Source organism: Triturus cristatus, chromosome 4_2 (genome assembly GCF_964204655.1).
Source record: "Triturus cristatus chromosome 4_2, aTriCri1.1, whole genome shotgun sequence".
Classification (NCBI taxonomy): domain Eukaryota; kingdom Metazoa; phylum Chordata; class Amphibia; order Caudata; family Salamandridae; genus Triturus; species Triturus cristatus.
In genome coordinates this window covers 43,922,226-43,994,314 of record NC_140586.1, presented here as the reverse complement: position 1 = coordinate 43,994,314, position 72,089 = coordinate 43,922,226, and the positions used below count along the sequence as shown (strand labels likewise).

The following is a 72,089-nucleotide window of genomic DNA, read 5'->3' as shown; positions in this document are numbered from 1 at the left end:
AGATAGCGTTAGTTTTGCTTTGTGGTAGCAAATCTGTATGCATTTAACAATCCACCTAGCTATCCCAGATTTGGAGATGGGGTTGCCTGTGTGTGGTGGTGAGAAAGACACGAATAGTTGTTTGGTCTTATGTGAGAGGGAAGGGCGGAAAAAGAATCGAGGAGGTCTTATGCGTTGATCTATGATGGCGTATTTTATTAAAGACACAGATGAAACAGTTGAAGGCTAAACATAGGAGGCTTCATGAAGGGTGAGGCGTGAAGGATGCCGAAGAATCGTCTGCTGTTGGGTCTTCTCCTGGTGACTGGTGATGACGTTCCCCAGGTATCATAGAAGAGGAAAGACAACAGGCGGTAAGTATTTCCGTCTAGGGGTTTTATACTTGCTACCGTCACCAAGGAGAGAGGAAAGAAAAAAAGGGGCGGATACACCCAGTGCGCGGGCTGAGGGGGTGAGGGATGTGTAGGTCGGTGAGAAGGAAAAAAAAAAAAAGAGGTATTTGCCACAACCTTGTCCCTTACTTCAGGAGACAAGTACATGCATTGTTTTAGGGTTGGTTATCCCGGTTTCTAGATCTGTAAGGGTAGAGTGTATAGTGCTCCTTTAGTCTCGAGGTAAATGCCTTTCGGTGCTCCCCTTGTCCCCCCCCTCACTCAATACATCACTGTAATGGCCGTACCTCCCTCCCGCTTACGACCCTCTGCCCTGTACCACGTACCGCAGAAGCCGTAACTCTCCTGAGTTACGGCGGCATGCACGTATCCTCTGGGGGCGTCCACCACTCTTCCGACCAGGACTCAGATTCCGGTACCGCGTCGTCTTCCTCGACCAGGCTGGGATAGTCGCCGTCGTCCTCTCCAGGTCCCGGTTCCTCAGTCTTCGCACGCTGGTCCTCCCAGTAGTCGGTCTCGATCTTCGATTCTCCGTCTTCCTTCTTTCCGGCGTCTTCCGCAACCGCCTCCTGGACCATCGAATCCGCCCTTCTATGGTCCCAGGTGTCATCCCATTGGTTTGCTCCAGTCAGGGGGCGTTCCTGTAGGAGAGAGGAGTTCGGGTGGGTTAACCCCTGCTGGACTGGCGCGCCCTTCTCATTGGAAGACAGACGGTCTTGTGGGGCTGTCCCGGGGCCGAAAGGGGGCTCCTCCTCACATCTTATGAAAAGGTAGTGTTCTCTCGATGTAGTAGAGTAAAGCTCTTTTGACATCAAGGGTGTGTAGAGCTCTTTCTGCAATGGTTTGTGGATGCGAGAAGAATACGGGCAGTTCCACAGATTGAGGTGAAAGGGAGAAATGACTTTAGGAACGAATTTTGGATTAGTGGGGAGAACAACCTTATGATGATGCATTTGCAGAAAGAGTTCTTGAACGGCGTGTGCTTGCATCTCACTGACCCTTCTGAGCGAAGTAATGGCTACAAGGAAAGCAGTTTTCCATGTTAAAAAAATTGAAGCTCATATTTATGTAGAGGTTCAAATGGAGGCCCCATTAGTCTCGTGAGAACGGTGTTTAGGTTCCACACAGGTGTGGGTGGCACCCTGGGGGGAATTATTCTCTTAAAGCCTTCTATGAAGGCTTTTATGGCAGGTACTCTGAAGAGTGATAGATGCTGTCTATTTTGTAGATACGCTGCTATGACAGCAAGGTGTAGTCTAATAGACGTGTAGGCTAGGTTGCATCTTTGTAGGTGTAGTAAGTAGCCTATGATGTGTTGGATAGGCACATCTAAGGGATTGACATTGTTGTGACAATAGGTCACGAAACATTTCCACTTGGCTGCGTAGAAAGCTCTAGTGGTAGGTAGTCTAGCTTCTTTAATGACGTTCATAGTCAGGGGGAAGATTAAGGTAAGCAAATTCTAAGATTTCAGGAGCCAGATCGCAAGGTTGAGCTGAGCTGGGTCCGGGTGTCCGATCTCTCCATGGTTTTGGGTTAAGAGGCGTGGAGAGAGGTGTAACCTTTAGTGCGGGACTATGGAGAGTTCCAGCAATGTGGTGTACCACGGTTGTCTGGCCCAAGTCGGAGCAACAAGGATGAGAGTTAGGGAATGTTGCTGTAGTTTGCGCACCACCAAATGGAATGAGTGGGAGAGGTGGAAAAGCGTACGCAAATCTGCCTGACCAGTTCATCCATATCGCATTGCCTTTGGACAATGGGTGTGGATATCTGGCGGCGAAGCTTGGGCATTTGGCGTTTGTGGGTGGCGAAGAGGTCTATCTGTGGTTGCCCCCACATTTGAAAGAATGGTTGAAGAACTTGTGGATGAAATCCTCACTCGTGGATCTGTTGTGTTTGACGGCTCAACAGCTCTGCAATGTTGTTTTGGACTCCTGGGACATGTTGGGCTAGGAGAAAAAGGTTTTGAGGTATGGCCCACCTCCATATGCTCTGTGCTAGCTGAGAGAGCTGCAGAGTGAGCCCCGCCCCGTTTTTGGATGTAGTACATGGCTGTCATGTTGTCTGTGCGGACTAAGACAGCTTTGCCTGAGACGTGTGTTTGAAAGGCTTTTAGGGCTAGGAATATGGCCAGTAACTCCAGATGGTTGATGTGGAGTAACTTTTGTTGAGGCGTCCACCTGCCCTGCATGGTGTGATGTAGTAGGTGAGCTCCCCAGCCGGAGAGCGATGCGTCCGCAGTTAGAACTATTTGAGGAACCGGCTCTAGGAACGGTCGCCCTTTGGAAAGGTTTTTGGTGGTCCACCACTGCAGAGCAATGGGCACGACCGTCTACCAACACCAGATCTGATAATTGACCCTGAGCCTGGTTCCATTGGCGTGCTAAGCACTCTTGGAGAGGACACATTTGGAGTCTGGCATGAGGTACTATGAATATGCAAGAGGCCATCATCCCTATAAGTTGCATGAACACTCGGGCTGGAAGAGAGTGTTGTGGTTGAAATGTGGCGCAAAGAGCCTGTATGCTTGCTATCCTGGCGGGACTGGGGTAGGCTAGCGCTCTTGAGGTGTCTATGGTGGCACCGAGGTGGTGTTGTACGTGGGAAAGATGCAGATGGGACTTGACGTAGTTTACTGTGAAGCCCAGGTTGTGAAGTAGTTGCATAGTGGCGGGAGTGTGTTGTACACACTGGTTGTATGAGCTGGCTTTTATGAGCCAGTCGTCTAGGTATGGGAAGACGTGGATGTGTTGTCTTCTCGGGTGTGCTGCCACTACCGCTAGGCACTTGGTAAACACTTGTGATGCTGTGGTGACTCTGAATGGGAGTACTTTGAATTGGTAGTGCTGACCGTACATTACGAATCTGAGAAACTTCCTGTGAGCGTTGTGAACGGGAATGTGGAAATAGGCGTCGTTGAGGTCTATGGTGGCAAGGAAGTCGTTCTGGGAGAGCAGAGGAATTACGTGCTGGAGTGTGACCATGTGAAAGTGGTCTGTGTGTATGTATTGGTTTAGGGGTCTGAGGTCCAGAATGTGTCTTAGAGAGCCGTCCTTTTTTGGTATGAGAAAATATAGGGAGTAAACTCCCTTGTTTTGTTGGTGGGTAGGAACTGGTTCTATTGCACTTTTTTGTAGGAGGGAGATCACCTCCTCCTTTAAAAGTGACAACTGTTCCTGTGACATTGGGCGCTGTTTGGGTGGAATGGTTGGGGGGGGGGGGGGTGGGGTAGATGTTAGTTCTAGACAGTAGCCGGATTGAATTATCTGTTGCACCCATCTGTCTGAGGTGATGGTAGCCCAGACAGGAAGGAAATTGTGGAGTCTGCCCCCGACTGGAGTGGAATAGTCTGGGGGGAGTGGAGGAAAGTCACTGGGTGGGGGTGGAGGCAGAGCGGGAGGTGTTAGTTTTGCCTCTGCCTTTGTTGTTGTTACCCCTGTAACCGCCTTTGGTAACCCCTAGTGAAGGTGGATTGGGTAGGGGCCTTGTAGGAAGGGCGAAAGGAGCGCCTGGGAGCTTGCGGCTGCAAGGCTCCCATAGATTTTGCCGAGTCGGTGTCCTTTTTCATTTTTTCGAGGGCTACGTCGACATTAGGGCCAAACAGGTGTTTCTCATCAAAGGGGTGGTTGAGGATGGAACTCTGTACTTCAGGTTTGAACCCTGAAATGCGTAGCCGGGCATGCCTATGCAGAAGGACGCTGGTATTTATTGCCCTGGAGGCAGCGTCAGCTGCATAGAGGGCACAACAGATGGAGGTATTAGGGATGGTTTTACCCTCCTGAATTAATTAGTTGGCCCTATTTTTGTAATTGTCAGGGAGGTGTTGCATTATGGACTCCAGCTCGTCATAATGTGTCCTGTCATATCTGGCTAGGAGCGCTTGGGTGTTAGCAATGCGCCATATGTTGGCTGCTTGGGATGTGGTGCGCTTGCCAGAGGGGTCCAGGAGTTTAGACTCCTTATCTGGCGGTGGAGCCTCACCTGATGCCTGGGAATTGGCACGTTTCCTGGCATTGGAGACAACCAGGGAGTCTAGTGGTGAGGGGCCTCTAATGAAGGTTGGATCTGTTGGAGCGGTCTTATATTTCTTCTCAATGCGAGGGTGGATGACCCTGGCCCTAACCGGGTCTTTAAAGACCTCTGGTGCGTGCTTAATAACCCCCTTAAGCATGGGCAGAATTGAGGTGGACCTCTGTGCAGTGTCAAATGTGTCTAAGAGGAAATCCTCCTCCACTGGGTCTGTGTGGAGATCAACCCCGTGGTAGTGGGCAGCCCTATGGAGTAGCTGGTTAAAGCCCATTGTGTCCCCGGGGGGAGGGGGGTCTGGAAGGGTAAAGATCGTCCTGCGCGACGTTCGGGATGTTGTATTCGTACCATGGGTCTGGAGAGCCCGTAGGAGTAGGGTCCCCTATTGGTTGGTTGTCCGCTCCGTCCCGTGTCGTAGCTAATGTCGTCATCATCATCCTCATCTGGAGATGGTGTGGGAGAATGATAGGGAGGCGGAGGAGGAGGTGGAGGAGGAGGAGAAGGTGAAGGAATTCTCAATGGGAGGTGGCAAAGTCTCTCCTTTTTGGTGGTGGAGCTGGTGCAGGCTTGTCTAGTGGTCTTTTTCTGGTGCCAAGTGTCAAATACCCAGTCTTTGGATCCTTTACGAGGGTTTTTTGGTAAGGATCGGGTTGAAGCAGTTGATCTGTAGGGGGCAGATCCTTCGGTGCCGATGGTGTCAGAGCCGTGGGTTTTTTAGGTGTCGATTCGTCACTGGTTCTTTGTTTGGAACCGTGGGGTTTAGAAATGTTTTGTTTTCCTCGGTGGGTTTCGGCTTCGAGGCTTGGGAGTCAAGGCTATTCGGTTTCTTGCTCGGCTCCGAGGAGGTTATCGGTGCCGAGGAGCCAGTGCCAGTCTTCAGCGCTGAGTGCTTCGGTGTAGAGCCCAGAGCGGACGAGGAAAGGGGCGTTTTCTTTTTCAGAGCCGCCTGAAGGCTTGGTGGGCTTCTTAACCAGGCTTGGAACGAGGTATGGGAAGCACGGTACATACCTAGGCCCGAAGGCGTGACCGAAACCTTTTTCAATGGCGTGGAGGAGGGGTTGGGGTCGGGGTCGACGTCTGTACTCACGCCCCTCTGTGCCGGAGTGATGTCCTCGACGTCTGAGTCGTCAGCTTCGGAGGCGCTGACTAGGCCTTCTTCGGTGTGCTGTTGTTCTGGAACATCGACGCCTTCTTCGAAAATTTCGTCGGGGATCGAAGTCGACGAGTGAGCCATAGTTCTCCTTGCTCGTCGGTCCCGAATAGTCTTCTTCGATCGGAAGGAGGCGCAAGCTGGACAGTCCCTTGCCTCGTGTTCTGGAGAGAGGCAGAGGTTGCACACCTCATGTAGATTGGTGTGGGGAAACTTCGACCCACATTGAGGACACTTTAAATGGCATCCTTTCCACCAGCCAGGACAGGAGGCCGAGGTAGGCCCGAAGGCCTTCGTCGACGACCGGAATCGAAGACTTCGATCGTTGATACTCACGTTGAGTGTGGATAACCCGATCAAGACAATACCGTCGAACAGGGAAGGATTGCGCGCCGAACGGGAAAACTGGAACGGTTCCGAACTGGAGCGCAAAGAACACATCCGAGCCCGATGGCGGAAAAAAACTGAGGATGGAGCCGAAGCACATGCGCAATATGATCCAAAGGAGGAGTCACATACCTCGTGACTTCCAAAGACTTTCCAAGAGAAAAACAACTGCAAACATCGAGGCCCAACACCAGATGGCGATCTATGCACAGTGTGTAATCTGCAGCTCATATGCCTCGAACATATTTTTTCCAGGTTGGAGTACAAATCACTCCCATGAAATTATTCCTTTTGGGGAAACCAAACATAATTGTGGATATTTCACAGAGAACCAAGCCTATACAAGGTCATTGGTGTTCTAGTCAATGTGGACTTTGGAAGGTACTGGGCACCACTTTGATGGAATAGCTGTCTAGGAATGGGTTAAAGTGCAACTTCTGCTGATGCAGGAAGGCTACCACTGCAGTCAGGATCTTTGTAAAGATCAAAGGCATGGCACGGAGGGCAAATGTATGGGTCCTGTGTTTTTCCCACCATGTTCCTTAGAACAGGCACACAAGAGTAAACACACTGATGGTCCACTGAGCACGAAGTCATCATTCTCCACATCCGCCAGTACTTGAGTCAGAGTCCGGATATTTGAATTTCTGCAGGCTGTGGGATTGAATTTTAATGATTAAGGATGGGGCACAACCCCACATCACCTTGTCTGCTGCTTCCCTATTCACAAGAAAATCCAGCTGGGGTGTTGGGTCAAAAAGACAGCCTAACTTGAAAGACTGGAAGGCCTTTGCATGCCGGACAAGTGGAGAAGTCTGGTTGGTACTGCTTGTAGCAGTTCTTACTATTGCTGTGTTCATCTTGTACTTTTGGAGTTTGCATCCATCGCAGGATCAAACCAGCACCTCCCATCAACAACAGGTTAAAAACTGTCATGAGTGTTCAGTTTAAAACAAAGAAAAAGAGTTCCTCATTGCTAGACCTGAATCTGACAAACCGGTTAAGTAAGTCTTTACATATGCAGTTTCAGCTCCATACCTTACTTGCGAAGGGGAGCTGGAACGTTTTGCTTTTTTAGGCAGTTGTCCAGGAGGCAGGGAAGCAAACTCGTGCCACAAGTAGAGACCCATGGCTGGCCATGAATGCATTGGCCCCGGGCTCCTACAGGCATACAAAATTAGATTGGTAGGCCTTCTTCTGTGCTTCTAGAAACTTCACTTCCCTGTCCATGTGGGAAAACACTACTGCCATTACCACCACAGGTTGAGCTGGAAGGGGAGGGGGGGGGGGGGGGGGCTGGGGAGGGGTGGGAGGGAGGGAGGTGTTGGGAAGGGGGTGGATTCCCAAACACAAATTCTGAGCAATCCTTGGAAAGCCCACTACTTGGTATACAATGACTTTGAAATTGCAGGCTCACATAAAGGCTCTTTCAAAATCCTGACCCAGCATGAGAACATTGGTTTCTATGCCAGACCAGAGATGGTCTTGGTAGGAGAGTTGTTGTGTCCAACAAAGCATAAATTCTTTAACTTGGCAGTAATCCCATTGTCTTGGTCATAACAGTATGAAAGGGTCCAATTGGATGCAGGTTAGCGTTGTCACCAATACCGAATTCTTGATCCGCGTTTGCTTTGGCGTCTGGCACTTCAATGCGTGCAGTAAGGGGAGGAAGATCTACTGAGGGATCAATCATCCATGAAGGGTCAACAACTAATCAGGGATAATGGTGCTCGCTGAGTAGGTGATTTATTTATTGGGGGCGGGGGGGGGGGGGGGGCGGAGTGGAAACATAGGCTGATCCTCTTGTCACTGGAGCTACACCAGAGGCTGCTGAAGTTACAGTGGAGTAGGCTAAAACTGCATCGGGACTTGGGGCACAGGTGACATGATGGTCTTGTCCTCTTCACACTCCTGAGGAAAAGAACTGCTAGTACCAGGACATACTCTTGGTATAGCAGCCGCTGTGCGGAGGAAAAGAATGCCTTGGTACAGTGGCCGTGCACAGTCTGAGCAACCTTCAAATATGAATGGTGAAGTTGGATAACCAGAGGACCTACTGCTACAAAGGCCAGTGCTTACAGATTCCACAGCTATTTTTCCTGCCTCTTGTGCTGTACAGTGGTTCAAATGTATCCAAACACTAGGAGAGGCCTGCGTTTATGTTTTCCACTCACTGGCGCTCTGCTTCCCAATAGTTACCAAACACAACTTGGGTGCTGGTTCAAACACAAGGTGGAAGAATGGACAGGAGTCTACCTTACCAGGCTGCTACATAGGTAGACAGCCCACAAAATGGGCTGCATTAGACCTCCCCGTACTAATCTCCAATCACTGGAGCAGGTGGAGACTTTGACTGCTGAGTACAGAAAGGGTGAGAGATGTACTAATTCTCCCTCAGCACTCCTGACCTGCAAAACCACTCTTAAGATTAAGAGAGCAGTGCTGTGCTGGCTTAGAGCCTCTGGGCACAGAGGAGCTGGGTTTGACTTAATGGTGCTGCAGAGTATCAAGAAAGATGCTCTGCTCCTGTTCATTTAACTCCTTTCCTTTGGACCATAAAATCAAGGTCCAACTGCTTAAAGTCATCAGGCATCACTGGTTACATGGGCTTTGGACCAGGGTCTTTCACCTTATCCAAATAAGTGGCAGCACTTGGGTAGGGCTAAAGAGGCAGACCAGTATACCCACTCTTTACATGTAGGCCATCAGGTTCCAGAGGGAACTCGTAATGATAGCAGCAAAATTGATCGCTGGCATGCAATCTATTACTACCTGCGCAAGCAAAACACATTGAGGTTAGTGGGAGAGGTTTCGCAAATCTAAATGACAAAATGCAACGCTTACTGCCAGACTGTTGCAGCAGAAGTTATCTTGTCTGAATTATGGCAATAGAGGGGGAAAAACTAAATAGTCCCAAAGGAATGGAGCTAGACTTCACAAAGGAATTTACTAAACATGAGAAGCAAGTTCAGCAGGTCCTGATCCACATTGTATGAAAGTGAAAAGGGAACTGGTTGAGAGTTTACATATAAACAGGAATGGGAGTGTGTCACATAGAACATATGCCTGAGTCGCTGAGTCCAAGTACAATGCTCTGTTTTAAAACAAACTTTAGAAGCAGTTTTAAGTTCCCGCCAATAGGTTGAAGGAATACCAATAGGATGAGAGAAGGACTGCCCTTCCTGTAAAAGTATTAATGTTACCACCAAAGCCTGCACCTTTATGGATTTCGATGTCCCTTTTGGGTAATGCATGTGCAGTCTCATAGGACACTGGCAAGAGGAATACATATTTTCAAAAAATTCCAGACCCCGTCTTACGCCTTGGGATATCTCTTCAGATAAGTAATCTAAAGAAAGAAGGATTGAAAAACTAGGGATGTAAAAACGTAGTTGCAGTTTCATGCTGGATTTCATAAATGCATAGAGTTTAGATTACTTGTGTTTAAATATATTTTATGCATTTATCCTGAAAATCTTGTCTGGATCTGGCTCTGTGGAACTACACTAGCCACCCTTGAACAAAAACTCCCAGATGCTACAAAAACTCTATAGGCCTCGTTTAGTAGAGTTTTAATACTTAAAAAAGCAGTTAAAACTGAAACTCTTTCGAATTGCTTTCAGGCATTGGGAGATTTCTACTAGACCTCTGGCACTTGAAGATGTACTGTATTTTCTCACCAAGTCTAGTTACTGGTATGTACTGAAGTGATTTCAAAGCCTTGAGTAAGTAACATGGCCCATATTAAGCATGCATTGTAGGACTCTTCAACCCCCAAATGCTGGAGGCCTAGCAGTCACGGTTTTCCATGGCATGTGAATTTGTTGGCAAGATGTACAGATAATAAGCATGCCTTAATGGAGTCCCCTCCAGTGTGGAGGCCACTCCTAAACAACGGTCAGTATGGTCTTGAAATAGTGTATACTTTCTAAACAGGCCATCAATAGCCTGCACAGGATACACATGCACAGCAGATGCACTAAGGTGGAGAGGATGGACTTCTGGTTTAGCATCATCAATGCTGTTTCTGTTAGGACCTTCAGCGCTACAACTTGTATCATTTTAAAACCAGATACTATGGGCAAGTATCAAAGAGTAAGCTCTCAGGAAGTCCTAAAAGAAAGTGAACATGCATTTGAGATTGTGCCAAATTCTCTTGAGGGACTTGGCCACTCGAGGGTGGGTGAGGAATGGCCCCAATTTCTCCTCCCTACAACCTCTAAGACCCAAGATCTTCAAAATCATTATTTGTATCAAGCAGTGATGCACAAAACTGGGTGGCTTGCCCCTTAGGCAGGGTCTACAACACTTAATCCTACCACAGATTCCAATGTGCCTGAGTATGTACAGGGCCTAGCATATAAAATGTACTCCATCCCTATCCTGAAGTCAAATTCAGATATGTGAAAAAGCTTCACATCTTGCAAGACTACATCCATCTTCCCTTCATGGTTTAGTGATTAGTACAGTAGAGGGTCAAAAACAAATCTCTCCATTAGCATGAATTGAGTATAAGCACAGACCTACGACCAGGAGACAGACTGCTACTCTCCCCCCCTCTTCCAGAAACAAAAGTACAGCCCTCAATACGATCAGGGTGCCAGACAACAAATCCCCCTATCCCCATGGCCTACACAGTTTGGAAAAACCTTGAGCAATTATGATTATAATTTTTGCCTTGGTGTCTACCGACTGACTTTGAAACGAGTGACAGCCTGATGAAACCTTTCACCAGTTTACTTAGGATGTGCACGTTTCTAGCATCAGGTTAAACCCAAGTGTGTCCCTTATGCAATGTGAATGTGTGTGTGGTGCAGCAGGCTTGCTAACCCAACAGTGTGTATTTTGCAGTCATGAAATGAGGGGGAACTAGTATCCATTTACGGCTGCTCTTCCAATTCATTGAAACTGCAACTATTCCCATTCACTCAGGCCAAAGCGAGAGGTCCACAAGACTAGACAGCATCCCCGAGTGGGAGTTTTGAGTATGCATCGACTTGCCACAAAGCTTTTTCAGGATGTGCCTAGAGACCCTGAGCACTAGACAAATGGTGCATATACAGGTGTTGTATTGCATATAAAGGCAGCTTTAACCTATGGACGATGAATGGATCGACATCCCACGTGATGCTTAAATTAACTAGTGGAAGTAGACTCTGTAGCATGGGGAGAAAGAAAAAATTATCGAAGTACTCAGAGCAGAGGTGGATTTGAAAAACGTCCTTGTCCAGGCTTCTAACTACGCAGGCGAGATCACAAGGTTTTAAAAGACACTATGCAGCTAAAGAAAGGTTGGAAAATTAAACTGCTCAAGTGGGAATAGACCCCATCTCCAGACCTCACAGTAAGACCATGTCAAACTCCTGCTTACCCACACCTGCCTGCAAAAGCTTTTCAGTGCCCAACACACCCGACCACCAGTTTGAATGATACATAAGTAAGAGTTACAGCAAGGAAACATACACTGCCCCACACCCACCTCCTTTCAGGGTTTTATACAAGTTGGAATCTTACTGTAAGGTCAGGAAACACCCACTCACCGATCCATGCCCAATCACCAAGTGCCCAGCCATATGCATTATTGCACACTCCCATTGTTTCACCATACCCCTTACCTAGCCCAATTTTGGTACAAATGACTAATGCATTAACTACCGAACAGACAAACATGCATGTGCACCATCTCACGTTGGTCTCACTAATACTGCACAGAGGACAGAAGATAAAGTCTGGATATCAGTTTTATTTTTTATACAAAGTAGGTCATTAGAATCTTATATACGTTTTCAATTAAAGTCCTCTGTCTTCACAGTATGAGCATTTTATCACACAATCGCTCCTGTAAAATGAAGTGCTTATTACTCAATTAAAACTGGTTAGACCACCTTCCATCCTCCTCTGGTTAATTCTTGGCACTGTGTCTGGAGCAAAGGGTGGGTGGGAGGGAAGGGATACAGGAGAGACACCTGAAAGAGGAGATTAGTAACACTTTAGCCTTCCTGGCAGTAGCCCGGGTCCCTTCAAGGTACACCTGAATGGAGCAGACAACCCAATGCTTCTTGGTAGTTGGGTAGACTTGCGTGTTCTGTATGGAGGGGAGTCTGCTCTCTGCACTCCTTGGCGCAGTCTTTCTTCCATCATACATACAGCAGAAGCCAGAACTAGAGATGAGACTTCAGAACAAACACAAACTACCAATTCTATCTGAGCTAAGGAGAGGGGCACGGAGAGACAAACTGATGTAGTACATTAGTAAGCCTGAACGCTACACGGAAGGTGCAATGGTTAAGACGGTATGTACAAATGTGAACTTCTCTCAGCCTACTGAGGGTCACCACCTCCAGAAAGTTAAAGGAATTTAACAGCAATCCCAGTAGGCTTGGCCACTTTTAGCCAAGGGCCTACAGCGAGCAGCTGCCCTGTATGCACTGGAGGTTCAGCAACTGGTGGTAGACCACAGTAGTCTTATTATATTCTTCATTGCAAAGTATTTAGGAGCCCTTGAATGCAGAAGAGGCAGAGAACCATTGAGCCACTCAGACAAAAATGTTGTCTACAAGCAGAACCAGAAGGATAAGGCCTTCCTTTAAAATGTTGTGAATTATCCTTGACAGGTGAACCCCAGAAAAGGGGATATATCATTAACTAGGCTAAGCTGGAGGCAGGCACTAACTTCCTCCAAGTTGCAAGTGTCTAAAAGTGTTAAGAGAAATGCAGCTATAATGCAAAAAAAAAAAAAGTAAAAAAAAACATTACAAGGGAAGAGAGAGAGAATCATTAAGCTTCCACTTGACCAGGCAAAATACTCAAAGGGCCATGAAAATAACTGCTCCAGACCCTCCGTTTACAGTCAGAGATTAACTGTGCATACTTTGTGGCGGTCCAGCTCCTCTCAACACCATGCTCAAAAAATATGGTGGGGCCAGTAGATGGGATTCAGGGAGGAGCTGCTGAATAGTACCACCCACCTGAGCAGACTTCAGCACAGGTCAGTGTATGGTTTAAGTGCTCAGTGAGCAGCCATTACTGGCTCCAAAGCACAATAAAGCCACTGAATAAGGAGGCAGCATTTACGGGAAAAACAACAACCAAAGAAAGCTGAAGCAATGTAGATGTGCAAAAGCTATGACGCAGCTTATCCCGCTCAGGGCCAAAAAAATACTCCAATGTATCCAGCTACGGGGGACTGTGAAGGATATTTGTATCTGCCAGCACCTAGATGTCATGAGCAACGAGAGTTGCTGCCAGAAAGCTTTATCTTTCACAGTCTCCCTTGCACAGAAACACAAAGAGCGTGGTTCCTTAAGAAGTGTTAATCAACTGGAACAGGGTGCATGTCAGAAAGACACCCTTGTTGTGCAGCGAGGGTCTCCACGCAAGAGGGGCAGCCCAGGTCTTCTGCTCCACAGGGTGAAGAGATCAAAGCCTAGACCCTGGACAGTCCAAAGTCTCCTCTTACACTGCACAGTGGACTGCCATGTTCTATTTCGAGGGTCTACGGAGAGGGGGAATAATATAGAGTCAAAAGGTCAGGCCCCTGTCCGCTTCCTTCGTTGCACATTGTGCAGAATTAGTAATCGACCAAACAATACTGGGTGGGGACACAGGGCAGGGTTGTGGTATGCATCTTCTGGCATGGCAGCGGGAGAGGACTTACCTAAACCTTTTTCTTAAAACACCACACTCGCAACTTGAAGCCAAACTCTGGAAAGCTGCTAATCAGCTGATTGTTATTGAGAGCCAAGAAAAGGCAGAAAATCAGCACAGAAGCGAAAAAACGTTTTCAATGCTTTACATCACCAGCAAACAGGGGAGACCCTGCCGCTGCCGCCACCGAGGGAAGGAGAACAGAACAAAATCAAGGTAAAAACATAAAGGTCCTGGGGAGGTCTGGCACCGGGACGCTTTACTTCTTTTCCCTCTTCTTTTCCTAAAAGTGGAAAACAAAGAGCAGAGTCAGATCATAAACAGGCCAAAACACACTGAATTAATAAGTAAATCAAAGCGAAAATAGTAACTGAGTGGGCCTTAAATTACAATCCTTGCCATTGATGAAGACAGCACTCAATCCTCCCCCAGGTCAGCGACACCGCTTTCCTGGAGCTTACGTCGCATAGGGCAGTGAATTTTGTTGTGGATTCTCATACGCTGACGAATCACTGACATCACAACACTTCATGAACTCCATCACAGAAACTAACCCGACTTGCAAGAGCGCTCCGTGTACTGTATCGCACAAAAATGACAGTGTGCAACACGTTTTATGGCCAACTGTAGGGGTGGGTGCCCGGCTTATTTAAATATACAGCGAGGCTCCTGAAAGTTGCACTCTTCTACTCATCGTGCACAAATTCCCCTTAAGATATCAATGCTTCTAAAAGTACTGGGTTTCACTGAAGAGTAATTTATCCAGGCACTGTGAACCAGTTATTTGCCTACAAGCAAAAGGTCCAAAACTGCTAAGAAGGCTGAGCGGGAACTCCAATGCCAATAAGAACATTCTTTGATCTAAGAATTGGTGTTTGCGAATGGAGCCTGTACTGGTAAGTAGAAGACACAATGTAAGTGACTAATAAGACCCTCCTAACAAAATAAAATAAAGAAGTCTGTTTAAGATGACAAATATTGGAATGGCTGGGATCTATGACAAAGTATTTTTCCAACTGGGATGGTGGAACTGTGGCATCTTTTCCTGTTAGCAAGACGCAATGCCCTGAACACCTGGGAATGAAGGAGAGGCAGTGCTGATTGATGAGCTACATAGCCTAACATTCTGAAGAAAAAAAAATACACCAAGAGTACATCCCAGTTAAGCATAGGAAAGAAGCACTGGCAAAGCCAATAGGTATTGCCTTTTTAAGCAAGAGGATTAGTTTAAAAATAAGTCAAGAAGAAAAGGACGTTATAACAGTGCGGCATCAGCGTCATATCAGACAGCTGTATCATGACATCCTACACATGCCTGTAGCTACTGAATGACACGGGTGTCTTCAGTAAATAGGATCTGCCGGATCCACCAACAAAAACAACAAAAAAACGTATTTTAAGGAACAAGAGGGGTGGGGGAGACTCTAAGAAGCTGGTGACAGGAAGCAATGGAAGTGGATGAAGGAAGCAACAGGCTACTTTTAAGAATGGGATAGGGATTAAACAAACAAGCCATTACGGGGATGGGGGAGCAACACTACACATGGCGTGGTCAGCTAATGATATCAAGCAGAAAAAGCAACACTTGAGGAAAAGAGCAAATAGGGTTGCAGGAGCAACACAGCAGCAAGCAGCAGGGTCAGGTATTGGGAGGGGGAGCAGCAAACTATAGAGAGCGCTACAATACTCTTATGAAGTTCTTTAAGTTCTTAAAGCGAGAGCAGTGCAGGAATACAATCCACCTAAAAGATTGGTATAGAGTCTCTGCTGGGGGGGGTGGGGTTGTCATCACATAACCAAAATGTTCGAGATAGTGCGTGCAGGATGGGTCATGCTGTCAGGTAGAGGCCATTTGGGTTTTTCTTGACTTCTGTCAAGATAGCAACAAGGCTATATCTGCTCACTGGGCACACATCTGTGTGGGCTGTAAACCTGAAAGCATCCTTCGAAGGAAAAAGAGTATACTTGTGAAGACCCCCATACGCTTTACCCAAGATCTCACCTTTTCATTCATGGCCAGGATAATCATCAGTTTCCTGAAGATGGTTATGAAGTCCAGGAAGAGATCCACGCAATGCCTGAGGTAGACACAGGAAAAGTGTTACCGTCTCCGAAGTTAACCACCATCAAGGATCAACCAGAGTGCTACTTAGATCCCCACTCACCAGATATAGTCCTTGTCACCAAGCTCTGCCTTCTCAATGATGAGCTGAGTGTCGAAGAGGACAAAGCCACACATGACAAGAAGCCCTAGGTACAGATTGGCCTGAAACAGAGTAAGAGGCAGATTATACAGTGAGACCATGGTGCTGGAGGGTAAGAAGTCATGACAAGCAGAGGCGTGAAGTAATTCTCGTGATACAGGGCCAACTTGTTTTCTCACTGCACTATCAGTAGCGCTCCATTTATGGCATCCAGCACTTCCAATGCTTTTGTTGCTCATTCAAAACGATTATGCAATGCTACTACTCCTACATTAGAGATATCAAACTAACTCTACAACCTGAACTGCCACACCAAAAAACAAAACCAAAGTGGATGTGAATTTTCTGTTTACTTGCCTATGTTGCAGGGCAATCCTACTGTTCTTAACTTGATACAGCTACCGAGGAGGTCAAAGGAGTTGCAAAATAGCCAACTGCGTGAATTAATTTTTATCTATATGGGTATTTATGTATTTTGTATAGCGCTTGAATCACCGCAGGGTAGAATAGGCTACACAGGAATCAAGCCCCTTGGCAAGGCCTGTAGGTCGACCCTTACTTCCTTACTGCAATAACAACCCTCACCACCACAGGGAGACATGGCACAATAAATAGGAAGGGCACAACAGACAGGAAGACAATAAGAAAATAAAATGGAGACAAGTATCCAACATTTATTGTCAATAACAAAACTTGAGCACAACCCCAACCCATAACCCCCCCCCCACACCTGACCATTTATTTGTCTACCTCCCTTGCTGCAGGGCAAATGTGTACCACACCTCTAGACTGAGGAAAGCACTCCTCTTCAAAAAAAGTAGTCTGGTCATCTCCCATCATGCACGAGCACACAACAGCAAACATCCGGTCCCAGTAGGAGACTTTCCCGCCCCATATTGCACAAATATGCCCCTTGGCAACCCCAAACAGCCCTTATTACCTTGAACATGAAAACAGATCCAATGAAGACGTTCACCAATGAGGCTATGAGCAGAAGACTCAATCCGGACATAAGGATACCTGACAAGAAGAGTCACGTGTTATAACAGGCAAGACACAGTAAGTTAAGAAAAACAGAATAAAAAGAAGGTAGGTGTAGGTGCCAAATAAGCACAGCGGACAGGCGCATGTAGGAAAACAAATTCACGCATTTTAAGAAGGAAGTATCAAACATAGGTAAAAGGGTTCAATGACGACAGCGCAGAGAGGGGAGCATTCAGGCATGGGAGCTCAGAGGATAAGCATAGACATTCTGGCATGAAACAGTGTAGAACCGCTTCACGGCCCGAAAAGGGGTGGAGAGTTTGGGGATTGTGTTTGTGAATGATAGATTAACTGGGCGTGGAATGCAACACTTGTGTATGAGGTATGGAGGTAATTTTGGATATTGAGCAGCGAGGTAACTGCGATGCTAAGGTTAGTACATGTGCAGCCCACAGTTCATGAATGGGTCACAATATTTACCGGGGAAAGGGGGCAGGGTATGTCAGAAAAGGACAGAAGTATATCATGTCATAAGTCACAGGCAAGATAGGCGAGGGTGCAGATTACGCAAGGCAAGTTGAGCTGCATTTGATGGCATCTGGTAATAGGGGATAGGTACATGTATATATGAGAGAGCAAGAAGGGTAAAGGAAAGGGGGTTGGTGTTGGGCTCACAAGAAGGTAGAGAAAAGAATAGGATTTGCCACATAGTGTGAATGGTGGTGGGTATGAGCAAACTACAGGCATTTGTGAATACTGGTGGGGAACCCAGTGAGCGGGCGATGTAGTAGCGTGCGTGGAGGACAGTGGTGTTTGTAAAAAGCCAAATGCAGGGCAAAGAGCTTGAGTGGACCACAGACTGCGCCAACGGGCAAGGGAAAATCTGTGTGCCACTAGTAGAACCAGCGTAGTGGGTTTGGACTTGTATCAAAAGTGGGGAGAAGGAATGTGCATGTGGGACACTCAATAAGTGGAATGGCCACAGTCCCATTCTGAAGGGTTCCCAATTAGTAGCAGGACAGCAGGAAATTTAAATAGTCAAAGAGTTACTAATATTAGCAAGGAGTGGACAGCACTCACAGCCACAAGATCGGTTGGGACCAAAAGGCCCACATGAAGCATAGGACTAGATGTTCCTACCTCCCAGGTACAGGAAGCTGCGGCGTTGGGCATAGAGAGCGCTGAGTGAGAAACAAGTGAAGATGACGGCTGTGCCAAGGAAAGCAGTGGGGATGATACTGCAAGAGAGAAAGCAACATCATAAGATTCACAGCATATGAAAAAGAGCCTACAAATCAAGGCTCACACTAGTGCATGACAGAATACTGGACAAAAGCCCTCCCCAAAGGTTGAGATGACCCCCAACAAGATTATCTGCGAGAGATCGCAACCACGTAGTTGACTTATACACATTAATAACAAACAAGTGGAATGTGCTCTGCCTTGCCACCAATTTCACATCACTTAGTGGTTTCAAAGGGATTCGGTGCAAAAACAAATGTTAAAACATGTAATCTACCAAACACAATGGGCAGCCTAACAAGAGGTATAGTAGAGGAAGAGCCAGTAACATGTTTTACAAGTTAAAAATCAAAGAGGAGAAGGATTATTTTGAAAGAATACAATACATTTTATCCCCAACCTAGTACAAGTATTTTAAGAGTGTATTTTCAAATAAAGAATCTCCATTGGAGCTCCCATTAACAGTACTCTCTGCGAGATGCATGCAGAGTTATCCTATGCGGCTCCCCAGCAGATTACATCTAAAAAGAAATGTCTTTGAAAGGCAATCCCACTCTTTCTGCAAGTGTGGACACACATTCAGCACGGGAAAGCAGCATCCTTATAGCATTCAGAAACAAGAAGCTACGCATAGGACAACAGAAGTCTGGAGTCCTCGTTCCGAAGACATAATCCCTGTATGTAGCAAAAAGGCTATCAGACGTTTGCATGGTATTCGGCCTATCAAGGTAATCATAGAAACATAGTCTAACGTCCAGTTAGCCTGGAGAATGGGTTTACGGGATTCATGCGACTCATTGAGAAGGAACGAAGGATAGGTTGTTTACCTTGGATACGGTGCCTTGCATAAAAAAAAACATGTTAATTTAATAATTAGGGAACCATAGCCGATTCACTATTTGAAGAGACAAAATAGCCAGTAGTCATAAGTCAGTGGTGAGGAAGACCTCAAACTTGTCACAAAAATCAAAAAGAACCGACAAGTGAGCCAATGAACAGCAGCAGTGACATCTAACAAGACCTAGATTCTCAAATTGACGTGGGACCACCTCGTTGTATAGGGAAAGTGGCCAAGATTTTTGTAGGACTGCTGTAGAAAGAGCTTTCAAAATTCTACTTGAATGCTTAAACCAGTCAGGTGGGAAAGCGTATTTCAAATATTTTGAAAGGATATTCTAAGCAACAGCATAAACGTTACACCTTTCTCTCCAGCTGAGCTGTTGCGGGCAAACTAGGATTTTTTTTTTTAAGATATCCAGACTGCCTTTGTCAAATGACCGCAGATTAAGTGTGCAGAAATCAGAAAGCAATGCTGCGACAGTGGGCTGGAGCACATAACTTGACAACATCTCTCCCAGCAAGGATAACAGGATGCTCCAAGCTGATCTATGGAAAATTAAGTGTCACAACTGATTAAGGGTGCTGCGAGGGTCATGGAGCAGCAGGAGGGAGTCTTCAAGTTTCGTGCGACTTTGGGAGGAGGATGGAAGGCACAAAGGAGGAGTGGCACAGGTCACATCACGTGAAGCTCATTGTAACAGGCAGAGGAGTTAAACATCGAAGGCAGTAGCTAGTCCGAGGAAGGACCAAAGTAATTGAAGCCTAGGGGGCCAAGTGCTAGGAGATAACCCCCAAGGGTGGGCATAGCAATGTGGTGCAGATAGCCAAGAAGTGCCCATACTCTAATAGTTCCCATTCAACACTGCAGCCCTGGGCTGTTCAAGAGACTGCACTGCCACACTTATGGTCAAAACATCCCACACATATGGTGCAAGGCTGATTAAAAATAAAAAACACACCACATCGCTTGTAAAATCTTGTGGTCATCCTGCCTGACCCAGGACTGCTTTAGAAACGAGACCGCAAAGTTCAGCAATATGGGTCATGGAGAGAGGACTATATACTCAGACTTTGACAAGATCAGTCTTTTTGATGTAGCAATGGCCAATCTGAGGGGTTTGAGGAGCAAAATCTGAAGGACGAACTTGCATACACCTGAATTATTGAATACTCAGTCTCTGAACGTAGTTCATCAATTTGACAATTAAGAAAAATAGGTAAGTAAAACAAAAGGTATGTCTCCTAGGTTAATAATGATCGTCTCCTAGGGAATTTAGAATATTGCCCTATTAGTGGGAACAAAGATTAATTGCATTTAAAAAATAAGGGATTTAAAAGACCTTGAAACGCCCAATCTGTAAAACAAGCTCAGCGATGACCCAATTAATAAAAACAAAAGAAACTGGTTTCTTAAACTGGTAGAAAAGGTATAGGACAGCAACTCGTATGTCAGTCCCTGTGTCGCATCTGTAAACACCATAGCGAATTTGGTGGCATATATTCATTTTGTTATGATGGAATAAGTAGGTTTTAGGCAATATGTTTATTTGAAAAGGTTTCCACGGCTTTTATTTGTATTATCCAAGTGAGGGGGTGTGCTTGACTGGAAAAGTCAGCTCCACTACCTCACTAGGTAGTGGGGCATATTTCACTCAATGGAGTGTGTCCATGTTTCGTTTCTGAACAGCAGTTAAGCTTGTGGTTCAAACAATCCTGCTTGTACAGATCCAGAGGCAGCATACAGGAGAGGTACTAGTATCACGTGTTAACTGATTATACACACTTGACTGTTTACACAAACTCCGTTGTCCTCCAACTGAAGAAAGGACTTTACATCAGAATGTGTATGCAACCTCCTGCATGCAGACTAAAATTCATGAAAGGAAAAGGGCACATATTAGTAGTGAAAAATGAAGTTCAACAAGCAAGACGGCTCATATTATTGGAAAAGGAGGTAACTACCTCAATACAGAAGGAAAGTAATACCAAGGTGAGCTTGAACTACAGAACTGTGGTGTTGGGAAGTACATTAGAAGGAGAAGAATTCCCCCGGGTGTCACAAACCTCTCATTCAGAGAAAGGTTTCCCTTATTGCCCTCTTCAGAAAGAGCCCAATACGGAAAGAAAGGCTTTCGGACTGAACTAAGAAACAAGGTAGCTACTGGGCACTAACAAAGGAAAAATATTGAGGTTACCTGGTCTATAAATTTGTCAAATCATGTGGTGAGGGGCTCTGACCAAGCAGTCACTGATGCATGGGCATATCTAGAAATCTCAAAAAGGCACTCTATAACGCTTGGACTGTGGTTTATAGATATACACCCGAATTCAGGCCCAGTTTCACTATACTGCACGGATAGCAGCACACTCCTGTCACAAACCACTATGTGTTACTGTATAGCTGGAAGAGGAGAATATGAAACTACGCAGTCAATTCAACGACTGAGTCCAACTGGCATATGCTGTGCAGAAATAATAAGTCCCCACCCTGAAAGATTGCTTTGCAAAGAAGAATCAAGCTCTTATGAAAGTGTGAAGACCTTGAGCTATATGCAAATCGGCCTTGACTCCGTCCCTCATGGGAACTGTACAGCCCAAACTGCCATGTCAGGTCTTCTCTGAACCGGAAACAAGCATCCTGGGACCGGTTTCAGGGAAACACCCCTCATCAGCCAGGCTAGCTTGAATCTTGTGGCAAAGTGAGCAAGGGACCCACGTCTGGGAATACCCTGCCAACTGAGGACGAACAAAACAAACACAAGATGATGGTCGGAGCACTGAAACTTTTCAGACACTAACCCCCAGTCACAGATCTGGGTTGAATCAATCATTGTTCTTTAGCTCACTTAGCCACCTTAGTTCATAATGAGAACAAAGGTTTGCAAGAAATTGAAACATTCAACCCTGTTCCATACTTCTGCATGAAACAAGACTGCCAACTGCCTACACAAGGTGAACGAACCCCAGGGACCCGACTCTCACAGTAGTGCCTATAAGAGTTTGTGTTGCAGACACCATGAAGGCCTCTGTCTTGTTCACCATCTGTCACTCGCAGGAAATCTTATTTATTTCATAGGAGGGGGTCTTTTGCAGCAGTGATGTGTCCAAGCGGAGGCAAGGTTTAGTAATTACCCTGGATCCCAACGTCCTAAAAAAATATATTTACAAAAAGCACTTCCTTAGCTGGCAGCTTCTCAAAGGTTACTAAAGTCAACATAAGCCCCTTGCCCTGAGGTGCTTAGACAGGTACCGAAGCTTTATTTGTAGCATTTGCAAAAAACAAAAATTCTTGCACAAACCCCCCCCCCCCCAAAAAAAACACAAAAAAATAAAAACACACACGATGTTCACGTCTAATGAACAGATGGGGGCTGTGATCTACCAGACAAGCAAAAGCAATTAGACACGTGTGGCAAATAAGGGATCCCTGGAATGACACCAAAAATGGTAAAGAGTCCTGGCCGCAGAAGTCACAACAGTGCCAAAGGAAATTAATGTCCCTGAACAATCCCCTGTGCTCTGACATGAGACCTACTGCCAACAGAATAGAAAAGGAATGGATTCTGGAGAAGCCAGGTGGTGGTGTGATACACAGCCAGGACCAAGCATTCACAAATGCTTACTTTTATGCGGATGAGAAAGGGCTCTAGTCCAAACCCTCTTCTCTTTGAGGAAGACTGGCTGAGACACAGGAGTAAACAAGCATTTGCAATGCAATAGGTCTTGTATTTCCGAGACTTTGAGCTATTGGCACTGTAAATGTCAATAGCTTAAATTCTCGCAAGTGCGATACCTATTGTATTGCAAATATTGTTCGTTTCCAAGCGCCCCATGCTGCGCTTGCACTTAATAGAGACCATGCCCCTTTCTTTAGACTAGCAGCGTGCAAGCCATTACTATTAAATGCAAGTGCGTTGTGGGGCATTTGGAAACAACCCACCCCAAAAAAATATTTGTGAAGCAATAGGTGTCACATTTGTGAGAGTTTAAGCTATTGTCATTTACAATGTCAATAGCTCAAACTCTCTTAAATGAGACCTATGGCATTCCAAAGAAGCGGACGCCATTGTCCCGGCTGCTTGGAAAGTGAAAGCCAATATTGAAGCCAAGCACGTCGTGCCTTCAGTAAGACAAAACTCACTGAAGAAATAGTGCTTCCAGACTAAACAACACACGACAGTGTAACTAAAGTAAAAGGGCAAGTCCTCATGGGAGGTTACAAATGAAGACCAGGCGGTACCAACAGGCTGAGTACCGAATCAAAACTAGCATTTACAAAGGAGAAAGACACAAGCCAATGAAAAATATGGGCAGAGAGTGGGCGGAGCTTAAAGTGCATAATACAGCCTGCTGCGCAGAACAGCGTATGCGCTGCCCAGGCTCGACCTAAGAAAGTGACTGCTGCTAAGCATGCGCCTAAGCATACACCCACAGACATCCCACGGTAAGCAGTGACTCAGGAAAAAGGGAAGTTGATCAAGTTATAGTGGCAAATGTGAAGAGAGAACATCTGTCCAATGTACAAGTGTTGGTCCCCTTGAAGGCCAGAAGTCAATGCACCACAGGGGAACAGAAGGCAAAAACTCAAAGTTAGTGATACATACCTGGGGTTAACTGATATAACAAAATCCAATACTGGTCCTAATCCGATACCTGCAGAACGAAGAAACAGTTACTGTTAAACCAGAGACCAACGTCAACCCTGCAGCATAAGCAATTAAGTGTTCTTCGGCCATGTCAAACATACCTGTGAGAAAGGCAAATCCAGCCAGAATGGACAGCCTCTTCTTCTCCACCTCCGGGCTGTGTGGTGTAAACATCAGCCATAGCATCAGCCCCAGTGAGCCAAACAGGGACAGAAAGCCAGCCTGCAGGAGCAAAGAGACCACATCTGTACTTAGAAAGACTTGCTAATACCAACACGCAAAAAATGGACAGTAAGAACAACATTAACGAGAGTGGGTGCGGCAACATCAGTCACCGTGAACAGCCTGGCAAAAGCAGGAAGTCCACCTTGTAGTAGCTAAGAGTTGGTAGCCAAAAGGGCAGGAAGCAGGGAATAGCAACAGACAATGTAAACATTAGTCACAGCATAATCCCCAGCAAACCCAGTAGGAATATTAATGTAGACGGCAGAAGTGAGAGAAACCACATCTATACTTCAACAGGGTTGCTGGACTACCAATGTGTAAAAAGAAAGTGAAAACAGACCCACAGGCGGAAGGGTGAGCGCATCCTCACCACTATCCCCAGTGAGCCACCAGGGAAGAAGATAGTCTGCAGCAGCAAAGAGCAATGTCAAACACTATAGACATAACATGACAGAGAGCTAGGAATATCACCAGGGTAGCGAGGGCTCAGCATCAGGATGGTCTGAACTACAGAAAATAAGTCAGGAAGAAACCAATTTGTGGACTGCACTAAGAACAGCAGAATACCATGTGGTGGTATGGATAATATAGTGGTCTCTCTAGTGAGGCCACCCAGGGCATTCGAACGCAGCTTTACAGGGTCGGATGTGAAATGATCTCTTCCTGGGTCATCCGAGCCTCTGACGAATCGTCACCAGGACCACCTAGTGTATTTGAACTGAGCCCTGCAAGATGGAGTTCATGGTTTGCAAACTCTTCTAATTTCTGAAATTTTACATTTCTACTTTCTGAACTCGTTTGAGCAAGTAGCTTTGAGGGATGTTGTGGATCATGGGACGCACGGATCTCCTACCTGGATAACTCTTGTCACCACATGGATATAGGCACCGGCAGCAGCTACAAACATGCAGAGGGCAAAGCTGGCATAAACTTTCTTCAGGTGCTGCTGGGTGGAATACGAGCTGAAACAAAGTGAGAAAACACAGTTGGCATCCCTTCCTCAGAATACAGAACTCCATCCACAAACAATCCATACTCCACTAATCAGTTGGTATATTTTCAAAACTAATTTGTATGTTTATATAGCCAAAAGGGTTTACGCAGGAAGGACCTTAATTTGAGCAAAGGCACGGACAATCAAACTGCACAGAAAAGCCATTGTCTCTCTGAAGCTGAAAGCGGTAAAGACAAATTAACATTTGCTAAACACAGGAAACATCCATTGGTGTAGCCAGTAACTCACATATGGGCGAGTATCAAATCAGGCCATTATGTGCACATCTACTTTCGTAGGCAACAAAGAAATGTCCTCATGGGAATTTTTCTGGAAGTCAAGGATTACAGCTTCAACCCGCATCTGCAATTCTTTCTCCAGACACCGACCATCAACCGATCCAGTACGGTCTAAGTCATGGGTACTGGTAAACATTTGCCAAGGGGCCACAACGTATGATCTGTGGTGTGACCGAGGGCCGAACTGTGGTAGTATGGGGCCCTGGGTGGGTCAGGGATTGTGTAAGGAGGTTTAAAAAAAATGTAATAAACTGGCAAGCATTTATTTGCAGGTTAACTAAAGTTAAGTGGTGCAGGACACCATGCAAATAAATGCCTGTAAAGGCCAAGAGGGCCACAAGCGGCCCCCGGGCTGTACTTTGGGTATCAGTGGTCTAAGCAGTATGACAACACTCCTATGGTTGCAGACATTCCAAAGGCATTCCCTTAGCTACTACTCTGTCAAAGACCCAGGAAGCTTTATATATATATATTTTTTTAAATGCCCCAATATCTGTTTGGTTTCGAGATGTCATTAGGAGATCTGCCCTACAATAGATGCAGACCACACACACACCAGGGACGGTCAATAGCGATAGAAACACTCACATGTGAGAGAACTTAAAGAGAGCATCAAAGTTAATGCTGCGATCAAAGACGTTCATCGTGGCGTCGGATGGTGTGACTGATGTCACTTCAGAAGATGTGGAGCCTGGCAAGAAACAAAAGGAGAAAACATTAGAAACGGATAGAAACGACCCCCGACATTCAAACCCCCCCCCCCCCCCCCTCCCCCAATGTGTCTTGGAAACCGTGGATGTTCTGCTATACAATAAATCTGGGCCATCAAACAGAGTCCGTTTGCTTATTTGGTAGACCAAGCTCACAGGTCATGTTCTTTTGTCAACGGCGGAAAAAACCAGAGGCCTAGAGCCAACGAGGAACATTATTTTGTTTGACAAGAGTTTGGCACAGAACAAAAGACTGACCAAGAAGGGGAACTACCATCGCCACCTAGAAAAGACACTTATGAACAAAGGGTCCACAGGCAGTTTTTTTCCTCTACACTCGAGACATTGTTCCTAGTTGCCATAAGAAAGCCAGTGTTAAAATGTAATACTGTAAATTAGTAGCATCGAAAAAAAAAGAAAGAAATAAAAGCGGACTTTTGCAGAAGGCACAAACCACGGATACTGTGAATGCAGACGCCTGCCTGGCAATACAAGGTATATGTAACATACGCAATTTAAAAACGCAGAAGTTTCAATTAAGGGGACAGACGTATGCGGGCATGAAATCCAGATCTCACCGCCCCCCGCCCCCTAAACAAACCTGTTTAAGACTGTGCGTACATTGATCCTCAAGAGAACCAAGGCTCCTCTCCCTCTAAAAACACAAAAGGTCGCAGCTGCTCCCTGCCACAAACACCAAAATCCTGCTCTGCCCGTTACATGAAAGGTGCGTCAGACTCTGGGTGTGGAATGCCTATACCAAAGCCACTCTGCTTCCCCAATAAACGCCACCCAAAACACACATGCCTTAGCAATCCTAGCCAACAGTCATTCCAAACCAGCCGCACATTCCAGGGAGAGTCCCCCTCTAAAGATTTTCTTGGAGTCACCCCCAACCTCGTTAACCCTGCACAGACGGGTCGGTACAGCGCTTCCACCCATGCCTGCACGAAATAAACAAAGCCTGTCGTCCAACATTCTCTGAAAACAAGCCCTGTGGCTGCCCAGGCGTACAGCCAGTTCGTCAAGAACCAGATACATAAGCAGACTTCTCGGTTTCGTACACATGCTGCCAGGAAGTGAGAAATTAGAAACTACGTGAAGATCTGCAAGCGTCGGCTGAAAAGATCCTGCAGTGGGTGACGTTTTGTACCACACCCATAGGACAACCCGTAAGTACAGAGACTTGAAACCGTAAACTTCAGTCTACAATCTCTCCATTTCTGAGAGTCACACATTTGTTTAATGGTATAGTGCTCCAGATCCATAGCCAACACCTCCCACCCCCACTGCAGAGCCAACATTCCGAAATAGGTAAAGCAAAAGCCATGGTCGCCCCCTGAAATACCGACTGTCAACTGTTCAGAGGACTGTTAAAGATTCCTACATAAAACTACTTTCCAATGGCTATCACAGCCTGGGCTGCAGACGGATCCTCTCCTCTCCACATCACATCTTTCAGCACTCTGCCACAGCGCGCCTACCGCATCTCCAGGACTAGAAAGCTCCAACATCTCCTTCACTCAGAACATCCATCTGACATCAGTGCTTGCCCACAGGACTCCAGCGGGTATCTTTACAGGAAACCCTTCAGTGCTTTGCTGAAACTACAGCACCACAATTTTTCTTCTGACCAAAGCAAATGGCAAATCCTATTCCATGAACTGTATAAAAGTAAAGACTCCTCCTTCAGCAAAAGTGTAATCGAACCACGGCTTTCGTTAACAGAAAAAGCCACTAAAAATAATAGCACAAGCAGTGTAGCTGACCAATCTTTACCAATAAAATCCAAGCAGAAGGTGCCGTAATAGCTTGCACTGTGAAAAAACAAACGTTTTGAGAACCCAGTGCTACCAGACACCATACACTGTTGAAAAAACAGGCAAGTCTTGTTTACCTGCTCCCAGGTTACTAAAACAGAGTAAGCACCACTCACCTCACTTGAAAAGGACTAAGTGAAAAGCAGTCTCTTCGCCTCTCTTGTTCACTGCATACTGAAAAATAGTACCTGGTGAAGCTCAGCTCTTTAGAAATCATCCCCAGGGGCAGGGTCCTCTGGGACTCTGACATACAGGTAAGGCTGCAGTTGCGATTGGTCTAGATGGTGCAATTATTGCACACAGTTGCAAGGAGAACCTTGCGTATGTGTCAGGTGAGTCCCTGGAGGCTCAGAAGCAGCAAATGCCCTGGCCCTTCCTGGCTAATAGTTCTGTCTACGCTTTTAATGATGTCCACAATCGGAAGAACACACCCAAGCCCCACCTACTTCAGCACACACGCAACACCGGGAAATACAAGGTTATCTGATCCATGAGGCCAGCAAAAAAAAAAAAAAAAAAAAAAACCTATACAGAGCACAACCACACATATGTCCAAAACATATGCCTTCTACACCACTAAAGCACTCTGACAAAACATACTGTGGTCTGACAAAGGCACCTTTATATTAAAATTATACTGCTCTCTACTCACCAAGAAAACACTACTCTGACCACAACATGCTGCTAACTCCATAGAAGAGTCCAATGATGGTCCCAAGTGGTGGATCCATGACAACCAAGGCTATATAAAGATTCTTATTTACATTAATTCAACATTAATTCGATGTAAATGTACACCTTTATCAATGCATCCCATAAGGACCAACAGACGCCATTACTCTACACAACATAAAGCGCCCTGGACACCACTCCATTCACTATCGTCAACTTTCAATTCCCAGACATTGTTTGCAAACCTACATATCATGACAACACGATCCTTTTCTCCGCACCACCAGCAGAAAGAAATCTGGTGAATAAATGATTAATGTGGAAAGTGCATACTACTTTACGGTAGGTATCTTCCATGAGCACCTCACAGGTGACTAACAATGACAATTTGATAGTCCGACAGCAAACTCATGCACTTGTTAGGAACAATAAGCTGCTGATAAGGAGCAGGCAATCTGAAGGGAGGCAATTAAATCTTAATTTTAATAAAAGACTCTAAAAAACACATGCAATAGAGACAATATAAATCATGACTGTGCACGAATGAGTTGATCAAATTAGAAATAGGATACTCATGCAGTTGCAACGGAAGCATTTGGTTTTGGAATAGGGATCCCAAGTACAATTAAAGTGAACTTCTCATAAGAAATGGAATACAAACATTTGTATTGTTTCACAAGACACCCACAAGCACAGCAAGATAAACAGCATTAGGTGCCTAATAATGAGTTGGCTGTCGAACCGATGGAAATTTGACATACTACACAACTCATATCACACAGTGAAGTAGTGTCAGATTCACTACACTAAGCCTTTAAGTTGCTTAATTAAATCTAAGGGAGAACAGATGAATGCAGGATGTGCTAAAAGCGATATTGCCCAATTCCCACAGATATTAAAACAGCTAAGCTTAAAGAACATTTGCTTAATGGAAAAAAATCTTTAGGTCACAGATCCCATTCAATAGTGGCCAAATCTAATTACTATGTCATTTGAAGACGTCACAAAGGTGCTAGGTTTAATCTCTGGGGGCTCGGGTGAAGACGATTGCCCTTCCTTAAGGAAAAGGCTGAGGCAGTGGCAACTTTCTGAAGAGGCATATGGACAACTACTAAAGATCTGATCATCATAGCTGGAGGGCTCACACTCAAAACAGTCATCAACAAGTGGTTCATCTTCTGATCAAACTAAAATTAAGAATGATAGAAATGGTGCCCGTTGTCCCCGTTGCTTTTTGCTCTCGCCCTGGAGCCACTCGCTGCCTGGCTCCGTTGGGAGCCCTCGCTTAGAGGGATCCGGTGGGGCCCGGGCTTTGAAGATCGGGTCTCGCTGTATGCGGACGACATTCTCCTGTATCTCACCTCACCACGGCAGTCGCTCAACGTCCTCTTTGACGTTCTGACCTCCTTTGGGAACAATTCGGGTCTCACGATCAATTGGTCTAAATCCTGCGTTTATCCCATCTCTGGTGGTCCTCCTCTCCTGCCGCCTCGGCTCCCGATTCAAATATCTCTGCGCGGCTTTAAGTACCTGGGGATATACGTTTCGCTGGACCCGGCGGCTCGCTATGAGCAGAATCTCCTGCGTCCACTTCGGCGACTGCGGGAGGACACGGCCCGGTGGTGCAGGCTGCCCCTGTCCCCGCTGGGTCGGGCCGCGCTGTTCAAAATGATGTCCCTTCCCAGGTTCCTCTATGCACTCCAGAACTCCTTCGACGTTATCCCAGTGGCCTACTTTCGGGAGGTGGAGAGCCTGCAGAGGAGACTGGTGTGGGACGGGCGGGCGCGTATTGCTCTTGCCAAGCTCACTCTCCCCTGGTATGACGGGGGCATCGCGCTTCCTGACATTCGCAGGTACTATTGGGCCTCGCAGCTATCTGCCATTAACCACGCCACGTATGCGCCCGGCTTGAATCCGGCGTATGAGATGGACAAGTTCCTGCTTCCCGGCGGGAACTACAACAGGGCACTTTATTCCCGCCTGGCTGGCCGGACCCTTACGGGTCCTACTAAGATTGCTGTGCGGACCTGGAGGGCTGCCACGGCGGCCATGGGCTGGAGTGAGCGATTAACATGTGCTACTCCCTTGTTTGCCTCCGACCGCCTGGGCAGCTTGTGGACCACGAAGGGGTTTGACCAGTGGGACACGATTGGTATCAGCAAAGTGGGAGACCTGTGGCACAAGGGCGCGGTCAAGACTTTCGCGGTGCTCCAGGCAGAATACGAGCTGACCGACAGGGAGTTCTTCCGCTACGCCCAGGTTCGACACGCCCTGCTCTCGGTCTTCGGGGAGGGGACCAGGATCCCTGTTTCCTCGCCCCTCGAGGACCGCATACTTGACGGACATGTCCCTGATAGTACTATTTCTTTAATTTATAAAAAATTAATTAATCACCGGGCGGACCTTTTTGTGCACCTTCGGGAGGCTTGGACTGGGGATGGGGTGGAATTGGACGACGAAGATTGGCAGTCTGCACTGTCGTCCCCCAAGGAGGTTGCCATTCCGGCTCGTCTCCGGTTGGTACAGCTCAAGATTCTCCACCGGGTGTATGTGACGGGTCCGCGCTTGGTCTCGATGGGATTTTCCGACGACTGGCTCTGTAAGCGAGGCTGTGGGCTCAGCGCCACCTTTCTTCATATCCTTTGGGAGTGCCGCGAGGTGGCGGACTACTGGCGCCGGGTCCACACGGTAATGGGACAGGTTACTGGGGTTGTGCTGCTGCCGGAGGTGCGTCGCTGTGTCCTGAATGTGTGGGAGCCCAATGACTACAGCGCGGCTCAGACTCGGTGGGCGGCCCTAGGGAACATGATTGCCAAGAGGGACATAGCGCAACTTTGGGGCGCTCAACGGCCGCCCACCGTGTCAGTATGGAAGGAGAATATGGACTGGTGTATGTTTAGGGAGAAGACAGTGTATGTGGCCCGTGGCAAGCCGGGGGCATGGGGTAGCATTTGGGGGCAATGGAACGCGTATCGCGGAGGCATCTGTACGCCCCCCCTGGTAGACACTGATATCGCCATGTCCCCCTGACCCTTGATGGTTCCTGGCGCCTTTTGGAACAACTACATATGGACGTTCATCTCCCTTGACCCCCTCCCCCCCCCTCCGTCCCCGGCCTCCCGGTACTCCTCTCTTTAGCGGATTGCTCAATTGTCCTGACGGGAGTTTCCCGGGGGGAGCCTGATCCGCACTGGTTTCCCTCACAACTCGCCTTTTGTTTTTTATTGTTTTTTCTTTTGTTTTTGTGATTGTTGGACTTACGCTTCCTGTTCCTCGAGAACTATCTGGAGCCACTGCGGGGCAGCGCCCTGGGAACTGATTGCAGCCTTGATATGTGTAGATTTCCTTCTGTACCTAGCGGCCGGCCCGGGTGGTTGTAGGCCCGTACTTGTAACCGAATTATTGTTCAATAAAAACTTTTTCAAAAAAAAAAAAAAAAAAAAAAAAAGAATGATAGAAATGGAAAATGCCCACAGCTGTCCCGCCCTTGTACTTACTGAAAAGCATTCGCTAGAGACAAGCTTGGAAGTGGATGCAAAGTTCTGGTGTTTCAGAAAACTAAACTGTTTATCCACGATAGAGATATAGATATAGATATAGATATAGATATATTTATTATGTGTGTTCAAGGACTTATTCAGCTAACTCCCACTAATAGAACTGACTGGGGTAGGGACACCAGGCATTCACGAGCTTGATTTGCATTCCTGCAGTTACTCCCAGATTCTGAAGGGGCTATAAGTGTGGCTTTGTCAGCCTCCTAAAAACGGCAACAAAACAAGTGTGAACTAACATTGCCATGCCCATAATGGATAGAAAGATAAAAGAGCTAAAATCACAGCAGAGTTCCGATCGCGGCAAAACCACGTTCGTTAACGTCTCCATTACTTTTGTAACTCCTTCCTCTATGTGACCACATCACACAAACATGGCTATGCCACAACATTCAATAAACAGGCTTTGTACATTCAAACACTGATTCATTTATATCCTAGTAGGTCAAAATCACCAAACTGTTTTGAGTTTAGGGTTCAAATGTCATTTAGACATAACTGCAATAAACTAACCCAGGCTGATCAACGTATCTAAAAATAGATGAAGCTGCTCATGAAATAAACTCTTGTACTCTGTAGTAATGAACGCAAAACCCTTGTGCAAATGATGAAATAAACGAACTGCTGTTTGCTTAGCACAACTCCAGCTCTTGGACAAAGCTCTGTACATCGAGGGGTTCCGTATACTTTAAGACTGTACAATTATCGGAGAGGAGGAATCTTCCGGGATGACTCTCAGTGAATAGCAGGAGCCCCTCATTGGTGACAGATTAGATATTTCTTGAAGAAAATCCTCTTCGGTTTCATTCTGAACTGCAGGCATGATGTGGTCAACCAGCAATGCAGAGGGTGGTCCCAAATCCTGGGTGCAGAGTTGAAGCCTGGCCTCTGGGTTCTCTTTGTAAACGTCTTTGCTTCCAGTTTAACCCTAGGATGTTCAGTTTCCCTACTACGTTGATAGTCCAGGAGAGTACTATCCATCACTGGCTTGAATACAAAGCAACAGCTCTTAAAGATGCGGCGTGCTGGAGTCTGGGTGAAGTAAATGCTGACCACAGGTTGTCGCTGTCTACGTGGGAGAGGCGTACATTCCAAGTGGGACAGGACAAGGACTTGAACAGTGGCTCTCAAGTCCCCTCTCTGAAGAGAAAGCTCGACTTTGCTTACAAGTGAAAATTGATATAAAGTAGCATACCATTTCTTGGAGACATGGGATTAGAAGGAGAGGGTAAAGTTGAGAAGAAGCTAAGCGTTTGGTTAAAACAAAAGTGATGAGGAATGCTTGCAAATAGCGGAACCACTGGCATTCACTCAGAGTAGCATTTATTTGAGTGTTTTCTATAGCGTGAACTTGACCCGAAGGTATCAGAGTGCTTTACAGAGTACGCACAACATGCGATACATAGAGAGTAGATGGATATATTATGCCAAAAGTAAAAAAACAGTAAACAGTATAGAAAAGGATACGTAAACACAATAGCAGCAAGAACCCTAGTTACAAAAAGCAACAATAGAAAATACATAGCAGCATTGTCACAAGAAGAATCCAAAAGAAGATAGGATGAATGAAAGCAGCAAGTTCTGAGGTAGTCATGGAAGGGAGCCGCCAGGGTGAGGAGAGTAGAGCCACGGAATTTCCCCAATGTAGTTAACGGACATGGCATGTCCGTTAACACATAGTCAGTACAGATTTGCATAAAAGGCAAGGCGCATCTTTGTCTAGGGTGGCCACTGATGGGTTGAAATGCTACCTGGAGCGATTGCCAGTGGTTAGATTATTTGCAAGCATTCCTCCCATCGCCTTTTGTGTGAAGCGGAGTGGTTACACATTTCTAGTAAGTGGTGGTGTGAATCCACCCACTTTCAAGTGAAAAAGACAGATTCTAATAATTCTGTTAATACATTTTAAACTATATAACCCGACTCCAGGCAAGTCATCCAGAATTAATCAGCCAAAACGTACTCCGCTCTGGCTTTTTTGCCCAGAAAGCTTTTTCAATGTTGTTAGGGACTGAAGTATTTATTTGGTGGGGAAAAAAAGAAACCAAACGAGAACATAGCAGCAAGATTTGAATTCACAGCAGAGATTGCTTGCATTCTAGTCAAGATTACCCAACTTTCAGGACTTGAACTTCTAAGAACACACTGAATTATAAATATGTTGTCTTGATAGAACGTCACTATTATTTGAAATAGTTTACACTTCTCTCACAAAGATACTTCTGAAGACTATTCTCATTCTGCAAGTACAATAAACGATGTTCAGAGCAGGATGATCGCTAACAGACCTACAAATGTTATTTTTTTCCTCTGTTCACATGCAGGTTTTTTTTTTTCTGTGATCACCACTGACTCAGAAAAACTTTACCAATATTAAAATTGCTTTTTTTTCCCGCCAATGTTTGAATCTTGAATTCATTCTACAAATTCCTTGGTGAATTAAGCTCCTACAGCTGCCAACTATGCCTTACAGGGATTTTCTAAAATGCTCAATTATTCCAGGAAAATATAAGTTGACAAGATTGGGCCAACTTAACAAATCAAATAGCAGAAGCACACTTGTGAAAAGCAGAATCTAATCCAGTGACATTTATGCTGGTTTTCCAGTTAAATGTAAATTTGCACTGTGAATAATCTCCAGATTTTCTCTTTAAAAACAAGATCTCCATAAATTAAAGACAGCAGGTACTAAATGTTTTAATTTGGTAGCTGCAGCCAGCAAGAACACCGCCATCTCTTGTGTAATTAACTCATCGGATTACATACTGCCCAGGGCTAACATTTATTGCCATTGAATAACAATGTGCTTTTGAAAAACACTGGCCTATTGAATACTGCAATGCCACGGAGTAAAACTGGCTGCATAGCATACATAAAATGCGCTACTAGCATGGACTGCCACAGGAGACCAATGCGTCCTTGACTAATAGTGATCCCCCTAGGATAACACTAGACTTTCGCCCAAGACTGGCCCAACAGGATATTATACCAACGGTGGCCCTAGTATTTGATAAATTCTGGAGTGGAAATGGCAGAGTTCTGAACCCTGTGCCCTCTATTGCGTTTCAACGTAGGCACAGGCCTGAATAGCCGTAAGACAACTGCTGAATCACTGGAGCAGCCACGACACCAGCGTGTAAGCGGGACACCCAACATTGGCTTATACCATGTGCCCTAGTTTATCCATCCTCCCACAATTTCACACATTGAGGCAAATGGCAGCAGTAGCTCCCCTCCTATCATTTTGTAACTCTGGCGTCTACTTATAAATGTATCAATTAGTGAGGGGGCAAGAAAGAGCTGCTTGTGCATGCGGGTAAAAATATTTAATAACAGACCTGCCCGTCACCTTTAGTTCCACACAGGACATACTAGCACCAGGACACTGAATAAACTGCGGTCCATCCAGAGATACACGCAACAGGCCAAATGTTCACTTAACACGGAGTTAAGAGATAGTATTCGCTCAGTGAAGACAGCAAGCTAGTTTGCATCTGTCACACAAATAAGAACCATCTTCACGAGCCATATCCTCCTCAACCATCTTCTACGTGCCAGAGTATGGGGCTGCCCCTCACCTAGTGCAAAGCAATCTTTTGCTCAACTGACACGAACGTTTAAGTAGAGACAGTAGGGGTATCCCTTACTTGCCACAGCCAGTAGCGCTATCCCTCAAGGGTTACAGACAGCAGCTCTATCATCTGGAGTGTACCCGTCTACTGATCCAACTTCATCCGCCTACCACATGGTTCTCATAGGCAAACCCCCGCCTGAAAACACTGCTACAGTTTACATAGGTTAGGTGGAAGGCCAAAAGGGCAGTATGACCCAAAGACCTCTCATGCAGAGCCACCACTCTAATATTCTACTGCGGAGATTGTAGAAGGCATGTATAATGGAAAAAGCCTGGCAGTGAATAAACTATTGTTAACAAATAGCCAACAAGCAGTGTTCTTACTGCACTACACTACACTTCTTGTTTTAGAGAAATAAAATGTGGTGTCCCACAGGGATTGGCTCTCTCAGTCCTACAAGGCTTAATGTATAAATGTCTTCAATGGCCCTACAAGTTCAGCCTTGGGATTTTTCCATATAGTATCTTATGCAAATGACCCTCAGTTGTCGCTCGATTTTCAACAACCGGATAACACTAGGATTGCAAACTTTTAGGGAGGTCTCAGCTGTAGAAAACCGGATGCCTAGCAGCTGAATTCAGATACATCTGAAAGGTTTGTTTTTGGGAATGTATCCATTGGACATACAGAAATTCTGGCCAGTTGTGTTGGGGGACTCACCCATTCTAAAGGCAGTAGTCAGGAATTTTGGGGGTGTAACTGGACACTAGACTCATTTCAATAACCGCTACAGTGGACTTAACAGTGGTTTGTTTTGCTCTATTAAAATCATTATGAAAGACTAACATTTCTTCCAGTTTCTACCCGGGAAGACATTATGCATGCCTTAATTACATACAGGTTGGATTATGCAAATGTACTTTACCTGGAGGAATGAACGAAACTGGGGATAGGCTGCAAAGAGTGCAGAATGCGGTGGTGGAAAGATGGATCCTAAATATTCCCAAGAGGCGAAGGTCTGGTGCTACTGTACTTGTTACCAGACAAGCAAAGAATTGAGTTTAAGGCACTAATAATTACCCATATGGCTATACATAAAAAGGTCCGTGTTATATTCTGAAGAAAGAAAATATATATCCCATATGGCACTTCCCTCAGTGAAAATAGGTCATCTTTGCTTCCCTAGGATACATAAGACTAGGGCATGCAGGAGGCCTTTTGCTTTTCAGACTCGATGCCACTCTTGGATTCTCTGCCCTCTGTTTTCATAGCTAAACTAGAAACTCTTGTTTAGAGAATGCTAGAGGATTTGGGTAGAAGAATGTAAATGTTGCAGTTTTCATGTGCGTTTGCCCAGCACTCTTCCTTTGTAAGCAGCAGATCCTCCCTCCCCCAGTTTCCACACATGGAAACCCTCATTTGGTTCAGCTCAATCGCTCGTATCCAATTTTGCCCACAACAGAAAACGTCCCAAGAAGCAAAGCTTTAGCCACTAATGCGCTTTACAAACTCTGGGAGCATTTTACAAAGCCCACATGTCCTTGAGAAAGGAGAAGGCGATGGATAAAAAGATGGACAGGAATTTGGGACGCAGTGATGCCGATTAACAGGACAGCACTGCACTAAGAAAGTCATAACTACACAGAGATTACCCATCATGACTGACCTAGACAACAAAATAAAAACCTTAATTTAAGATTACACTTGTCACTAAACACAGCAGTCAGACATTAAAATAAACAATGTCAGCAATGCAAGCAGACCCTTATCACCTTTCAGAAAGACCCAAGAAAGTGGAGTTCTATCCTATACAGCAGGGTTCTCTAAAGTCGGACCTGGAGGGTCGGATCCATGCCAAATTTTTAGCATATGCCATTTAGATAAAAGTAGTTATCTTAAAAATCTTGCATGGATCTGGCCCTCCAGAAAATACTTTGGAGAACCCTGCTATACAGCCTAAAGACCACCAAGAACTGAGTCCGACTGCCACAGCTGACATGGGTTAGGGTAGAGGGTCAAATGACCGGCATCCCACGTATGATACATTCCACAGAAACAATCCTAAACTCACTAAACCCTCACACAGGATCGGCCAACAGCTTGCAACGACCCACCCTTACAGACAGAAGAATCCGGAAAAACACAACAGAACTCAATATATTTAGCAGGGTGTGTACACATATCCGAGGTCAGATAATTGTCCCACAAGGCGAATCCAACAGCCCCTGGGGCGGCAACTATTGAGCCCATGGGCCACATGTATGATGCCTGAAAATTAGACCATGTTCAGCTGAACGAGAACATTAAAACCAGTATACTTGGGATTTTCCTTCGGAGTTTAATTACCACCTTCCTTATGGAACAGGTGGAAAGCTGAGAAACACTGACAGGGGCAGGTCAAATGTATTACGGTTAATTGAAACCATTACATACAACGTGCAGCAAATATGAAAATTACTGGAATTCAAATACAGATTCATAAGTAACATCTATAATGCTAAAATGATACAAGGTGATAAAAATGTAAAACAGAGCAGACACACATTCAACATTAAAAATGCATTAAGGGATTGGTTAAAAAAAAAAAAATTATGTTTTATTAGTATCCAGTCAGGCAAGAGTTTGTTATAATCAGAACGCAAAGGTCAATGGACAAATACCACGAGTAACCGGAATTTGTTATTGCAACAGCCCATAGTACTAAAGTGACCTTGCACATAAGCCAACCATTTATGCCAGTAAATAAAACTGCAACTGCAAATTTGGCTAACGGAATTTCATCAGGCTGCGTGACCCATACGTCCTATTGATGGAAACAGTGACTCTACAGCGGGCCAAATAATGGCTCCTACAAATATAATTTAGGGGGGTTGGGAAGGATCAGTGCAAGTTCGCTAAGGTGGGAAATGAGGACGTTCCAGGCAAATTACACAGAGATAGTAACAAAACACCAAGTGCCAAAATAATGAAGAGCTCCCATATGCTCATAGAATGTGATTATAAAAAACGCCACGTCAAAACCGAACCACTTAGGTCTTTACAGCGCGTCATTAGAATCACAGTTTGTATCACAGTAGGACAAAATTGGCTACTGCTGGTTTGGTTTAGCTAAGAAAGTAGAAATCATGAATTTAATAAATCTGGGTCACCACTTGTGGGTGTTCGCCTTTCAAACAGGTGAATAATAGAGTAGCGATAATTCTGGATGTTAAGCTTGTTGAAAGGAGTTGCTAGCTACCTTCTGCATTTAGTGATACAACAACAACAATAATAATACTAATAATACAAAAAAAGGCACATGCACTATGTGCACCAACGATTCCGTTTTATGTTTGCACAGCCTACATTCCTGCAAGCGTGGCTGCTGTACCCGCTTAGAGATAAAGTTCAAAGTTGAAAACCGACTAAAACGTAGCTGCACTGATCTTAGTTTGTAGCAAGCTGCGTAAGGTCGACTAGAGATTTTTGTTGGTAAAGAAGTTTGTTAACTTGAGTACAGCTGTGTGTGCCATCTTGTTTTAAACACTGATTTGTCTTCACAAAGTGAATTTTTTTTTTTTTTTTTTAATTTATAGCATTTTTGAATGAAGAAAACTGGATTTAAGATTTCCACATCCGGCGAGCCTTTGAAGTTGAGATGGCAGAACTATCATAAATGCACCAGGAGTTTTTCAATGGGCAAGGCAGGGGTTCTTTTCTTCCCAAATGTAATATTGGAGGGAGTTTAGGGAGAATGTTTCAGTTTAAAGCAATATTTCAGGAAGCAGGTTCCAGTGCACATTGTTGATCCAACAGCAGGCGGTCAACAATTCTATTCAGTCCATCTTCCTGGTTCTTTCTCGCCTCCCATGTGGCTTTTACGTAGACCATCCAAAGTGATCTACCTTCTGAAGTAGAGTGGCAGCATCTGAACTTTTGTGTAGTAGCTTCTCTTTATTTATTATGACCTGCTTCTACCACAGAGATTTGTGTACTATTGTTTTATATGAGACCGTTGCATCCCTTCGGTACCCTACCCTGGGCACAGGCTATTTGACAAGTGGTTCTGAAATTGCTGCCAAGCTATTATATCAGACTCCGAGTTACTAAACATCACAAATTGCCTCTTCCATACGTTATTGCGATTTATAGCTTTGAAACCCCAGCTTATTCCCCTCAAGCTATCTGGTCCTATATAGGCTCCTATTGCTTGCAGCTTTTCCATTGGATGATTCAAATTAGTGATACCTATTGTTAGTATCACATTTTGTGGCACATAAGAGTTATGTTGCTTATAAATCAAAGACAAAATAAGTAGCATTTTCGTGGCATTGTCCAGCAATTTTAACAAAAATATAGACAAAAGAAATCCCAATGCAATCTCACAAGCCTGTTCAACAAAAAGGTCCAAGAGGACGGGGTGCAAACCAAAGGTAAATTATACCAACATAAGGCAACAATACGTAAATAATTTTACTGGACCTCAATTAGTTATTATGAAAATCTAGTCTGGCTCGATCACTCCTGGATCTACACTAGGCACCCTTGCTGCAGAATACTCAAATTTCTCAAGAAAGAAAACCATACCCCTTTAGCAGGTATAATTCAAAAGCACTGCACAACGTCTTCCACGCGCCCCTATCAAAGCCACTTCAATATAGTTCTTACTAGTACATTAGTACAGTAACGTGTAAAACATCCAGAGTGCTACACTCAGCAGAAACCAACCTACATGTACCTGCTCATTGCACTAAAACTCTAAAATTCGTATTCAGAAGCAATGTTGGGTTTAATTTACGGTACACCAGACAGCCTGTGGGGCGTGGCAGCACCAATTTCCAACACAAAACAGCCTGGAAGGACGGTTTTCCACATTACCCATTTATGTGAGACACCAGAAGGCATTCAGTGTCAAGACAGCAAGCATTACAAATATGCGAGATGCTTAGTGTTCTCCTAACCTTTGAACCCGCCAAAAATAATTGATGCTTTCAGAACTCTGCATGAAACATTGGCATCATATTGAACCCCAGCTGAACTGTTTTTTTTTGTTTTTTTTTAAGATGCGAGAGAGAAATACTGCTCTTTAATCTTCGATTACCACAATCAAAGGGTAAAAGATTACAAGTTGACTTCGGCAGCGTGACACCATTGAACTGCAGTTCACGTCACGTGCAGCAGCTAGAAACTTAAGATGCTTCGGAGCTAGCAACTATCTTTTAATCTGGAACTAGGCAGCAGATGGCGGATCGCGTGACGACGCAGAAAACAATTATTGGGCAGCAAGGTATATTATTCCAATGACTATGCAACCAAGAGACACTAGTGGTTTCGAGACTGCAAACAAGTCAATTGGGCAACTCGACACTTGAAACTCTGGAGCTGCTAGGTACAGAGTCCACTTGTGAGGGAGTGAGAATAAATCTGCTGAGTCGGTCCTATGACTCGTTTGTCGGCCGTACAGTTGCTGTTAATCAGATTTCCTTCTAAAGAGTATAAATTCACAAGTTAACAGCAGCTGGCAGTGTCCTTGCACATTCAAAGGGGGGGGGGGGGGGTCTGCCGTTTCGTTTCAGCGCAAAGACTCGAGAATGAAACCCTTTACCTCTTTCCTGCCAAGGACCAAGCTCTATTCAACATACGAAATTTCAGGACTTCCCATTTCATGACTTTCGAAGGTGTACGATAGAGGACTGAAGGGAGGGACATGCGGAAATCCTCTCTCGGGTAAGAATTAACCAAAATACTCGATTCATGTAAATTCAGGCTCCAAAGTTTTGGACTGAGGAGAGCTTGTTGTGTTGGAAGCAGGTTGACAGTTTTTTACAGTCATCTGGAGCAGGTCTGGTAGTTTTTACTCGTTTTGAAGGCATAAGTACGTGAATGTGGGTGATTGTTTTCACAGACATTAAAGGAAGCGACTAGACCAACAGCAGGTACTTGGTGTGGATTTAACAGATGGGACCAGCGTGGATTCTGCAACTTAAGTTCTTAAGCGTGCTCCACCACCTGCTCTCCCAACCCATTTCACTCTCGTAGCACTAAATGAACGGGGGGGGGGGGTTTACAAGGATACAGCCATTAAACATCCTTAAACTCACTGGCTGTTGGTCCGCTCCTGTCATTGGCTTCTGTAAAAACAGTAAACACCAGTGATTTTGAAACCAGGAAGGAATCTCAGACGTCAACGATCAGCAGCTAGAGCAGTTTTTCTACTAAACAAACCACACAAATGTATTTATTCAAGTCACCAGTTCGTGTAATTTGAAGGCACTCATTTACAAAACGCCAGGCATTGCACAGGCAAACGAGCGTTCTTTGCGCTACAAGTTGTGCTACGGTGGAACTGTATTTTAATTCTACAGAACCATTGTGGATGCGCGCTCCCTCTGCGTAAATAGTCACGTCTGGAAAAAACTATCCAGTCAAACAATCAACCAGTCGAGAAGGTAATGATACAAAACGATATTAAGGGAAAATGAGCGATGCATAAAGGTCACCAACAAAGCATACAAAACACAGACCAAATTACCTGCAGTTTACATGTATGCCTGCTAGATCTATGAACAGGATTAAAAACTAGCAGGACTGAGTTCATAATAAGGGGGAAAACACAAATTGACCTTAAAATAAGGATATCGCAGACCCTGGCGTGTACCCCACGACACAAGCAGAGTATTAAAGATGAAGTATTTCAGCATACTTCCATGATGCGGCCGAGTCCACTGTTCAGGACAGAAGAACTGGTTTGGCGTCTCTCTTGTTCTTGCATCAGTGGCGTCTGAATGGGAGGGGCCTAGAAGGGGTCATCCACTGCAGGGACAGTTTGCTCTTCGGAAGCACCACAACGTGAAAGCAACGTAGAGACTTGTAAACATGGTGAAAACGCTGGGGCTACCACTGGCAGATACAAGTGAGGAAAAGTCAAACACCTATTTGGAGCATTCATGTGCTCAGATATCATCCAGTTAAGACAGAGGCACCTTCACTGCGTATATTTCGTAGCCTCATATAAATACTGACCCATTAAAGGTAATGCACCGGCCTCAAGGGAGCGCGAGGCAGACCTTTGCGCTGACGTTTCTCTAGCACCCATATGAGGCAGGGTGCGCTGATTATCTTTGTGCAGCTGTCACTATTGCCGAATCTGGCGTCACACGTCCTCTTACATAAGCTCGAGCTACGAACCGGATCTATTTGTTTGCGATCGCAGGAGCCGTCATTATAACATTTATTAAAATCGAAAACACCACCTCCAGGTGGCAGCCAGTGGATTGAAATTCACATTTGGGCTACCCCCGTTCAACTGAGCCCTTCTGTTTGTATCGTGCCGAGAGAGTTTAAGGGGAGCAGAGTGTCTCTTTCAAAGGACGTTAGTTGTGTTGACCAGGGGTCCCGGATTGGCCAGGAAAGCCCAGACAGATTTCGGGAAATTTGGCTCATGTCGCGATTTTCAGAGAGAGTCCACTGAAAATAGGGGGAGGAACGTTTCTCTGTGTGCCAAAGCAGGACTACTTAGCAGCTGTTACCAAAACGCTGTTTAATTAACGGGTATGAAACTGGGTTTAAAAATTAAAGTTCTGGTTATTTCCTTAGAAGAATCACAGACGAGACACTAACTTTGTATCTTGTGTGTGATACTATGTTGATGATCACCGTCACTCTGTATCCCTCGGTTGATAAAAAATGATAGCCTTTCTTTTATTTTCAAAACCTGGTCACCCTAGAGATAGTGACTTTCAACCTTTCCAACAACACACGGTTCGATCTCTCCACCTTACATACAAAGTAAGAACCCAAGAATGAGACAATACAAATTTGATAAAACGCCACACTAACCCACATTTTTTTTTATAGTGTGACTAAATCTAATGAATGAGTTGCCCAACTGTCACCAACTAACGAATACTAAGAATAAGACGTTGATTCCTACCAGGACTCTATTTTTTTGTCATGTATGAGTTTGCTACACATAATATGGCAACAGTGTATTCGGTCCAAAGTGTCAGCCAAACATAACAAATAACTAATGTCTGCACTGAACTAGTAAACTGTACTCTTTCCCTGGACCTACATTCAGGAAGATATTCAAACCCAATACCTGTATTTCAACATATTGTGCTTCCAAGTCAACATGGGACAACAAAGAACCCGGCTACTAATAAAAGGCTAACATCCGGTCAACCTTCCATGCAGCATCAGAGGTAAAACAAAAGCCTCAATGTCTACTGTAAAGGGGAAAACCAGGACTGCCCTGTGAGAATCAATTCAGACATGGTCAAAGGGCCTCACTGTAAGTGGCATCTTAATTCCAATGGGGCCAGCCATGACATTTAGTTACCCCATACGATTTATTTTTAAATCCCCTGGAATACCATAAATCTTTTTAGTTCGAGATTTTGGTTTTCAGCAGCCAGAATATCTGAGGTGAACACTGAAACAAAACAAGAAATTAGCAGAAAAAAAAAATGGGACATGGAATTATTGCGTCCCAATTAATGCCTCATTACTCAGGGGAAGCAAACCACAGGGTTACACCTTTTATTTTATTATTTTTATATAGCGCAAACAAGATCCCGAGGGATATCAGAGCGCTTTACACAAGGCTGAAAGAGGGAATAAGACTCAAGTAATGATATCAAGTAACTACCAAACAGTAGTAGACCCATTAGTCACAGACAAAGGGTACATAGCGAGTAATAAGATTAACAGGTAAATGACAGCTGCTACGGGGGGGCACAACATACAGCCAGAAGGAGCAGAGAGCAGGAACACAAGTTGTAGGGACAATGCAACACATGTTGGTGCACTAGTTGAAGGATCAGTGGTTACGAGCAACTGCACAAAGCCCAAATTAGGGTAGGAATTTGGGCATTAGGAATCTTTAGGCTTCAAGTTTGAAAGCAGTTATTGATGAGATTCTGCGCAAATCAGGAGGAAGAGAGTTCCAGATCTTTGGGGCAGCACATGAGAAGGCTCGACGACAAGTTCTTTTTGTTCATGATACGTGGTTTGAGGAGGAAATTGTTAGCGCTTCTTGAAGCTCTCTCGCCACAGGATAATTCAAGCTTTTGCGCTTGGTACCTGCGGGTGTCGGCGTGCAGGGCTTTGTGCACTAGAACGACAATCTTTATTCAAGCTTCGTAGGGCAATCATTTGAGAGATTTTTAGGACTGGGGAAATGTGCTCATTACGTTTGGTACCAGTAACTAATCTGGACGCCACGTTCAGTGTGGACCTTAATGGAGCCAAGGTGTATTTGGGAAGGCCACAGAGCGTAGCACTGCTATAATCTAGCCTTGGCAGGATCAGTGCTTGAACCGCCTGCTTGAAGTCATTTTGAGGAAGGAAGGGAATGATATTTCTAAGTATCCTCAGCAAGTGATTAGCTTCCTTACATACATTGCTGATATGATCTTTCATATTCAGGTGCTTGTCCAAGGTGATTCCAAGACATTTGGCAGAGTCTACGATGAGAGGGGTGCAGTTGAAAGCAGTGAGGTGAGTCAGACAAAGGTTCGGCTTGAGGGAGAGATGAGGAGGAATTCAGTTTTGGAGGTGTTGAGCAGGTGGTGGTTCTCAGTTAACCAATTTTGAGTAGACGTTAGGGTAGAGTTGAGTGAGATGATGTTGTCCAGGGATGAGATTTTCATGTAAAGTTGGGAGTCGTCCGCGTACATATGGAAGGGAATGTTCATGCCATTTAGAGAATTTGCAAGAGGTTCCAAAAAAAGGTTGAAGAGGATAGGAGAGAGGGCGGACCCTTGGGGGACACCCATGAGTACTGGAGTGGGCTGGGAGAGGGAGTGGTTTGCCTTAACTCTGGTGGAGGAAGGCGGCAGCGAACCATTGTAACACCAGACCAGAGAATCCCATCCTATTCTTCAGAGTGGAAAGGAGGTTGTCGTGATTAACCGTGTCGAATGCGGAGAAAAGATCAAGGAGGCATTTTGGTCAAGCATTTTTAAGATGCCGTCCATAGCGTGTGTGAGTGCCGATTCTGTGCTGTGCCCCTTCCCAAAGCCTGATTGATGCTGGTTAAGGAGTTACAAATTCTCCATGTGAGCACAAAGTTGGGATTGAACGCATTTTTCTAGTAGTTTGGCTAGTGGGGATGTTAGATATGGGGCAGAAATTATTGAGGTCAGATTTATCTGCGGTTGTTTTTTTTTTTAGTATGGGAGATACCTGCGCTGCTTTTAGACAGTCTGGGATCGTGTCTTGTGATAGACAAGCGTTTACAATCCTTGTCCAGGTGGGGATGAGTACGTTCTTGATCTCTTTGAAGATGGTCGGGGGCAGTGGGTCACTGAAGTGGTTGGAAGGATTGATGTTCTGAAGAATCCTGTTGATGTCTTTTTCACTGAAAGGTGTGAAGGTGCTCCATGAAGCATTGTTCTTAATGATCAGGCTTGTGAAATTGGACTTTTCTAAGAGGACAAGAGGTGGTGCAGACCCTAAAATTGGCAGAAGAGCCTTCTTGGACGCAAGTTCACTGAAGAGGAGTCTTCATTTCTCAACGAAGAAAGCAGAAAATTCATTGCCAGACGGTGGGCTGACATCAAACTCTGTACCCCTCCCACCCCACGTACCCCAAGCTACCAATACCCAGAGCTTGATATTGTAATCTCGGAAGCATAGGAGGTCACTAACCCAGAGTACATTGCTGATACAGAGGTGTGCCGGTACTCTGCCATTTTACGCACTGTAAAGCTGCTGAGAAGTGCAGGTACTCAATACCTTCTCAATTTAAAAGCTCGGTCAATGCCCTTGCTACAGGTACCTCCGGGGGGTGGACTTTAGGGCAAGTAATCTGGACTGCTCTTAATGAGGGTCTTAGACAAGGGTGTCAGGAGCACATACACTTCCCTTACAGCAAGTACTGTCAATAAAAGTGCAAAAACCTCTGTGCGAATAAGAACAATTCCTTAATATTAACACCGATTTTTTATTTATCCATTACTATTGTCAATACCTACAGAAAGCAATGTGTATGTACTAATGACTGAATTGTTGTAGGTGCCTTATGAAATAAAATTAATAAAATAGAGTTCTAAATAAATCCCGGGGAGCCATTATACTGCTTCTCCAGGTCACATTAGCGATGAAGAGTTAATGTACCCAAGAGAAGCAATTGTGTCTTGATAAGGAAAAGAAATTCAAAGTCAAGCGCCACAAATTGGACTTGGAGTTGTGTCATTTATCTTGAAGGAGTCCAAAAGCATCCTACTAGTGGAATGGGGTTTCTTTATGGTCAACGTGTGGACCTTTATCAGGGTTGATCGTAGGAGCGGTATGCATTGATTAAGTTCAGGCACCATTATTAAGCAAATGGGGTAAAACATTTTAAAAACGTCTATGTTCCACGTAAAATCTCCTGCATTTATTTACACTGATGAGGCAAAGACAGACTACACAACACTGGAATCAGCAGTGTTTCTGTACAGTTGTGGAAGATAAAAGAAATGGCACATGACTGTTTGCAGACTCCACTAAGAAGCCACGACGAAGTCAAAGTTCAAAAGATGCTGGGGTTCCAATCGATGTCATCTGATCTAATACTAGCTTTTCTTACCTATATGCCAATTCTTCTCATGTACGGTGATTAATTAATCTCCATTTTTAGGTTGCTTGCGCGGTCCTTGAGAAATCTATTGTTGTTAGAATAAACTTAAAAGGGACTTACATCCGCCTCCTCTCATTCCTGGCTTCTCATTGGTTCCAGTGCATGCCAATTACCTTTCTTCCATTTTCTATTGGCTATAGCATATTTTCCTGCATTTACCAATGCTTGTTTCTCATCTGCTTCTCTTATCAGTTTCCTCCCAAACAACTGTTAACATCCGCTTTGGTGGAACTACATTTTCATAATGTTTTTCCTTTTACTCTTGCAGCATATTTATATAACAATTTATCACCCGAAGAGTTCAAGTGATCAGTTCTGGCCGCTGCACCACATCCTCTCCGCTCCTGTGTTGTCACAAAGCTTTTTCTTTTTCCCGGACAATGACTATTGAAAACACCTCTTTATTCATTACTTTGGCAAAACTGATGCATTATTGCTTGTTAAATCTCCAAGGTATCTATCTCCCTTGCCTCTTCTATTCCCACCCCCCTGTCCAGGAGGGCAGAAGTCCAAGGCCAGCACAGCTTCAACATTTTGGGGTAGCCCATTATGTTCACAAAGCTGCTCCCACGTTCCCTCTCCAATGATAGATATTGTCCAGCTCTTTACTTTCAAAGTAACACAATGTCCTTCCCCTGCACCTCTGCTTTGAAGCAGCCACAGAAAAGAGTACAAGTGCCCCACAAGCAGCAAACATAAAATTAGATACTTCGAAAACAGACGCAAAGGGCTGATAAATCACTACAAAGTGCTTGCTGAATGCCTGGCATGTGTACCGATACAAAATCGCATGCTAGTTTTGTGAATACCTGCTGGGATAGGGAAAAAAACATGCAGATATCTGCTGGGTGTGAACTGGCAGCTGTACCAGGGCTAGCGGCGTACAAGGCATCACTGCATAAAGTTCGCTGAAAGGCAGCACACATGTGGAATCAAGTACTGTCCTCCAATCCCAGTCTCCCAAGCTAGCCACCTCCCCCGCGTGACTGCCACTCAACAAGCGAAGAACGAGCAGAGGTCCACAGGGCGACAGACATGGGCAAAGGTGAACCATAAAAAGTCACTCATTTCTCGAGACCGGTATGTTACTATTGGGTCAAAACAAAAAATGTACCAACCTCGGGCACTTGGCCAGCCTACAAGCTATTTGCGCATATCTACAGAAACTAAGGTCTGGACACTCTTTCCACATAAGCTCGGACAGCGAACACTAGAGCTGGATCTGTTCGTGGTGCTGCTTTGAGGGCCTCGATGGTCTCCCCATTCCCTCCTACCAAACGCTGGTTATTCATGACACTCCAAACGGTATCATTTATAGATCTGAGCCATAGCGAAAGAGGTAACCGGTCAGGTCAAGTGCCTTGCTTATGCTTCTCGGCACAGACTGAAAAGGTTTAAGGCTGTTGTAGATTCACCTGCTACTGGCCCCCACACCACAGTAATGGGGCGTAGGGGCCTTTGTGACTACTGTAGGTATGAGATCTTTGGGACACTTAGTTCCGTCTCTGTACCGGGAAATGAACCATGCCTTCATGGTTTGGTATCTGGCTACTTACTCGACCAGCCCAGGGGAAGCGCTCCTTCACATAAGCTGGGAGGGAGAAATCACATCGGGAGAGTCACAGGCAAGGCGAGTTGTTTCTCTCTTAGGGATGGTCATAAACTACTATTCCATCAGAGGACATGGAGAGATTACGAAGTGAAGCTGAAAGACACTTTGTATTACCCAAAATCAAAAGCCTATTTTTTTTACATTTGTGTTGACTTTCGAGTACTTAACTAAGTATAAACAACTCTAATTTAAAACTTATGTAATCAATTTTCACAGGGGGCAACAGGGAAGGGGGGCTGTCATGAACAGGCACATCACAGCAGCCAATAGGAGAGCCAGTCTGTTACAGAGGTATGGTCTGCAACAAGAGCCAGGCTGTGTCAAAGAGTCATGGACGTGGCCAGTCGCTATAGTCACCAGGAACGTCACAAGAGCCAGAATGCCTGCAACAGTCTCATGACTGTCACAAGAGCCAACTTAACTGTAACAGCGCCACCATGACTGGTCACAAGAACGAGCCTAGTCATGTAGGCGTTAGTGTGCCTGTATCTGCAGTGTCTCGCACAATTAACCAGCTCGTAAACATATCCATTCATGGCTCACGAAAACAGGCCTGAAGGGTAGTCTGTCTAGAGAAAATCTACAGAGAGACAGCCTGCCTATTGTTCTGCAATTTCGGAAATTATTATGAACCAAAATTAGAAGTAAAGCCGATAATCTCCCCGAGGCTCTTTTCACTCAATGTGAAACTTCGGCTGAACCGAAAGGGAAAGACAGCTCGTCCGAATAAGGCCGACTTCCAGGATTGCAATACAGGGGTGGGATGAAGAGCGTCAAAACGAAGATTCCAGGCTGTTCAACTCTTGATACATAGTGGCACGGAGATGATCGCCAATACTCCTAGCCCCCAGAACTTCTACACCGGTGCTGCCACAAAAAAAGACTGATGCTGAACTGTGTTAAGAGAACAGGTGTACATTGTACTTAAATTTGATATTTATAGAGCGCATCACCCGAGGGCATCAAGGCGCTGAAGACTAGCCGTCCAGCAGAGGACAACCTATACACCAATACAACTGCCCCGGCTGAGGGATTAGACCAAGAGCGCCACCCAATTAAGTTCAGGAGAAAGCTCCAGACTTTAAATGGATGACGCTATTCACTACAAAAATAAAAAATAAACACCACATGCACCAACATGTGCAGCCCCTCAAAAACAAAGGAACCCTAACAAAAAGTATTGTAAGTCAAAACAACGCAACGCCTGCAAGATACGCAACAGCACACAACTTACCTAGTAAATGCATAATACAGCTAAAAAAAATTCTGCGAATACCCCCAACAAATGCAAACCCTAAACTGTCTAACCAGATTAAATGCTAACACAACATCCAAAATATAGACCACCATAAAAATACATCATCACAGGAAGTATATATTAGGTGCGATTAGAAAAGACAGAATGGCGAAAAGGAGAAGCAACTGAAACATCATTACAACGGCATTGAATAAAAGTACGAGGCAACCACTGCTACTAAATATAACCCCCTTTAAAAAACACGTAATTTGTCAATGTAACAATCAGCACTGCTCAAAAACGTAACCAGCGCAGATAAAACATTCCTGCATTATAACAATACTTTCACTCCCGAAATACAAGCTGCGAAAACTAAGCCAAACTAAACCAACAACCTGAAAAACATACCTCTCATACCACGTCCTGTAAAAAGCAGAGACTCCCAGAGAGATACCACCAACAACGTTCAAACCAGATGAACGACCTGGGTAGGCGAACGGGTAGAGGGCCTGAAAGGGGAAAGGTGAGGGACTAGAAGCAAAAAAAACACCCCGCAAGGGCGAGTAGGTAACACCAAGAATGGACAAAGGGGATAAGAGATCAACAAGGGGGCGGGGCGCATACAGCGAGAGTTCAGGCCTTGGGGAGGAGGCATGAGCTCGGGGTAAAAAGAGAACAATGGGGGTATTCACTGATGTGTAACGTCACACTACCCATTCACTAGCCCCTCGAGGGCGCTCCGTGAGCACCAACCCTTACCTGCTCCTTATCTCTTCTCTTCCGCTCTGAGTTCTACGTGTCTGTCTATACGCAGCTCCGGTGGCGTCCTGTGACCTCACAGTAGCATGCCACACCTACAACGCCCTGCTTCGCGCGATGATTGGCTCAACGGCCTTACTTACCAGCCATTGTTCGAGTAGTTCCGTAGGTCGCCGATTCCGCAAGCCTCCATTGCCTTTACTGCCTGTCGATCACAGCCACGGAAACCCGCCTATTGGCCCTGTCCGGCACGCACGTAACAAAGGCCACCCTTCAACCCAACCCTCAGCTTGGCGACGTCACTGTAAGGACGCGGAAACAGCCTACCACCAGCTCGCCAATGAGAGAACCAACAATCTCGAAGAAAGACTACAAAAATAAAAACAAGCGCTAATAGAAACAGAAAGAAAAATTCTCCTACATTCCTGTGCTAAAATGTTGGCATGTTTGTTACCCTTAACCTTACTTGTTATCGACCCAGACATACATCATGAGGATTGCATAGCTGCCAAGTTTTAGGCTTGCATACATGCAAATAAACCCGATTCATGCGGGAGATGCCCGGTATTTGGAGGAAAAATTGTTTCTTTTGATTGTCTCACGCCTGATATTGCCTCATTCAATTGAAGTCAATGGGAAAAATACATTCTCCCGTTTATTTCTTTAAATCTCTCGCTTCCTTCTTTGAAAAAGTTGGCATATATGAGTCTGGGTATGTGTGACATTTCCATGGTTGGAATGTGCTTATGTGTGACATTTCATTGTCGTATGTATGACACTTAGAGTGATACTTTATCACAAGTCAAACTAAGCAGGTGTCCCGTTTAATAGGGTTAATTTAGGAATTACCCTGTGCCATGTAATGCTTAGAGAGAGCCATGAAGTCTTGCACTATAACTGATGTACCTAGGTAGGTTTCTAATCTTCCTACTTCACTTCACTTGCCCTTAAACCTTGCGGCAACATAAACAAATACTTGTCATTTGTTGATAGTACTTTAGTTTGGTAAAGCTGTACGCCCTCAGCAATACTAATTGTAAATAAATACACATTGACGGTTAGCTGAAACCTATGTCCATCAGTTGTAACATATGATGAGAGCAAACAAGAAAACCTCCCTCTCTATGTACAATTACGCAGTTCTGAATACAACATGCTTCAGTCAATCATTAATGGTTAAGCTAAATACGATCTTAGTATTACGATGAGGGGTCTATTTTTGTCACTGTGCAACGGTGGCATGTACTGGGTAAACATCTGTTTTATTTCAGTGCCACATATTATTAATTGACTTGGGCAGGAAAGGAGAGGTTATGATCACAAGATGTATTTAGGTTTTACATTTTCTCCCTCAACATCATTCGAAGTACAGAAGGCCTAAGGAAGACCAGGCTTAAACTATGGTCTGGACAGATTGGCCCTGCTCCAAGATTGTCTACAAGGTCTGTGCAGTGCAGCAAGCTGGTTAAAAGCCTCTCTATAGTCATCTGTTTGCTGGAAGCAGGCTGAAACAGCCTTGCTTCCTAAGGACCTCAGCCTATCCGGTGCATCCTCTGTCTTGGGATGGCCTCTGTGACACACTTGCATTGCAAGTAAATATGTAAATGGAGGGAAATGCTGCGTCTGGGGCAGAACCATTATAGGTGCAGCTGGTGCAGTGTCTTTGGAACTTATGAGTGTGAGGAGATCATTTCACCCAATTATGGCTGGTTTGTAGTGCCAAATCAGAGGGGCTCATATAAGTTATCTGAAAGTACATGGCACCCTTGCAATGTCTCTAGCTGTGGTCCAATACTGTAATACAAGTGGAGAAACGGTTTAGACTCATGCACATATAAAAAGAAAAATATATTTGCATGAAGATTTAAACATGTAAAGTGTACAGTGATCCCACTAAAGTAATACTTGCAGCAGCGCAACATTGTCCGAGGAGAACTGCTAATGCTCAGTCCTGAAACCTAATGTAACACAAGTATACTGTTTCCAACTGTTGGCAGATTGATCTCTAAAAAACAAAGTAATGTAGGTTTTTAAAAAAAACAAATACAGTATAACGATAATGAAATGGGATTTTCTGTTGTTGCAGTTTTACATAGGAGAAACTCGACCCAAAGGTATTGGAGCACTTTACATTAGCACTAGTTTACATTACACAAGGTCACATTCATATTTTAGGCAGATTAAGTGATTTGCCCACAACCACAAGATGTTGAGACTACACCAAGACTCAAACGTGGTTCCCCAGCTCCAAAGTCGGCAGCTCTGGCCCTAAAGCTCCGTCGTCAAAACCTATTGCACAAACGTTTGGCTGCCTCTTATGACATGGTAGTTATAATTATCATGCCAAAGATTATGTCTGCACTAGAAACTGGATTCTTCTTCATTTCATTCCCACCATTTAACCCCCTTCATCAGTCTGATTAAAGCAGCCTGAACAATTATTTCATTTTCATTTTCTATTGTGTTGTACTGCTGCTAACCATAAACCTTACCTTTCCTATCCTGACTCAGCTTACTTTGCAGCGAGCTGCTGTCAGAGTCCCCCCAAGGCTTACCTTCCGCTTGGTGGGGTGATCCTGCAGAGGCGACAAGAACCACCACCCCGTTTCCCGCCTCACCCTAGTCGGGGTTGAGCACCGCCTAGGACAAGGGGGTACCCGGGGTAGAAGTCAGATAGGCGCGAGTCTAGATGGCGCTGGGACACCAAGCTGTGTGGGGAAAGAAGGGAACACGATTACCTTCCTGCCCGTTCCTTCTCTTCTCCCCCCTGTGTCGTGCCAGCCCACTGACCACGGGATTTACCTTGTACGATGTCGCGTGACCACCCTTAAGTGACCGGTCTCCAGCTCCTAGCTCCAGGGCTGCAGTGGCCTCAGGATTGACGTGCAGCACAGCAGAATGGTGCAAACCAAAATCAAGTAAACAAAACCAGCGCTCCTGCGCAAATAATAACGGTAGAGTGAGTAACCCAATCCACCGTACACGCGCCGGTGTGCAGTGGTAGGAGAAGTAACACTGTTTCGAGTCGGCAGAGACGGACGTCCCCCTAGCCTCTGTGCGCCCTCTGCGGAAGACAGTACCTGTGCTTTTCGAAGTCCGAAGCAGCGTCCCTTCGTTGTGGTTGTTCGAGTGATCCGGAGCGGCGTCTCTCCTTCTGTGGCGTTGGCGAGAATCCAAAGCGTTAGTCATCCGGAGTTCCCGGCTGTTAAGCGCGACCACCCGGAAGTGAGTATTTCGGCCTTCCGTTATCTTCTCGTGAGAACTAGACCGCTAACCCTTCTTTCCTCGGGTGGCGGTACGGCTCACGGAACCATGACAGCTGCTAGAATGCGTCTCCCAGCTGTCAGTGCCAGTGAAACCACCTCCATGAGACGTGCCTCAGCCTGTGAGTCCAGGAGCATGGTGCAGGTCAAAACAATTTCAAGAGGGCCCTCTTGATTCAGTAACAGTAAAATGTAGAAAGGCGGCAGCATATAGGTATATGACTGGGTATGAGCTCAGAAGAGCTCGAAATATGCGTGTCACAATTCTCAAGTGTGGGAATGCAGAGACTAAACTAAAAATATGTCAGTTTAACCTTGGCAGGGCTGGGATTGTCACCTAATCATAGGACATGAAATAAAACAGGCAATGCTTACCCACCTCACCCACCCTCCGTTGGATGTTATCAAAACGCATTGTTCCTTCAGCACTTCTTGTAAGCCAAAGATCTTGTCAAAGGCCTGGACATCAGGGAGGGTGGGCCAAGGTTGAGTAGTACTAAGAGTAATGAAGATTACCAGAAAGTAATTGGGGCATCATATCTACATTCCTGGTTCTCAACTCTTTAGTGTTGGAAAGTCATCCTGTGCCCTGGGCACCCCCCAACATTTTGCTGACTGGTACTGGTGGTAACTGACTCTGACTGACCCTGGGCTCTACCTAACCAGGCCCAGGGCCAGTGCTTTGCTGAAAGATACACATTTAGAATACAGGTGACACTGGTTGCGTACTACTGAAGAGTAAACCCTGCGACACTTACTACTGATCCAGTCCGTGATTTCACAAGGCTGGAGCAGGCGGGGTCTCTGCAGCAGCCGGAGCAGCCGGTGCAGACGCGCGGCGGTAGCAGCAGCCGTCTGCGGCCGTCCTTTTCAGCCGGCGAGCTAAAATTTACTAAAAGAGCCGCCAGAAGAGCAAGAAAAAAAACCCCGCAAAAAGCCATAAAAAGCTCCGACTAAAATCCCGCCGACATCGGCACCATCAGTACCGGCACCCCTGCTCCCGACGCCCAGAGTCTCTCAGCTTCGGTCTTTCGATAAGCACAGCAACTACCTTCAGCAACTGTTCTAGCTGCATCAGCGGTAGCAGCAGTGCCACGCTGCCCCCCACCCTGTCCCCCGCCCCTCTCTGCATAACCCGAGGTGAGCGACGACGGGGTGTGGCATTTGGGTGGTAATTGGGGGTAGCAGGAGTGAATAATGGCATAAGTGAGAGGAAAAAAAAACCTGTAAACTGTCTCTCTGCCTCTCTGCCTCCGTCTCCGTCACTCCCCCCTCCCCCTACAGGAAAAAAAAAACGCCAAGGTGTGAGGTGTCGTGGGGGTGTTCTGAGGCAGTCTTCCCCCAATTGTTCTGTCCTGCTACCCTGCTCTGCCGCAAAACCATTATGCAGTCTGGGAGATTGGCAGCCTGATCCACACATCCACCAGAGATACCCTAATCGATAACTTAGGAGCCGAGGTGCGTGGCGAGCGAATACTGGGCAACGAATATTGTAGTATTTTATCTTATTTTAAAAGCATTTAAATCTTAAAACATACTACTATGGAAAGTTCATCACAAGTCATAACAAACCTTTAACAGCCCAGTTTAAGCACAAGGCACCAACTCCAGGAGTGACATTTAGACATTCAACAGTGCAGTCGTCCGACAGCCTAATAGCTTAACAGCTCAACTCTATAATTGTCTAACAGTCTAATAGTCTAACAGGAGGGATAACAGGAGGGCTTCAACTTAACCCCTCAAGACACCAATCCTCCCTAACAAGGTCCCAGCGCAAGTTTAAAAATGAGGACAAGAAACTCAAATTTGGTCCAACACCAAGAAAAACATCGCCCCCATAAATCAGCAAGGCGGCAAAAGTTAAAGTTGCTGTACCCTCTGGGTAGAGGGTGTGCCAAATTAGGGTTAAGCCCAAAGGAGGGGCCCCAGGAGGACCAGCAACTGGGCGAGTCATTAATAGTACTCGCAACTCCATTGGGAAGGACTATAAACCCAAACGACTCCATGGCTATCAGGAACAGATCCAGCACTACAAAGAGAACGACCACCACAAATGGCAACAGTGACATAAGAGCGTTCCTCTATCACACAATTTCAGACGACAAACTTGGTGAACCCGGTGAACCTGGTGGAGCAACAGGCACATTGTGCTCAGGAAAAATCACCAGAACTGCCAGAACATCAGCAGATGCCTATGATCATGTGGAAAGAAGCTTCGGACTTAATTCATCCAGACATTTAGCCGCCCCACTCTCACCAGAAATAATTATTGTTGGGGGGGGGGGGGCAGAGCACCAGAAACAAAACGCCCAGCTCTAACAATGCCAACAATCCAATAAGTCGAAACTCGGGGAATATGGCCAATGGAGCTAACGCCCCTATAATACGCGAAACATCGGACCCTAAGGAGGGCATCACCAGCTGACAAATTCAAGGCCATCAACGAAACCTGACTCCCCCGTTAGTCCAAGGGGACTTAACAACAAATAGGCAATCAACTGATTGTCCGATTACGCTGTCCCCCAAGGTGATCCACGGTGCTTTACTGCCAGGACGAACTGTCACGACGACACGGTCAAACTGTAATAACTGGCCCACAAACGAAACTAGTACAGTACAAATGGTTTTTCTAACAGAGGCACAGCACAATGGCCGAACTTCCTCTGACTTCTGTTCACCTGACAGAGTACCTAATAGCACCCATAATCAAATAGGAGACAGTAGAGTACTATGCAATCAACCAAATTCGCCTCCTACCTCCTAAATTCGGACTTGTGTAGTGCCTCTTCCTCGGCCTCAAGACATAACACGGGGTCAATTAGAACTCATACAAGATTTATCTCCGAGCCAATTGATTTATTTTCAGCATCAGCTGAGCTTACAAGCCCACATCCTACATTTAAACGGCACTCTAACTCCCCAAATTTCAGTCCTTCTTTACAAGAAAATGACCTTTGGACCTTCAGCCCCCTCGAAAGGGGAGCGGAATTAGATAAAAAAATCCCCTATACTTGAAAACCACTTAGCATTGATCAATGATGCTCTGATTTCAATGGCAAATGCTGCCATAATGCATGCAGATAAATTGGACATTCAAATAAATATATTACAAACAGTCGCCGGTCTGATTTCGGGGATAGACTCCAAACTGGAACATTTAAATTCACTGATACACAGAGCCCAGACCAATACAGCTTTATCATCCAAACAAGAGGCCTGTGGCTGTAGCCCAATATTGCACAATTTAGAAAAGCTTCCAGAGATAATGAACTCGCTAGTTGAGGATCTTAAGAACGAAGTCAATAGGTGACCGAACATCTTACACTCCCAACAAAGCACAAAGAAGCTCACAAGTACGAAAGACTCACAAAGTAATGACAAGGAAACTCCGCAAGAATTGGCAGGGGCCATGGATGACCATCAAAACAGGGCTGAAGAACTCGCAACAAAAACTAGCCACGATCCAGATAACGACCATGGAACTGAAAACAAGTCAAAGCTGTCAACCTTAAACATCCAACATCTATCTCGAAAAAACAAGAAAAAATTAAAAAAATTAAATAAACTGAAAAAAAACAAATTTAACAACAAAGGCACCATCTGGCAGTGGCTGCAGCCCGAAAATCAGGAGATTAAGGTTCATAACGATCAACATGAGATTAATACCTCACCTCAGAGTCAGAACCTAAACAAAAATATTGCACGCTCACAAATACAAGGTAAAATTAACATTGAAATTATCCCTGATAATATCGTGGGACATCCCTTGGCGCATCTGTTAAAGCCTACAGTTATGAGGGAACAAAACCAAAGCTGGTGTTCTAACAACTCACATGGACAACAAGCCGAGGAAGGAAACTATGAACAAAACAAAGATCTGGAATTCAATTTAAAGAGTTCCCCACTGACCAAACCGGCTAACACATGTACAAACAGTACGAACCAAGGAACATCCAAAACAAGCAAATATACTGTCATGGCAGCACCAGTCCACAGGGCATCTCAATGTAAAACTGAATTTACCAATGATAGGGAGACAAAGCTCACTCAAATTCAACCAATGACTAAGAGCAAAGTTCAGCAGAGGGCGGTTAATCTAAATCCGCATGGGGATGATCTGGATACTCAGGTGAAGACCACTCCGAATTCTTTAGAGGCCCATGACGTGCAGGAGGCAATCACACAACAAAACCTGCCATCCAAAGACTATGTTGATCTAAAACAAAAAAAAATATTACTGTACCCCGAATACACCTCGCAGGGGAAATGGGATATCCTCAATCGCAGCAATCTCTTGAAACTTTGCGCAAATATTCCGGGTCTAGAAAAGATAAAAACAATGGACATTGAAAGCGTGTCTTTTCTTGCCCCAGGACCAAGTGAGATCAATGAGACAACAGAGCTAAGCTTCACCAACTTGGCTATGGCCGAGGCCCTGAAAGGAAACAACAAGCAACTGGAAAACTGGGGCATAAAAATCATGACCAGGCCTGAGATAAAATATCCAGTGATCTTGAAAAATAGAGTCCTGAAGGATCTGTCAGGCCTTCAAAAACAGACTAACCAGAAAAAGCCATTTATTAAGGACTCGACCCGCCTAGTACCATCAGCTGGGTCTATCCTCCATGGCACCAATAGCGGCCCAAAAATAAATTTCACCAGCAACAGCCTAATCAAAATAACAACATGCTTGGGAGGGGGTACTGGCTCCTGCTCGATTAGGGGGAACACCAGCAAGGACTGGTCTTGGCTTTCACAGGCCCTGAATCCTAGCCCCTAACACCAGGTTCCCCGCAAGTAAGGAGACCTCGCCATCTAAGGTTCGGCATCCACTAACAAATGATTTATCCAAGTATAGAGACCCTTTGGAGAACACCCGAAGATTAAATATTATGACCTGGAACGTCGCAGGGATCTCAAATCTCTTGCAGAGCCCACTGGCACTAACATTTCTCGAAGGTGCCGACCTAATTTGCGCACAGGAAACATGGGCATTAAAACCTACATCAATAAGAGGCTATGCGGAATACTGTAAGCCAGCTACCAAAGGCAACATTTTCGGAAGACCCTCAGGTGGGATTTCCATATATATTAAGCACTCGCTGAAAATACACTTCACAGAAATAAAAACTTCATCAAATATGTTTCTGGCGGGCACCCTGAAAGGTCTTTCTACGGGTGATGGCCCTCTATCAATCCTTCTAATTAATGTTTACTATAATTCCCATGGGCCGGGTGCCAAGGACAAGCTCATTCAGTTGATAAATCAGATAGAAAATTTATTATTACAGTTTGCATCTATGGAATCCATCATTCTGGGGGATTTCAAAACGCATAATATAGGGGATATTGCATCACAAAATCACCGCTCCGGGCCCACAGGGATTTTTAATGCTCTAATGCAGACATACAATCTGACAACAGCACAATGTTTGTCTTTAAGGAACAAGCCAGGGACACTCTTTGCTCCTACATATAACAACCAAACTACAATAGATTATATTTTAATAAGCAAGAGAATACAAAAACTCATGATAAACTATACAGTGCATCCACGAAGTGAAAGCGATCACGCTGCCTTACTGATTCAGTTAAACCTCATAGCAGACATACGCCATTCTCTACGATGCATTGGGGCACCTAACGGAGAAGAACAGTACAAACTCTTAAGAAGAATTAAATGGGGGCCAATGCCAATTAACAAGTTCGACCTCTGGAAAAAAACGTGGGCAGGTTGGCAATTTGGCGCAAATAACAGGGGAATTATAGACGAATGGGATCATTTCGCCAATAAATTAGCCTCATTGCTTCGGGGGAACACAACACACAGAACCCCTTTAGATTCATCATATACTCTTGGACTTGTCCCAGCAATTAAGGAAAACGCCAAACAATTAAACGCCAAACGCAGGGCTCATCGGAAAACCGGATCAGCCCTCGCCAAAAGGCAACTTAAAGAAGCCGCAAAAAGTCATTCGAAGCAGGTCTGGGCCACAAAACGCGAATGTATAGAGGGGAAATGGCTGTGCTGCAGATCGGAACATATAAATTCTCCCTACTTCCACGGACAGAGTAATTCCACAGTCATACGCACATACACTCATCATACGCTAGGGCCCATCACACTAACATTCATTCTATTACTCTATCCAGACTGAATATATGAGAGAAATCCTAATCAATCTGCGTCTAAAGCGAGGTCAATGCGACCTAAAAGGAATACATTTGAAACTCAATAAATGACAAAGAAATAACCACCCAACACTGTGATTCAAACAAAAGAGTTATTTATCTAAATTAGTTCAAATGAAAGTCAATCAATAGCAAAATCATTATTCTCATAGTTACCTATTCTAGCTAAATGTCATAAATGGGTCAGGACAGGTCTCTCAGTGAAGTCTCCCGAGTCACCGTCCTCTCATTCAGCGTCGATCCTCACGAGCATAGGTTCGGGAAGAAGTGGCCTTAGACCCTCTCTAGTCTAACAATATTTATAGGGAAACTAACAAATTAAAAGTTACAAACAAACTATGGACGTCCGCTGAGCTGTTGAGCAGAGCGAGCAGGAAAGGATGTTGACTCGCAACATTTAGAAAAACCTCCGCTCTCAAAAATCACAAAAATAAAAACACGGAAGAAGGAAGCTCAAACAAAAAAATGAAACATCCATGAATGCTCTTCCTCGGAACCATAGTGAAGCCACCGCAAGTTTATCAAAGTTCATTGTGGCTTTCTTTCTTTTCCAAGGATAACTGGTGACATCTGGCAACTAGCCCGGAGCTGCTGTCCTCACGGAAACTTTCAATACAGACAGAGGCCGAGGTCAGGTGGTTTCCAACCATGTTCAGCGAGGCCTCTCTTCATATTTCAGCAACTCAAATGCAGGCTGCAAACATCGGCCATCTTTTACTAGGCCAGAATGGTCAATCTTAATGAAAAGAAACACAAAACAACGTTACTACATCGTAATGATTATACAGTGTTAATACCCACTAATACCCTTATGTGTATGTAATTAACTAGCCATCTGCGACATAAAGAAGCATTAAAGCACGTTATTTGGAAGCGCAAACACAAAACAAATAGCACTTTAGCAACACTTATTTTATTAATTTGCTCACCAACTTAGTTCACGTATTAATAAAGCAACATAAATGCAATCCCGCGTGCAATTCTTTCATTAGTAAGGTTTATTAATCAGAATCTTTAACAAAATTAATACTTAATAATTAATTATCAGTAATTTTAATTATGACATATAAACATAAACTGGAGTTTAAATTTCAATAAATTTTCAATAGAAAACCCTGCTCCAGCAATCCCCCCTTTGGTGATATATTATCACCACAAAAACCAACCCAAAAAAAAAACAAAAAAAAATTGAGTCCCCATTTCTTAGGAGAAATTGAAATGTCTTTTTATGACACTACACACCAGACTCTCTTTCATCATCCCTCTTCGACTCCAAGTAAACACTCTCCCTCAATTCTTCTAATTCTATTTCTTGTGGTACTCTCTTTGACCTCTTTTGTTTCTTTTCAGTATTTCCTCTTATTATTTTCTTTTTCTCTCCCCTGTTTTTACAACACAAACACCCCAATCTAAGTATCAATAAAGCAACAATTACACATGTCAAAGGAAATAATATTCTACCAAATATGGTACTACCTATTTTAGCTATAAAGTTTTTAACAGCAATCATCTTATTAGCCATTTTAGTCCAGATACTTTCTGCTTCTAGTGGTACTAATTCTTCATGCAAATCAGTAATATTTTTGATATAGATCTTTAGATCTTTGCTTTCATCAGGAATGTAAGTGCAACAATGTTGAACCTTCAGCATTCCACAGACTCCACCCTCTTTGGCCAATAGAATATCAAGGGCAAGTCGATTTTGCATAGACATGGCGCGTAAGGCAACCATCTCCGTATTCACCAATAGAAACCCTCCAGCGGTGCTTGTCGATAAGCGATCCACCACTGTTGACAGCTTCCGAATTCCATATGCATTTAATGAAATTCCCACTGCTGGAATCAAGGCTCCAAAAATATCTCCCACAATTTCTGACCAAGTTTCTCTCCTAAAGCGTGTTAGTAAATACATTTGTTCTACATCTTCTATCTTATCTATATGAAAAATCTTTGGAAAGACCAGGCCAACATAACACGTGCCATACCAATGGTCAGGCAACCTGTAATAAGCCTTATTCCCACAAATATAATACACTCCCGGGAAAACTGGATCTTCTCCACCTTTAAAACCCCATCGTGTTGCAATAAAGTATGTATCATGACACTCACTAGTCCCAACGAAGTAATTATCATATTGGGATTTCCTTCTAGTAATACAATGTTTACCCTTCTGTGGTGCATCTAAAGCCAAAGTTGGACTGGCCCCATTCTTCAACTCCTTTCCCATCTCAATGTCCCACACTGACTCACTCATTTTATATTCTCCTGCCTTTTCATGCATGCTCACTCTCCTTTTCTCTACCATATCCAGGAAAGCTTTCTCTTCTTCTTTCAAACTGCAAGTTAAATTGTTTCTAAAAATGTAATCTAATGTTAATTCTTCTGTTTCAATAAAAATCTCACCAAAAATGTTAGCTTCTTTTGCAGGATTTAGTTTCGCATTCATAGGTAATTGCCCAAAAATGTTATCTTTGTTAGACATCTCATAATCTATTTTCCCTAACAGATAAAAAACACTACTTAGCACACTACGTGAAATCCCATACGTAGCTGGAAGATGATGATAAGTAACACCTTCTGAAACGGATGCAGGCAATTGCATACAGACGTAGCAATCCCTTACTTCCATTGTCTTCACGTATTCGTACAACAACTTTGAAAAAACATTGCTAGAAAAATCATTAATCGATCTATCTTTATGTATGTAAATGTTACTAATTCTAGTTGGCACTACTTTCTGTGAACCCTTCCCTATGTTAGTCATATTTTCAGTGTGTATTCCAAAAGTGTCTATTGTAACCCTAAATGTAACTAATAAAGCTAGTACACTCCATAACAGCATTAATAATCCTGTACAGCAGCAGCACATTATATACCATCTTTTCAAGAAGACACATCTACTTTTATTATTTTCTGTGTTAGCCATTTTACTACTTTGGCAGTGTCTTTTGACTTAGCCTCTTCTACTCCACTACTGAAAACACTAGAACACTAGATTATTTCAATCTGCTAGTTTTAGATTTCTTCTTTTCACTCTTCTCCAAGTGACTCCTTCAGTTCACTCAATTTGGATTTTCATCACTTTTTACTTCTTCTTCAGCAACATCAAATTGTATCAGATCTTCAATATCCTGAGCATCTGACTCTTCTCCAATGTCAGTCAAGATAACTTTCAGGATTCCAACAGTTTTCTCCTCCTCAACCACTTCTCGTAAGGTCCCCTCTGGATTTCCTTGACTTTCTGCCTCTTCTTCTTCAGACAGTGCCACATACGTCCATTCCGGTGACCTATACTTCTGGTTAGGTTTTCTGATTCTCTTGATCTCCTCTGGTTCTCTTGATTCATCTTGTTTTTCACCCTTTGCTTGATTCTGACTCGACACCTCGTTCACCTGTTCAGCTTTTGATGAACTTGAACTTGCACTTGCTCGTGTCAGTCTGTACCTTAGCCTCTTTATCTTGTTAGGCCAAAGATCTCCTCTTACACTCCTTTTCGGTCTTACTTCTTTATTATTTCTTTCTCCGATCCAAGTTCTCTTTCTCAGAACTCGACCCTCTGATTTTCCATTCTCACTCTCATCCGATTCTGTCTCATTTGCCTCCTGTTCATCAACAATTCTCTTTTGCTCCACAGACTTCTTCCCCACCGATTGAGATTTCCCTGCTACTGTCCCTCCTCGGGTCTCCGACACGCAATCTTCTTGCTGTCTACTTGTCCCTTCACCTAGCTTATCAGGGATGTTCCCTACACCTCCTCGGGGGTCTTCCGCAATCTGTCCCTCTCTATCTTCTTCTGACCCTACTTCTTCAGGAGTAATCTCAAGTGGATTTTCAATCTCTACATCTGACTCAGGTGTAGTCTCTGTGGAATTGTTCTTTTCTCCTCTTTCCTCTCCACTGCTTGTTGGAACTTCAGGCACTCTTACAGAATCCGATCTCTCCTCTGAGGCTCTCAATGTTTCTCTTGAAGTCTCTCTCGGAAAGAAAAAAGAATCACCTGACTCTGACTCTCTTCCTCCTTCCCCCCTTTCAGGATTCTTTTTTCTTCTCACTGGTTCAGTCTCCGCATCATCACTGGAATCTGACTCTTCAAAATACTCTTTACCAGTCCCATCCTTTGGATTCGGAACTCTCAGAGTATGACTTGCATGAACCCAGTTTTTCACACCAGCACACTTTACTGCAGTTGTCGTAGTCAGAATGACTTGTCTTGGCCTTCCCCACCTTGGAACCAAGCAATTTCTTCTTCTGTGCACTTTTATCCTCACCCAGTCCCCTGGACTCAGATCATGGGCTTGCTTCTTTTCAAGTGTGGTGGCGTCTCCTCCAACCTGGTGAAACACAGAATGAACTGCGTCAGCCAGGCCTTTACAGTAATCCAAAATCATGTCATCAGTTATTGTCATCAACTTGTTGACTGGCACGAAAGCATGTCTCATTGCTCGTCTCATCAATATTTCATGTGGACTCAACCCTGTAGTTCTATCTGGAGTAGACCTAATAGTCATTAGCACTAGAGGCAAGACATCAGGCCATTTCATTCCAGTGGCTAAACACATCTTACCAATCCTGTTCTTGATTGTGCCATTCATCTGTTCAACAACACCAGAAGCCTCTGGCCTGTATGCACAATGTAGCTTCTGCTGTATGCTCAATGCTTCACAAATCAAACCCATGAGCTCATTGTAGAAGTGTCCCCCCCTGTCTGACTCAATTGTCACTGGGAACCCGTACCTAGGAATCAACTCTCTTAACAGTAACTTTGCCACTGTTATTCCATCATTTCTCCTAGTCGGATAAGCTTCTACCCATCTTGAAAACAAACAGACTACCACTAGAACATACCTCAATCTATTGACCTGAGGCATTTCAATGAAATCTATTTGCATTCTGGTAAAAGGACCTCCTTCTCTGCCTATTGTTCCTAGGCTCACCACTGTCTTTTTTCCAGTATTGAACTGCTGACAAATCAAACATCTCTGACAGATGCTCTCTGCAATCAACCTGAACTTTGCATTGTACCAGGTTTGTTTAAAGGACCTAATCATAGCGTCCCTCCCCAAATGTCCCTGGCCATGATACATTCTTGCCATTGTGGATAGCATCGAGTTAGGCATGACTGGTCTCCCGTCTCTATAGATCCAAACATGATCTTTCTCTCTTGGAGCACAACCTGCCTTAATCCAATCCCTCATTTCTTCATCTCCTGCTTCATCCTGCAACTGTTTCACCTCATCCCATGTTTCCAGGACATTAGTAAACATCACAGAACAAAAAGACATTTCCTTTTCTCGTCCCTTGTTAATCGAATGATCGTTCTTTGCACAATACTGTGCTATGTCTTCGCAAAACGATTACCAAGAGTAACAAAATCATCTCCTTGTCCATGAGCAGCACATTTCACAACTGCTAGTTCTTTAGGCAGCTGTATCGCCTCAAGCAACTTTCCAATCACTTCAGCATTCTTTATAGGAGTCCCACTCGACGCCAAGAAACCTCTCTGTAGCCAAAGTTGGCCAAAATCATGAACCACTCCAAATCCATACTGACTATCAGTCATCACAGTCACTCTCAAATTCTTCCCAATCTTGCAAGCTTTCGTCAATGCCACCAATTCAGCCACTTGAGCAGACCTTACTCCTTTCAAAGACGAAGCTTCCATAACCTCTGAAACCTTGCACACCGCATATGCTGCACTCAGCACACCATCATCAGTTCTCAGACATGATCTATCCACAAACAACACATGATCACTCTCAGGTAGTGGCAGATCTCTTATGTCTGGTTTCGGTTTTGTACAGTAATCAAGCACATCCAAACAATCATGATCAACATCATCTCTCACACTCACATTTTCAGCATCTGGCAAGAGTGTCCACTGACGACAATAACCCACCATTCCCAGAAACATCCTCACTTCTCTCTGGGTCATTGGGGCTCTCATTCCTCTGATAATTTTGATCCTGTCATTGGTCACTTTTCTCAGACCCTTTTCAATATTGTGTCCAAGATAATGCACTTCTTTCTTGCAAAACTGCAATTTGGCTGGAGATACCTTTAACCCTCCATCTGCCAGATGATTCAGTAAAGCTATGGTATCTACTTCACAAGCTTCACGTGTCTTCGATGCCACAAGTAGGTCATCGATATACTGTACTAGTACTGAACTCTCAGGCATGATCAAACTTTCCAAAGACTTCTTTAACAACTGATTGAATATTGATGGACTCTCTGTATACCCCTGTGGGATACGGCACCATGCCAAAATACGCTGTCTAAACCGAAATGCAAAAATCGGCTGGCTGTCATGATGCAATGGAATTGAAAAGAAAGCATGACACAAATCAATCACCGTATACCATTCAGCATCATGAGGAATCTGATACAAAATCACTGACGGATTTGGCACAATGGGACAGCATGCTACTACAATTTTGTTAATCTTTCTCAAATCTTGTACAATCCTGAACTTCCCATTAGGTTTCTTTAGCCCCATTATCGGTGAATTACATGGGCTACTCAGTAACTCTCTCAAAACACCCTGTTGAATCATCTTATCAATTATAGGGGTTATTCCCTCAATTATCTCTGGTGTCAACCTGTACTTTGGGATATTAGGGTAAGTGATTCCCTCTTTCACTGAAATCTTGACTGGATCTACATTATTCATCAATCCCACATCTTCTCCAGTAAAATCCCAAACCACTGTTTTTACTGTATTCCTCAACTCCTGTGGCAAGTCATCTGGATTAAATACAGCATATGTCCCAACAATCTCACTTTCTCTATTATCTAGAGTCATCCTGTACAAGACATCTTCATCTGGTGTCTCAAAAGCTATTCCATCCGGAGTACAAAAAATTGTGCAGTTCATTTTACACAATAAGTCCCTACCTAACAAGTTCACTGGACTAGTGTCGCAGACTACAAATCTGTGCATGTCTGAAAATTTCCCTATTCTTACCCTTACTGGTTCGGTAAGACGTGTCTTAATCTGTGTATTAGCTACACCAACCACTTGGATTGCTTCGTCCGAGAGAGGAAGATTTCTTATATCTGCTGACCTGACAGTTGATCTCGTCGCTCCTGTGTCTACCAAAAAAGTAACACTTTCCCCATTTATTTTCCCATCTACAAATGGTCCTGCCTGGTCTATTTCTAGAGTTGCACCAAGTATGCACTCTTCCTCCTCTCTTCGGCACCGTCAGTAGTCCCCTTCAGACTCACTCCCCTCATTCTTTAACCAGTACTGCTGTACCTGGTTTGAACGTCCCGGTTTGTTTACCTGCTCATCATTGTAGAATCCTGAGTCCTGGTTATACTTCTGAGACCCTCTATTCTGCGGCAAGGGCGGTTTTGGCTGTCTGACAACCTTCTGCTGTTGCTGCTGATGATTACACCCCTCGTTCTGCACCTGTTGATTCAATGATTTATTCTCATTACTCACTAATGGTGGATTGGTACACTCGGATCTCCAATGCCCCAATTGTCCACAGTTGTGACATGGGAACTTCTTCTTGGCCTCTTCTAAATTCCCCTTTCCTTTTCCTGCACCATATCTGGGCCTATTTCCTGGATTATTTGCTTGTTCCACCATCTGTGCTTCTTGTCTTTCAGCAACTTTCACCTGTGCCCACATTGCTTTCTCTTTCAGCTTTCTTTGTTTTGCCTCAATCTCATCACTGAAATACTTTGCATGTCTCAAGATTTCATCAATCTTTTTACTCTGCCAATCAACTGTGTGCTCTCAAATCCTTTCACTGGTTTCAGGTCTCAAGCCATATACAAATCTGTATACAAAATGACTCAAATCCTTATCACCCAGGTGTTCATCTCCACTGAACTGTTTAAAAGCCAGTATCAGCCTTTCATAAAAAGCATGAACTGATTCTTTTGCTTCCTGATGTGTTCGATCTATTTTAACCCAGTCTGTTTCTTTAGGGGGTACCTTATTCTTCAGGAACACAATAACCTGCTCATACTTCTTCATGACCTCCGGGTCTGGTGCTCCTGTTTTCTGATCTCTTGGATACTCCTTAGCAGGCCAATCTACAACTATTTTGCACTCTGCCCACAAGTCTGCTGGAACAATTATATCAAACAGACTATTCAGGTCAATCCACAGCACTTTTGACAATTTCACAAACCTGTCTACCTGCCTATACCACTCGACGGGCTTTTCTCTCAATCGAGGGAAATCATTCGTAAATGATAAAATATCCTGTCTAGTCCATGGGACATGTACATATCCTCCTCCAGGAATCTCTCTCATAGGATAAGCATCCACTGTTTTTTCTTTTTCTCTCATAGGAAAAGCTGAGTAAGTCCTGTCCACTGAATCTTCCCTTTTCTTGTACCACCTATCCTTCCACTTTTCCACATCACCCCATTTTCGCAATAAAGAAATCATCTCCTTAATCTGCCCTGTTCTGCCAATATCATTTAGATTCTCAATGTCCTTGTCGGAGAAATCCACCCTGTAAGGCTTCTGCAAAGCTTTCACCTTATCAATATCAACTCCCATTTCACTCGCTATTCCTCTCAACCTGTCATGTGTACTCTTAGCCCTCCATGTAATACTCTTGCACATGAATAACAACTCTCCATCATGATGATTTTTCAACATCTCTGTAGGAATTGTCCCTGCTATGAGTTCCTCCAATTCTATGCGTAACCTGGCTACATCCACTGCCTGTGAATCTTTATCCTTCTTTTGGAGAACTTTCAACCAATCATTCAAATCCTCAGCTGTTATTTCTGTAGATCTTTTCACTGTAGTCACTCGTTCTGCCATCCTCTGTGGTTCTAAAATTGATCTTTCTAAACAACCAGTATTCAATCCTGAATTAGGCTGTACATCTAACCCTCCACCACATGTGTCATGTCTCAGCTGTCTCAAATTATTTTCTTCCATCCTCATTCCTGACTCTCCCAAAGAATTAACCAAACCATTCCCTACATATGGAACTGTCAAACCATTTTCACCCATTCTTTGTTTATCAAAAATAGGCATAACTGGTCCAATGGTCACAGGTACTGTAACAGCTTCTAGATTCTTTGTTAATTCTCTGATCTTTTCTGTCAACTCAGATGTTGTTCTTGCTAACTCTCTTGTTTTCTCATCCCCAATTGCACTCTCTCTCTCTCTCTCTCTCTCTTTCCGTGAAAGAGCTACCACTTTTCACATCAGGTGTCACAACCTCTGTTTTAATGATCTGCAAAGTATCTCTTATTGGAGTAGCAACTGGTGTTCTCACTTCTGGTTCTGGTCTATATGGAGGTGGTCTCTTGTAAATCATGTCATCCATGACTTCATCCTCATAATCATTAGCCCCATACCTCCTCAATTCTGTCTCAGGTACCTTTTCCGCACCTTTCCTCCCTTCTGCTTCTTCAACAGTTCTCATAGGATATAATCCCTCTGACACACTAGCATCTCGCCATCTCCTCATTCGATCATGATGAGTTTCACGATCATATTTCCTCCCAAATATATACCTATAATTGCCTCCACTCCTCTGCTTTTCTCGCTAATGCACCTCATCTTCCCATTCCACCAACGCCTCAAACTGTGTCGGCCTTGGTCTAGGCTCTAGACACATCATCTTTTCCCGTAAATTTCTCAACACGGCCAGATTAAATGAACCATGTTCCGGGAACGCTAAAACACCATCGTCCTTAGTGTACTTAGCCCAATTGTCTAACCATATACAGGTATGATACCCATATTTCGCAACCATGAAGGATGCAGGAGTTCTTGTCGGAGGTAGCAATTCACCTTCTCTAGTTATTATGGGCCTCATGTAGGTGGGCTTGCATTTACCACTTCATAAATACCGAATCATACCGAATCGGTATTTATGAAGTGGTAAATGCTATGTAGGTAATGAGTCGGTAATTATTACCGATTCGCTAAAATTCGGTAATTACCGAATCGGTATTTACCGATTCGGTAATGAGGCATACCTTCCCATTGATGGGAAGGTATGCCTCATTACCGAATCGGTAAATACCGATTCGGTAATGGGGGGAACACATGCAAGGGTGGCAGGGTGTCACATTGACACCCTGTTGCACCCCTGAATCGGCCATGTGTGCACATGTGGCACACATACATGCCCTAAGGGCATGTACGTCTGCCACATTGCACACTTGTAGGCGCTATGAAATGCATTTCCACATCCATTCATTATTTACCACCAACTATTAGTTGGTGGTAAATACCGACTCATAACAACACCCACACACTTCCCCTACATCTCATTTCTGTATTCGGAATTTACCGAATCGGTAAAATTACCGATTCGGTAATTATTACCGATTCGGTAAATTCCGAATACAGAAATTGTCCCCCTACATACCAAAAGCCTAAATACCGGTCGGTAACGGTATAATTACCGAAAATCGGCCGTTACCGACCGGTATTTGGCTACCTACATGAGGCCCTTGGTCTTTATCCTTGTCGAACCACCTTTTAATTTTACCGAACAAGGATTTTTTCTTCTTTTCCTCCGTTTGGTAATACATTTTAGCGTTTACCACTATTCTCTAGTCCCTTCCTTCCGCAACTGTACGATCTTTTGTCCAATAACAGCGCGACTCACACTAACGCACCAATCCTGGAGCGTCTACGTCACCCTGTACTCCTTCCAATCCCTGCGCGGCTCACAGCAACGCACCAATCCCAGCGCGAGCACTGTTCTAATCCACTGTCCAATCACAGCGCGGTTTGTCTCTGACGTCAGTAGTCGCTGCAGTCGCTTCTACTCTTGTCTTCTGTCACTCGTCTACCCCTCCTTTACAAAATCTTCTCAGTAGACTTCGTTTCGGATTCTACAAAATCTATTAGTTACAACATATAAACATCCCCATTGTCTGCTTCGCTAACCACAGAATAGTAAAGAAAAGTCTTCCTCACAAGAATCACGCTTTTCTCTAGAACAGCGCTTACCTCTGCTCCCCTACGGAATTATTACTTTCGTTGACACAGTAGCACATCCCTCTACTCTGCCCTTCTAACATGCATCCATTAACTGTTTCCTCCAGGAATGCTCCAAAGAGTCTCACAATCAACTAAATGCTCATACATTCACGCATTTTCACACCAGAAAATGTAGTACATCCACACAGAATCCTGCCTTTCCCGAGAACAGCGAACAGTCTGTCCCACTATAGAATTCTAACACACGTTAACCAAGCAGCACTTTCCTCTGCCCAGTCCTTCAAACAAGCTCAGAGAATACCTATTACTTCTCCAGCAGTAAGCTTTAACGGCAAACCTTACGGATCCCTGTGACTTAAGACCAGAGTTTCACAGATAACCTTTGCTACCATACGCACTCCTTTTATACTGAAAATATGTCTCTAATAGTAACACGCGATGATGTCACTGATTCCGAACCCAGACAATGTGACGCGCAACTTCAATTGTCACACGTTTTTCCCCGCATACGTACAGGGCCAACAATCCCGTCTTTCCCGAGAGCAGCACTTACTTCCCTCTGCCCTACTACGGAACCGTCACCAGCTCCCTACGTTCCAGAAGCCGTACACACTACATATAACTCAATACGATGACTTCAACATATAGTATTAGTACATATACCAACATCAATCAATAAATTAATGAATTCAAAAGCCTATATACAAGCAATCTATCTATCAGATCAAGACAATAATCTAACCATCATACTGCTACCAGGAAACTGCTGCAGATCGGAACATATAAATTCTCCCTACTTCCACGGACAGAGTAATTCCACAGTCATACGCACATACACTCATCATACGCTAGGGCCCATCACACTAACATTCATTCTATTACTCTATCCACACTGAATATATGAGAGAAATCCTAATCAATCTGCGTCTAAAGCGAGGTCAATGCGACCTAAAAGATCTGTCTTGAGTCATGATTTTTAAACATTAGGAATACATTTGAAACTCAATAAATGACAAAGAAATAACCACCCAACACTGTGATTCAAACAAAAGAGTTATTTATCTAAATTAGTTCATATGAAAGTCAATCAATAGCAAAATCATTATTCTCAT

The 72,089-nt window shown here is 44.6% G+C and overlaps 1 protein-coding gene across 7 annotated transcripts; it reads right to left on the bottom strand.

Annotated features, from left to right (window-relative positions):
* Positions 1-11,678: 11,678 nt before the first annotated feature.
* On the bottom strand, positions 11,679-50,889 carry TMBIM6 (transmembrane BAX inhibitor motif containing 6). Of its 7 annotated transcripts, none has more exons than XM_085600379.1 (10): positions 50,724-50,889; positions 25,625-25,727; positions 24,597-24,705; positions 23,620-23,740; positions 23,477-23,525; positions 17,931-18,028; positions 16,747-16,826; positions 15,768-15,868; positions 15,605-15,680; positions 11,679-13,885 (listed from the first exon to the last, which is right to left on the bottom strand). In XM_085600379.1, the coding sequence occupies exons 1-10, from the start codon at positions 50,728-50,730 to the stop codon at positions 13,862-13,864; spliced, it is 768 nt and encodes a 255-aa protein (XP_085456505.1). In that variant the 5' UTR covers positions 50,731-50,889; the 3' UTR covers positions 11,679-13,861. The 7 variants fall into 7 exon arrangements, with proteins under 7 accessions (XP_085456505.1, XP_085456504.1, XP_085456506.1 ...); XM_085600378.1 differs by lacking the exon at positions 50,724-50,889 and adding an exon at positions 50,230-50,629; XM_085600380.1 differs by lacking the exon at positions 50,724-50,889 and adding an exon at positions 50,581-50,629.
* Between the last annotated feature and the right edge of the window lie 21,200 nt (positions 50,890-72,089).

Coding starts and splice junctions, on each gene's coding strand:
- TMBIM6 (XM_085600379.1), bottom strand. Junction 23,526..23,619: donor TGGATTTGCCTTTCTCACAG/GTATGTTTGACA, acceptor TTCGTTCTGCAG/GTATCGGATTAGGACCAGTA. Junction 13,886..15,604: donor TCCTGGCCATGAATGAAAAG/GTGAGATCTTGG, acceptor TTCCACTTTTAG/GAAAAGAAGAGGGAAAAGAA.